Source organism: Zea mays, chromosome 1, assembly GCF_902167145.1.
Source record: "Zea mays cultivar B73 chromosome 1, Zm-B73-REFERENCE-NAM-5.0, whole genome shotgun sequence".
Classification (NCBI taxonomy): domain Eukaryota; kingdom Viridiplantae; phylum Streptophyta; class Magnoliopsida; order Poales; family Poaceae; genus Zea; species Zea mays.
Window position 1 is genome coordinate 294959227 of NC_050096.1, and position 72089 is coordinate 295031315.

Sequence of the window (72089 nt, forward strand, 5' to 3'; positions counted from 1 at the left end):
GTTTTTCTCGTAGGAGGAGAACTTCTTCTTCTCCCCTGTCATGTGGTTTGTGCACCCGCTGTCGATGATCCAGCTTGAGCCCCCGGATGCATAAACCTACAAAACAAGTTTAGTTCTTGACTTTAGGTACCCAAACGGTTTTGGGTCCTTTGGCATTAGAAACAAGAACTTTGGGTACCCAAACACAAGTCTTGGAGCCCTTGTGTTTGCCCCCAACAAACTTGGCAACTACCTTGCCGGATTTGTTAGTTAAAACATATGATGCATCAAAAGTTTTGAATGAAATGTCATGATCATTTGATGCACTAGGAGTTTTCCTTTTAGGCAACTTAGCATGGGTTGGTTGCCTAGAGCTAGATGTCTCACCCTTATACATAAAAGCATGATTAGGGCCTGTTGGGGACTTGTTCTCAAATGCTATGAGTCAAGAACAAGGCAACATAGAAAATGTTAATCGGTAAAGTCCTTCGTCCTTCGAAGCATTATTCCCCTTAGGATATAATGGTTTTCGGACGAAGGTTATGAAGGGCGTACCTTCATAAATACATTATACAATGACGAAGGATGAATTGTAAGGAATATAAAGGACAACATAAACAATTATATATTACTATTATGTATAAACAGAAATAACGTTGGATTACAAATGTACCTTCAACTTGAAGGAGATGAAAGTACAAGCGTGACGCAAAAGCGAATGCCAAATCAGCGTGAACAGTACGGGGGTACTGTTCACCTATTTATAGGCACGGGACACAGCCCATACAAAATTACATTCATACCCTTTACATTTGATAATAATTCTATAGTAGTCTATCGAGGTCTGAATAGCCTTTTCATCTCTAAGTCGGTTTCATTTTCTGCTACCACGCCGAAGCTTTCATGCTCACATCTTCGGCGCTGTATCGACCTTCGTATTATTCTGGTCTTCTTCTGTCGCGATACCGACTTGAGTTCGAAGATACCTGCTCACACATTATACTCCAGAAATACTGTTAAATCCTGTTTTTGAGGACCTTCGTAAGCCGAAGGCCCCCAACAGTAGCCCCTCGCAATATTAATTTGTTTAAAATAATAAATTTAGATTGCGACATGGACGAAGGCTTTACGCCGAAGGTCCGAAAAAACACCTTCCCTTTGCTAGAATAGCAACATTCACTGACAAGCGGGGTTTTTCCACGCCGAAGGTCCGAAAAAACACCTTCCCTTTGCTAGAATAGCAACATTCACTGACAAGCGGGGTCTTTCCACTTTCAACGCACTGGGCGTATAAATAAGATCATACCGCAAACTCATTTGGCACGCTTTCTTGCCATCTGCTCCCGCTCACTCAATTTTTAGCTTTTGCGCACCAAGATTTGCTGAGCTTTTAAGTTTTGAAGCTTCGGCATTGAAAACAATTTTTTAGTATTCCCGAAAATGTCTGAAGATAAGAAGGCTGCTACCGAGATGAAGCTAAGTCTCGATGAAGAGAAAAATCTGGGGTTTCTTATAGCAATGTCGAAGACCAACACAGAAAAAATCACCAAGGAGATTCTAGAAGGTTTGTCTGAGGATACTGGTGAAAGCGACAGTTATGATGTGGACAGCGGTGGTGAAGACTCCGAAGATCGTCCCTGGCGACCAAGCCATTCAGTTTATGGTAAATCAACTATCAAAGAGAATCATCTTGTCAACATGAGAGGAAGGTATTTCCGGGATTTGTCCGTTGTGAGGGCCAACGAAGGGGAGAAGACTTGTCCACACCCTGAAGAGAATGAAGTCGTAGTGTACCGAAGCTTTTTGAAAGCTGGACTAAGATTTCCCCTAAGCAGCTTCATTGTAGAGGTGCTGAAAATATTCGAAGTCTATCTTCACCAACTTACCCCTGAGGCAATCATAAGGCTGAATATCTTCGTGTGGGCCGTGAGAAGCCAAGGTTTGAAGCCTGATGCAAAAAGTTTCTGCAATATACACGAATTATCATACGAAACAAAACCTTGGGGTAAGGAACAGTATCACAATAATTTTGGCTGCTACAGCTTCGTTTCTCGGTCCGAGTCAAGCTGTCCCGTGCCAACCTTTCGGAAGAGGTGGCCCGGCGACTGGATGACAGAATGGTTTTATGTGAAGAATGACCTGACAGTACGAGAAGATATCAAAGGTATAATTATGCGCCCTATTTGGCAAAGCTTCGGCCTTCGGAGGCCGAAGGTTGAAATGAATGAAGCTGCCGAAGAATGCTAGAGAGCCTTCGGCGTTATCTGTTCTTTTATTGGAACTAGAGATTTAGTACAAGAGCATATTGCCTTCAGGGTATGGCCGCTCGCGGAGAAATGGGAAATGCCGCAAGAAACCATAAAAGAGGCCGACGAAGGTGGACTTATCAGGCTGAAGTACACTTTTAAGTTCGGAGATAAATTCGTTGAGCCAGATGATGACTGGTTAAAAAGCATTGAAAATTTAAGTGATGAACTGCTTGGGGCTTATTCGAAGGCCGAAGATACTGCACTGTCAGCAGCCTTCGGAGGCCGAAAAAAGAAGAGGCTGAATCGGGTGTTTGATGCAATCGGGTTCGTCTACCCTGACTATCGTTACCCCATTCGAGGGCAGAAGAGAAAAAACACAACCTCTGCAAAAGAAGAAGCTGCAACTGCTCCTAGCGAGCCAGAATCGAAAAGAAAAAGGATAAAGGTCCTCACACATCGGCCGCGCTATATTGAACCAGCTTCGGTGCCCGAGTTCACCGGAGAAACTTCTTCGGCCACCGAGGCTGAAAAGCCAATCAAATCAACCTTGCTGCCAGAAGTTGCAGAAATGGCCGAAGCGCCAACAAGGATAGAATTGAAAGAACCGAAGATTTTGCTACCAGAAACCAAAGAGATGGCCGAAGAGCCATCCACAGAAAAAATGGAAGAAGTGAAAAAACCAACTGAAGAAAAAACATCAGAAGTTTTGAGTCCTGCAGCGAATATTGAGACAGTAAAAAATCAAAAAGTGCCAGCAGTGACTCCGAAAAGAAAGAGAATGGCAAATGTGCTAGATGTACTGGAAACAATTAAATCTTCAAGCACACCTCCGAAGAAGACTACTGCCATTCCCGAAGCGAAAACTGAAATTTCTGATACTAAAGCTCCAGAGCAAGAAACTGAAGCCGAAGCTGGGTCCTCAGAGCCCGCGAAGATAAAATCCTTGGAAACTGAGGAAGAAAAAATAACAGAGCCAACTTTTGTTGAAGAAATCGGTGTCATTGCCCCCGAAGCATCCTCCAAAGTCCGTGATTATATTGTTCGTCATGCTTCGGGGAAAAAACTATCAGAAAAAGAAGAGCAAGAGGCCCAGCGCTACGCCCAAAAACTGAAGTATCCAAAGGGGGCGTTAATATTCAATGGCAGTGGAGAAGAAGACTTTTTATATTGTCTCCCTGACAGCAAGGAGATTTCTGTCTGTCGGGAGATGAGCAAAAGCTTCGGATTCCCAACACTAGAAGACGGGCTCTCGGTGCTGTCGAAGAACGATCTGGCCGACAGCCTGGCATATAATAGCTTAAAGGTGCAACAAATGGGATCTTTGTATTTTTTGTTGTGACCAAAATTTTTCATTTACTTAAATCTATTGACGCACACATATTTCTCTTTGCAGGGCCTGATACTTAGCAATGCCCTCAGGACACAGAAAGATGCTGAAGACGAAGGGTGCGCTATAGCCCTGAGCAACCTTCGTTCCGAAGTAATTGAACTGAGGAACGAAGGTCTTGAAAAAGATAAAATATTACATTCATTGATAAATAAAATAAAGGAAGACGAAGCTGCTTTTAAAGGTCAAGCTGAGGCTCAGAAGCGCGAAATTGAAGATCTTCGGAAACAACTGGCCAGAGCCAAGGAAGAACGCATACTTGAAGAAACGAAGCGAGAACTCAGCGACCAATGGGCAGATCACTTAGAAGGAACTGTTGAAGAGCTTCGTTCGTCCAAGAAGAGATGCTATAACAAATCTATAGAGTGTGTTAAGAAGTTAAAAGCTAGCTTCGCCAGAGTCGGCGCATTCTCAAGTGAAGAAAACTTCACAAGAGGCAATCCCGAAGGTCCCATCGAATGGATCGACCACGAAGCTGAAGCCTTCGAGGAAATTTTAAATAGCCGTGGAGATATATGTGCTTTCTCGGGTGCCAGAGGAATTGCCACTATTTTAGAGAAAAAGGGCTGCGAACATGTAAAAATTTTAGTGCAATCCGAAGCTGCTTTGTCCTTTGAAGATGCAAGAGATCCTTCGGCTGAAGCTAGCATGGGTGGTGGAAAAATTTTCACTGATATCTGGGATAATGGTGGCCGAGAAATGGCCGGAGAAATTATTCGAAAAAGTGAAAAGGGCATTCACGATGCTAGAGAAGTGGCTGAGGCTGCTGAAAAAAGCGCAGAGCCCGAAGGGCAAATAGGTATCAACTGATGGTTTTATTGTGTTGTAATTTTCGATTTTAAACTTCGTTCGCAATTTGTAATAGCAATGTAGCCGTATCCTGTCCTCCTTCAGATCCTACCAAAGCGTCTTCGGGACCTCCCCCGAAAGGAGACGACGAAATTAAAGAGATGGCTGAAGCTATCATGGATGAAGTTGTTAATCGGCTCCTGAACGAGGCTGCAGAAGTCGTTTTGAGAGAAGATTAAGTATTATTGTAAAAACCTCTGAAATGTAATATATTGTAACATTTTGTAACCCTGAATGTAATATACCTGTTTTTGTTGTTCAATTCTTTACGATGCATGAAATTTTACACGTACCGTTTTTGAGTATTTGACGAAAAAACACCTTCCCTTCTTTTCATGCTTCGTGAAGAAGAATTTTTCTTTGTCACAACAATATCCAGTGTTCTGATGAATAATATCCAGGCTTCGTGAAGATATTTTCCGAAGCTACACTTCCGAAGATTAATAATGTGTCTCCTTGTGACATCATGATTCTTCCCTTTTTCCAAAACGTTCTTCTGTAGATCGATATTGTGTCCACCTCTTGTGCCATTTGCAACATGATGTATGATGCTTATGCTATGCGAAATGATGCGATGATGTTATGTTATGTGAGGTAATGTTTATTCCGAAGATACATACGCATCCCTGCAATAAAACACATAATCTTTTATAAGCCTCCCTTAGGAGCTTCTTCGCCTTTTACTTCAGCGGAATCAGCGTTTATTTTTCGCTGTAAGCCTCCCTTAGGAGCTTCTTCGCCTTTTACTTTCAGCGGTATCCGCGTTGACTTTTCGCGCTTCGCCTTTTACTTAGGCGGTATCAGCGTTGACTTTTCGTTGTATGCTCTGCATTCCCTTTGGAACGACTTTGGAGCAGAAAACTTACACTGCACTCCTTCTGGAGCGGCTTTTTGTGACTTCGGCAAACTTACTCTGCGTTCCTTAGAACGACTTTTTGTTGCTTCGAAGAATTTTCGATGATTTGAAGGTTCTCTTTGTTATCACAAATCTTTAAACTTCAACAACTTAGACCTGTGAAGAAAATATATTTTCCTTGTGGCAAACAACGAAACTATTTACATGAAATCTAAACAATGTTCTTTATTACACAGAAAATAAGACTGAATAAGAAAGACTGCTATTAAGGTAGGATATTTGTCAATAGATGTGCTTTGACTCTGGCACAGTGTTGTTGACTGTACGAGCTTCGGACTGCTCTCTGAAGTCCCTTTGGTGTGGAGCATACTGGCTCCCTTCTGGCTGCTGGCCTTGTTGCAGCGGAGGTGGAGGCGGAGGCTGTTGCCAGGAAGCTTGGGGTTGACTCGCCGAAGCAACAGAAACTGCAGGGTGGTTGCCCACATATTCTGGGATGTAAGGCAAATGATACGAAGCAGTATGCATGACCTGCTTCGGCTGAGCTTGTTGTGCTGCGGCTTCGGCTATTTCCTTTTGCTTTTGGATGGTAACATGGCACATCCTGGTGGTATGGCCTTTGTTCTCACCGCAAAACAAGCAAAAGATTCTTCTTGGTTGATCTCCGAATCTTCCGCCGAAGCCCCTGGCGCCTCTGCCTCTTGGGGCTGGTGGTCGGAAGGAGCCTTGCTGTTGCCCCGAAGCTTGTGAGGAACACTGTGGCCTTTGCTGTTGGCTCCCTCGATCATCATTTTGGGTAGAGTTATGAATTGATCTAACGTGCCTCGGATAGAACCTTCCTCCGAAGCCCCTGGTCATTTCAGAAAACCTGAAAGCCTCCTCCCTTCTTTGGCGAAAATCATTATCGGCCCGAATGTACTCGTCCATCTTCTGGAGCAGCTTCTCCAAAGTTTGAGGAGGCTTCCTAGCGAAGTACTGAGCTGACGGTCCTGGCCGAAGCCCCTTGATCATGGCCTCAATGACAATTTCATTGGGCACCGTTGGTGCCTGTGCCCTCAAACGCAAGAACCTCCGGACGTACGCCTGAAGGTATTCTTTGTGATCCTGGGTGCACTGGAATAGAGCTTGAGCAGTGACCGGCTTCGTCTGAAACCCTTGAAAGCTAGTTAACAACAAGTCCTTCAGCTTCTGCCATGAAGTAATCGTTCCTGGTCGAAGGGAGGAATACTAGGTTTGAGCAACACTCCTGACAGCCATAACAAAATATTTGGCCATGACTGCAGCATTGCCACCATACGAAGATACTGTTGCTTCGTAGCTCATCAAAAACTGCTTCGGGTCTGAGTGGCCATCGAATACGGGAAGCTGAGGCGGCTTGTAGGACGGAGGCCAAGGTGTGGCCTGCAGCTCAGCGGACAGAGGAGAAGCATCATCGAAAACAAAATTCCCATGATGGAAATTATCATACCAGTCATCTTCGTTGAGGAAACCCTCCTGATGAAGGTCTTGGTGCTGAGGCCTTCGGTGCTGCTCATCCTGAGCAAGATGACGAACTTCTTCAGAGGCTTCGTCTATCTGCCTTTGCAGTTCAGCTAGCCTGGCCATCTTTTCTTTCTTCCTCTGCACCTGTTGATGAAGCATCTCCATGTCTCTGATTTCTTGATCTATCTCGTCCTCTGGTGGTGTCGGGCTGACAGCCTTCCTTTTCTGGCTTCGGGCCTCCCGAAGGGAGACTGTCTCCTGATTGTGGTCCAGCGGTTGCAGAGCTGCAGTCCCAGTCGCTGAAGCTTTCTTCGGCGCCATAGCGAAGGTTTATGATCGCCGAAGGTGTTCAAAAAACTCAAAGAGTGGAAGTGAGTTCACCGGAGGTGGGCGCCAATGTTGGGGACTTGTTCTCAAATGCTATGAGTCAAGAACAAGGCAACATAGAAAATGTTAATCGGTAAAGTCCTTCGTCCTTCGAAGCATTATTCCCCTTAGGATATAATGGTTTTCGGACGAAGGTTATGAAGGGCGTACCTTCATAAATACATTATACAATGACGAAGGATGAATTGTAAGGAATATAAAGGACAACATAAACAATTATATATTACTATTATGTATAAACAGAAATAACGTTGGATTACAAATGTACCTTCAACTTGAAGGAGATGAAAGTACAAGCGTGACGCAAAAGCGAATGCCAAATCAGCGTGAACAGTACGAGGGTACTGTTCACCTATTTATAGGCACGGGACACAGCCCATACAAAATTACATTCATACCCTTTACATTTGATAATAATTCTATAGTAGTCTATCGAGGTCTGAATAGCCTTTTCATCTCTAAGTCGGTTTCATTTTCTGCTACCACGCCGAAGCTTTCCTGCTCACATCTTCGGTGCTGTATCGACCTTCGTATTATTCTGGTCTTCTTCTGTCGCGATACCGACTTGAGTCCGAAGATACCTGCTCACACATTATACTCCGAAAATACTGTTAAATCCTGTTTTTGAGGACCTTCGTAAGCCAAAGGCCCCCAACATTATTTATGCATGTAAAGAAAGCGAGATACATGAACGACTTGAAACATTTTAAGGGTAAAAGCGACGTAGTTGTTCGATGTTCCAAGCGTTGTTGTAGACCTCGCCTTGATCGTTGGCCAGCTTGTATGTCCCGGGCTTCAAAATCCTGGCGATGATGAACGACCCTTCCCAGGGAGGAGTAAGCTTGTGGTGCCCTCGGGCGTCTTGTCACAGCCGAAGTACCAAGTCTCCCACTTGGAAGCCTCGGGGCCGAACCCTTCGGGCGTGTAGCGTCGCAGAGACTGCTGATACCGCGTCGAGTGTAGTAAGGCCACGTCCCGAGCCTCTTCCAGCTGGTCCAATGAATCCACTCGGCTGGTCTGGTTGCTTTGGTCGTCGTAAGCCTTTGTCCTCGGGGAACCGTATTCCAAATCCGTGGGTAAGATGGCCTCGGCCCCATAGACTAGGAAAAACAGCGAGAAGCCCGTGGCCCGGCTCGACGTCGTCCTCAGACTCTAAACCACCGAGGGTAGTTCTTTTATCCATCGCTTGCCAAACCTGTTGAGGTCATTGTAGATCCTCGGTTTTAGTCCCTGCAAAATCATACCGTTGGCGCGCTCCACCTGCCCATTTGTCATTGGGTGAGCTACGACGGCCCAGTCCACACGGATGTGGTGGTCTTCGCAGAAGTCTACGAACTTCTTCCCAGTGAACTGCGTGCCATTGTCGGTGATGATGGAGTTTGGGACCCCAAAGTGATGGATGATATTTGTGAAGAACGCCACCGCCTGCTCGGACCCGATGCTGGTTAAGGGTCGGACCTCGATCCACTTGAAGAATTTGTCGATGGCGACCAGCAGGTGCTTGAAGCCCCCGGGTGCCTTCTGCAAGGGACCGACGAGGTCCAGACCCCATACGGCAAACAACCAAGTGATGGGTATTGTCTGCAGGGCTTGAGTAGGCAGGTGCGTCTGTCTCGCGTAGAATTGACACCCTTGGCAGGAGCGTACAATCCTAGTGGCATCGGCCACCGCGGTCGGCCAGTAGAAACCTTGTCGGAAAGTGTTTCCCACGAGGGTTCGAGGTGCTGCATGGTGACTGCAAGCCCCCGAGTGTATTTCTTGTAACAGCTCTTGTCCTTGGGCGACAGATATGCATCGTTGGAGAATGCCTGAGGGGTTGCGGTGGTACAACTCTTTTTCATCACCCAGTAAAACGAACGACTTGGCGCGCCGAGCCAGTCTCCGAGCTTCGGCCTTGTCGAGGGCAACTCTCCTCGGAGGAGATATTCCAGGTACGGGGTCTGCCAATTTTGGTTTGGCGCAACCCCATTCCGCTTTCCCTTGATGCACAAGGCCTCACCCTCGGCGGTCGAGGGTACCTCGGGCTGGGCCGAGGTCCCCTCGGGTTCGGGTGTGTCGTTGATTTTGACGGATGGTTGATATATGTCCCTAGAGAAGACATTCGGGGGATCGTTCGCCCGAGGCTATTTTAGCCAGCTCATCCGCGGTCTCGTTGTACCGTCGAGCAACATGGTTGAGTTCCAGCCCGTAGAACTTATCTTCCAAGCGCCGAACTTCATCGCAATAGGCCTCCATTTTCTGATCGCGGCAGTGGGAGTTCTTCATGACTTGGTCAATGACAAGCTGCGAGTCGCCCCGAGCATCGAGGCGCCGAACCCCTAGCTCGACGGCGATGCGTAACCCATTAACCAAAGCCTTGTACTCGGCCACATTGTTTGACGTCGAAAAATGGAGGTGTAGTACGTAGCGCACATGTTTCTCGAGGGGTGAGATGAAGAGCAAGCCAGCACCTGCTCCTATTTTCATCAGCGACCCATCGAAGTACATGGTCCAAAGTTTGGCCTGGATTGGAGCTGTCGGCAATTGGGTGTCGACCCATTCAGCCAGGAAGTCCGCCAAGACTTGGGATTTTATGGCCTTCCGAGGGGCAAATGAAATTTTTTCGCCCATGAGTTCCACTGCCCATTTTGCTATCCTACCCGTGGCCTCTCGACACTGGATGATCTCTCCCAGGGGGAAGGATGACACCACAGTCACCGGATGAGACTCGAAGTAGTGTCGCAATTTTTGTCGTGTCAGAATTACTGTGTACAGTAGCTTCTAGATTTGTGGGTAGCAGATCTTGGTCTCAAATAGCACCTCGCTGATGAAGTAGACCGACCTCTGGATGAGCAGTGCATACCCTTCTTCCCGTCTCTCGACTACGATCGCAGCGCTGACCACCTGAGTGGTTGCGGCTACGTAAATCAAGAGGGCTTCTCCCGCAGCGGGGGGCACCAAGATGGGCGCATTAGTAAGGAGTGTCTTTAAGTTTCCGAGGGCTTCCTCGACCTCGGGGGGTCCAAGTGAAGCGCTCGGCCTTCCTCAAGAGGCGGTATAAGGGCAATCCTTTCTCGCCAAGGCGCGAGATGAAGTGGCTCAGAGCCATAAGGCATCCCATGACCCTTTGTACTCCTTTTAAATCTTTGATGGGTCCCATGTTGGTGATGCCTGCAATTTTCTCTGGGTTGGCCTCGATGCCTCGTTCGGTGACGATGAACCCCAGGAGCATGCCTCGGGGGACTCCGAAGACACACTTCTCGGGATTGAGTTTTACGCCCTTTGCACGCAGGCACCCGAAAGCTACCTTGAGGTCGGAGAGGAGGTTGGAGGCTTTCCTTGTTTTGACGACGATGTCATCGACATAAGCCTCGACCGTTCTGCCGATGTGTTCTCCGAACACGTGGTTCATGCACCTTTGGTAGGTTGCACCTGCATTCCTCAAGCCAAATGGCATGGTAGTATAACAATACATGCCAAAAGGTGTGATAAAAGAAGTCGCGAGCTGGTCGGATTTTTCATCTTGATTTGGTGATAGCCTGAATAGGCATCGAGGAAAGACAGGGTTTCGCACCCAGCAGTGGAGTCCACAATTTGATCGATGCGAGGCAGAGGGTAGGGAACCTTTGGACATGCTTTATTTAACCCAGTGTAGTCTACGCACATCCTCCATTTCCCACCTTTTTTCTTTACAAGCACAGGGTTAGCTAGCCATTCTAGATGGAATAACTTTTTGATGAACCCTGCAGCCATCAGCTTGTGGACCTCCTCGCCTATGGCCCTACGCTTTTCTTCATCAAAGCGGCGCATGGGCTGCTTCACGGGTCGGGCACCGGCTCGGATGTCCAGTGAGTGCTCGGTGACATCCCTCGGTATGCCGGGCATGTCCGAGGGACTCCACACAAAAAATTCGGTGTTTGCGCCGGAGAAAGTCGACGAGCACTGCTTCCTATTTGGGGTCGAGCTCAGAGCTGATCCTGACTTTCTTGCCGGCGTCGTTGCTGGGGTCGAGAGGGACAGACTTAACTGCCTCGACCGGTTCGAAGTTGCCGGCGTGGCGCTTCGCATCTAGCACCTCCTTGGAGAGGCAATCTAGGTCGGCGATGAGGGCCTCGGACTCGGCGATGGCCTCAGCGTCCTCCACGCATTCCACGTCGCACTCGTAAGCGTGGCGGTAAGTGGATCCGATGGTGATGGTTCCGTTGGGGCCGGGCATCTTGAGCTTGAGGTACGTGTAGTTGGGGACAACCATGAACTTGGCGTATCACGGTCTTCCCAGCACCGCGTGGTAGGTCCCTCGGAACCCGACCACCTCGAACGTGAGGGTTTCCTTTCAGAAGTTGGAGGGAGTTCCAAAGCAGACGGGCAAATCGAGTTGCCCAAGGGGCAGGACGCGCTTACCGGGGACGATCTCATGAAAAGGTGCTGCACTGGCCCGGATCGTGGACAGATCGACCCCCAAGAGCCCTAGGGTCTCGACGTAGATGATGTTGAGGCTGCTGCCTCCGTCCATGAGGACCTTGGTGAGCCTAGTGTTGCCGATGACAGGGTCGATGACGAGCGGGTACCTTCCTGGGCTCGGTACGCAGTCGGGGTGGTCGCCTTGGTCGAAGGTGATGGGCTTGTCGGACCAGTCTAGGTAGACCGGCGCCGCTACCTTCATCGAGCAGACCTCCCGGCGCTCCTGCTTGCGGTGCCGAGCCGAGGCGTTCGCCACCTGTCCGCCGTAGATCATGAAGCAGTTGTGGACCTCCGAGAACTCCTCTTCCTTGTCGCCCCCTTCTTGTTGTTGCCTTGGTCTTTGCCACCTTCTGCCGAGGGTCCAGCCTTGTTGAAGTAACATCGGAACTTGTCACACTCCTCAAGGGTGTGCTTGACGGGACCCCTGTGATAGGGGCACGACTCCTTGAGCATCTTGTTGAACGTGTTGGCCCCTCCGGGAGGTTTTCGAGGGTTCCTATGCTCAGCAGCAGCGACGAGATCCGCGTCAACGGCGTCGCGTTTTGCTTGCACCTTGTTCTTGGCCTTCTTTTTCGTGCCACGCTGGACGGACGCCTCGGGGGCATCTTCCTTCTGTCTTCCCTGAGGCTGCTTGTCATTCTGGAAGATGGCTTCAACCGTCTCCTGACCAGAGGCGAACTTGGTGGCTATGTCCATCAATTCGCTCGCCTTGGTGGGAGTCTTGCGCCCTAGTTTGCTCACCAGGTCTCGACAAGTGGTGCTAGCGAGTAATGCCCCGATGACGTCTGAGTCGGTGATGTTGGGTAGCTCGGTGCGCTGCTTTGAAAACCGCCGAATGTACTCTCGCACTGGCTGCTGGCGGTAGCTTCGGAGATCCCATGAGTTCCTAGGGCGCACGTACGTACCTTGGAAATTTCCAGCGAAGGCCTTGACCAGGTCGTCCCAGTCGGAGATCTGCGCAGGAGGCAGATGCTCCAGCCAGGCCCGGGCAGCGTCGGAGAGGAAAAGGGGGAGGTTGCGGATGATGAGGTTGTCATCATCCGTCCCTCCCAACTGGCATGCCAGCCGGTAATCCGCAAGCCACAACTCCGGCCTTGTCTCCCCTGAGTACTTGGTGATGGTGGTCGGGGCTCGGAACCGGGCCGGGAATGGTGCTCGTCGTATGGCCCGACTGAAGACTCGCGGACCTGGCGGTTCGGGTGAGGGGCTCCGATCCTCCTCACTGTCGTAGCGTCCTCCGCGCCTGGGGTGGTAGCCTCGGCGCACCCTTTTCTCGAGGTGGGCTCGACGGTCGCGGCGGTGTTGCTCACTGCCGAGGCGGTCCGGGGCTGCAGGCGTCCCGTCCCGTGTGCGCTCGGTGCGGACCGAGGCCTCCCGCATGCGTCGGGAGGATGTTGCGCGATGCTCCGAGGGCACCCTCGCCTTCGGGAGGCGGAGCTCTCGGCTTGTCGGACAGCGGCGTCTTCTAGGAGGCCCTTGAGCTCGCCCTGGATATGTCGCCCCTCGGTGGTGGATGGCTCCGCCATTGTTCGGAGTAGCATCGCTGATGCAGCCAGGTTCTGACCGGCCCCGCTGAAAGCCGGGGGCAGCCCCGCCCTAGCATTGTCGACGATGTGGTGCTGGACGTCCCGGGCCCGATGACGCGCTCCTCCGGCGAGTGCCCGGCCTGCCCAGTCCTGCTCAATGTTTTGTCGGAGCTGCACAAGCCGCCCCGCTTCTTCGCCGAGCTTGGCCTGCATCTCGCGAAGTTGCTCAAGCTGTGTGTCCTGACCCCCTGCAAGGACTGGGACCACAGCTAGCTCCCGCGGGATCTCAACGCGAGACGCAGGCACAAGGGCGTCGTCATCTTCTGGCATACCGAGGTGGTTGTCTTCGCCATGATCCCCCTGATCGATGTGGAAACACTCGCGACTTGGGCCATAACCCTCGTCGTCGAGGCTGTGGTCATCGTCGGAGCAGCCGGAGAGGCAGTAGTCACATGCGGACATGAAGTCTCGCATGGCGCTGGGATCACGGAGTCCGGAGAAATCCCAACCGAAGTCGGGGTCGTCGTCTTCCTCGGAACCCGCGGGTTCGGAGGTTGAGACGGCCGTCAGTCGGTCCTAAGATGACCACATATGATACCCTGGAAGGTCAGGATACGCCCTTGCGAAAGCGCTCACCGAAGCGGGGTCACTTGGTGGATCGAAGCTGAATCTAAAAGGGACAGGGTGGAAAACGGACGGTACCTCTTGGTGGAGTCGCGTCAGGGACGGAATGCACAGTTATCTCAGGTACGAGGCTAACGCCCAGCAAGTCCTTCGTGAGGGTGCTAGCGTCATCAATCCACTTGGGGTTGGCACGTTGCGGGGAAGCGACACCCCTCATTGTCTCAGGTGCGAGGATGAGAGCACCTAGAGGGGGGGGTGAATAGGTGATCCTGTAAAAACTTAAAACTTAAAGCCACAAAACTTGATTAGGCGTTAGCACAGTTTATGCCAAGTGGCTAGAGAGAACTCAAAACACGATAACCACAAGAAAGCAATCACAGAGTTGACACGGTGGTTATCCCGTGGTTCGGCCAAGTACAAAACTTGCCTACTCCATGTTGTGGCGTCCCAACGGACGAGAGTTGCACTCAACTCCTCTCAAGTGATCCAATGATCAACTTGAATACCACGGTGTTTTTCTTTCCTTTGATCTTTTCCCGTTTGCGAGGAATCTCCACAACTTGGAGTCTCTCGCCCTTACAATTGAGTTCACAAAGAAATACGGAGTAAGGTGGGAATGAGCAACGCACACAAGACTCGAAAATCAGAGCAACAACACGCACACAAGTCGCAACAAGAGCTCGCAATGCAACACAAAGAGTTCACAACTCCACAAGAGCTCTATATGCTATCACAGTGAAACGAATGCGTGAGATTGATGTCTTGGTGCTTAGAAGAGTTGTAGGAATGCTTGGTGTTCTCCTCCATGCGCCTAGGGGTCCCTTTTATAGCCCCAAGGCAGCTAGGAGCCGTTGAGAACAAATCCAGAAGGCTATCCTTGCCTTCTGTCGTCGGGCGCACCGGACAGTCCGGTGCACACCGGACACTGTCCGGTGCCCGATTTCTTTCCTTAATAGGCGCAGCCGACCGTTGCCGACCGTTGCAGATCTGGCGCACCGGACAGTCCGGTGCACACCGGACAGTCCGGTGCTTCCTTCCGACCGTTGGCTCGGCCACGTGTCGCGCGCCGATCGCGCGGCCGACCGTTGGCCCGGCCGACCGTTGGCTCACCGGACAGTCCGGTGCACACCGGACAGTCCGGTGAATTTTAGCCGAAGTCGCCGGAGAAAAACCCGAGAGCAGCCTCTTCGGCCGAGGCAGCCTGGCGCACCGGACACTGTCCGGTGCACCACCGGACAGTCCGGTGCCCCAGACCGAAACAGCCCCTTGGCTGTACACAGCCAAGTCTTCTCTTCTCTTCTTCTTTCTGTTTCTAACACTTAGACAAGATATTAGTACACAAAACCAATGTACTAAGGCTTAGAAACATACCTTTACTTGTGATTTGCACTTTGTTCAACCATGGGCATATTCTCACTTTTAAGCACTTGTGTTTGCACTCAATCACCAAAATACTTAGAAATGGCCCAAGGGCACATTTCCCTTTCAATCTCCCCCTTTTTGGTGATTTATGCCAACACAACATAAAGCAAATAGAACAAGTGCAAAATCACTTCAAATAAAAACTCAAATTGGTTTTGATTCAATTTTGGCATATATGGATCATCCTTTGCCACCACTTGGTTTGTTTTTGCAAATCAAACTCAAATCTCTATCTCTAAGTCAAACACACATGTTGAAGCGTAAAGAGAGTCATTCCAAACGAGATTGATCAAAGATTTCAAAAACTCCCCCTAAATCCCATACCTAAATCCCATAATCAATACTTCTCCCCACAAGAAGCCAACTTTTCACAAAAGAGACAATAAGAGACGAAAGCTTTTGACAAAACAAAAACTCTATTCTACTATTTTCAAAATCTCTCAAGTGGTAGCTGATCCATTTATCACTTTGGCCTTTATTTTCTCCCCCTTTGGCATCAAGCACCAAAACGGGATCAATCTTGGCCTATATAACCCCATTGCCTCACCAAAATCTTCAATTAAGAGCAAATGGCAATAAGAGTTCATGAGATGGACTTGGAATAAGTTACCCTCTCATCGGAGTGCAGTGGAAGTCTTTCATGGTCCAAGTCCACCTTTTCCCTTTCAAGCCTCCTTTGAGACTAAATCATCAAACTCAAACACATGGTTAGTCTCAAAGGGTCAAGTTGTAACACATCTCCCCCTTAACATGTGCATCACTTTGCAACAGACTTGTGAGGTCCAGGGAGTGTTTGTACAACTTGAGCACCACAATAAGCAACAAAATGCAAAAAGGAACATGATCAAAAGCATAAATACATGTATGCTACAATTCAATCCAGGTTCCGCGAATCTAAGACATTTAGCTCACTACGCAACCTGCAAAAGGTCTTCTCATCTAGAGGCTTAGTGAAGATATCGGCTAGCTGGTTCTCGGTGCTAACATGAAACACTTCGATATCTCCCTTTTGCTGGTGGTCTCTCAAAAAGTGATGCCGGATGTCTATGTGCTTTGTGCGGCTGTGCTCAACAGGATTCTCCGCCATGCGGATAGCACTCTCATTATCACATAGGAGTGGGACTTTGCTCAGATTGTAGCCAAAGTCCCTGAGGGTTTGCCTCATCCAAAGTAGTTGCGCGCAACACTGTCCTGCGGCAACGTACTCGGCCTCAGCGGTGGATAGGGCAACGGAAGTTTGTTTCTTAGAATTCCATGACACAAGGGACCTTCCTAAGAATTGGCACGTCCCCGATGTACTCTTCCTATCGACCTTACATCCAGCATAGTCGGAGTCTGAGTATCCAACCAAGTCAAAGGTAGACCCCTTTGGATACCAGAGCCCGAAGCAAGGCGTAGCAACTAAATATCTAAGAATCCGCTTCACCGCCACTAAGTGACACTCCTTAGGATCGGATTGAAATCTAGCACACATGCATACGCTAAGCATAATATCCGGTCTACTAGCACATAAGTAAAGTAATGACCCTATCATTGACCGGTATGCTTTTTGATCAACGGACTTACCTCCTTTGTTGAGGTCGGTGTGTCCGTCGGTCCCCATCGGAGTCTTTGCGGGCTTGGCGTCCTTCATCCCAAACCGCTTTAGCAGATCTTGCGTGTACTTCGTTTGGGAGATGAAGGTGCCGTCCTTGAGTTGCTTCACTTGGAACCCAAGGAAGTAGTTCAACTCGCCCATCATCGACATCTCGAATTTTTGCGTCATCACCCTGCTAAACTCTTCACAAGACTTTTGGTTAGTAGAACCAAATATTATGTCATCGACATAAATTTGGCACACGAACAAATCACCATCACATGTCTTAGTGAAAAGAGTTGGATCGGCTTTCCCAACCTTGAAAGCATTAGCAATTAAGAAATCTCTAAGGCATTCATACCATGCTCTTGGGGCTTGCTTAAGTCCATAGAGCGCCTTAGAGAGCTTACACACGTGGTCGGGGTACCGTTCATCCTCGAAGCCAGGGGGTTGCTCCACGTACACCTCCTCCTTGATTGGCCCGTTGAGGAAAGCGCTCTTCACATCCATTTGGTACAACCTGAAAGAATGGTGAGCGGCATATGCTAGCAAGATTCGAATTGACTCTAGCCTAGCCACAGGAGCAAAAGTCTCCTCAAAATCCAAACCTGCGACTTGGGCATAACCTTTTGCCACAAGTCGAGCCTTGTTTCTCGTCACCACCCCGTGCTCGTCCTGTTTGTTGCGGAACACCCACTTGGTTCCCACAACATTTTGCTTCGGACGAGGCACCAGCGTCCAAACTTCATTTCTCTTGAAGTTGTTGAGCTCCTCCTGCATGGCCAACACCCAGTCCGGATCTAGCAAGGCCTCCTCTACCCTGAAAGGCTCAATAGAAGAGACAAAAGAGTAATGCTCACAAAAATTAACTAATCGAGAACGAGTAGTTACTCCCTTGCTGATGTCACCCAGAATTTGGTCGACGGGATGATCCCTTTGAATCATCGCTCGAACTTGGGTTGGAGGTGCCTGAGGTGCTTCTTCCTCTTCAACTTGAACATCCTGTGCTCCCCCTTGATCATGCGCCTCCACTTGAGGTACCTGTTCGTTATCTTGGGTTGGGGGATGCACCATAGTTGAGGAAGACGGTTGATCTTGCTCCAAGTGTTCCTGAGGCCGTACATCTCCAATCACCATGGTGCGTATTGCGGCCGTTGGAACGTCTTCTTCATCGGTTAGTAACTCATACGACGTCTTCTTGAGGAGGCGATGAAGGTAGACCCTGTTGATGGCGTGGCAAGCCGTGTTCACGGCTTCCGTCCAAAAGCACTCGGGGGTCTTGAACTCTCCTAGCATCGTCCTCGCCATATCGATGAGCGTCCTGTTCTTCCTCTCTACCACACCATTTTGCTGTGGTGTGTAGGGAGCGGAGAACTCATGCTTGATCCCTTCTTCTTCAAGGAATTCCTCCACTTGAAGATTCTTGAACTCGGACCCGTTGTCGCTCCTTATCTTCTTCACTTTGAGCTCAAACTCATTTTGAGCTCTCCTGAGGAAGCGTTTGAGGGTCACTTGGGTTTCGGACTTTTCCTGCAAAAAGAACACCCAAGTGAAGCGGGAAAAGTCATCAACAATAACTAAACCATACTTACTTCCTCCTATGCTCAGATAGGCGACGGGTCCAAAAAGGTCCATATGCAGCATCTCCAAGGGTCTTGATGTCGTCATCACATTTTTGGTGTGATGAGAGCCTCCCACCTGTTTCCCTGCTTGACAAGCTGCACAAGGTCTATCTTTTTCGAATTGAACATTAGTTAGACCTATCACATGTTCTCCCTTTAGAAGCTTGTGGAGGTTCTTCATCCCCACATGTGCTAAGCGGCGGTGCCACAGCCAGCCCATGCTAGTCTTAGCAATTAAGCATGCATCTAGACCGGCCTCCTCTTTTGCAAAATCAACTAAGTAAAGTTTGCCGTCTAATACACCCTTAAAAGCTAGTGAACCATCACTTCTTCTAAAGACAGACACATCTACATTTGTGAATAGACAGTTATACCCCATGTTGCATAATTGACTGACAGATAGCAAATTATAACCAAGAGACTCTACTAAAAACACATTAGATATAGAGTGCTCATTAGAAATTGCAATTTTACCTAGCCCTTTTACCTTGCCTTGATTCCCATCACCGAATATAATTGAATCTTGGGAATCCTTATTCTTGACGTAGGAGGTGAACATCTTCTTCTCCCCCGTCATATGGTTTGTGCATCCCCTGTCTATAATCCAGCTTGAACCCCCGGATGCATAAACCTGCAAGGCAAATTTAGGCTTGGGTTTTAGGTACCCAACTCATGTTGGGTCCTGCAAGGTTAGCACAAATATCCTTAGGGACCCAAATGCAAGTTTTGTCTCCCTTGCATCTTGCCCCTAACTTCCTAGCAATTACCTTTTTACCCTTTCTACAAATAGCAAAGGGAGCATTGCAGGCATAATAAATGGTAGAAGGTTCATTTGCTACTTTCCTAGGAGCATGAATAACATTCTTTTTAGGAACAACATTTTTCCTAGTAACATTTCTATCATACACATATGAAGAACTAGGAGCAAACATGGCATGAGAATCATAAACATGTGAATCATTACAAGCATTTCTAGCATGTCTCCTATCATGGTACATGAAAGCATGATTCTTCTTAACACTATTAGCCATAGGAGCCTTCCCTTTCTCCTTGGTGGAGATAGGAGTCTTATGGCTTGTTAAGTTCTTGGCTTCCCTCTTGAAGCCAAGCCCATCCTTAATTGAGGGGTGTCTACCAACCGTGTAGGCATCCCTAGCAAATTTTAGTTTATCAAAATTACTCTTGCTAGTCTTAAGTTGAGCATTAAGACTGAAGCGTCCCCAATCCTCTGGGACTCAAATGTGATACAATTACTAGTCCCAGGAGGCTAGTAAACACATTTATACATCAGATGATACCAAATCTGCTTAAACGAGACAAACCTACAAAGGTGGCGAACAACTTTAAGAGTTGGTCCACAACTCGGGACATATCATCAGAGTGGGGCTGAAGCAGCCCGATATACGCAGCGAAGCAATTCAGCGGTCCAACAACCACAGGCAAGGTTGGGAACAGTCGTAACTCTTACCCGATCTCCTTTTTCTGAAAAAACAACAAATAAGCAAGGGTGAGTACAAACGTACTCAGCAGCCCACCTTCACCCGCGGAATGGGGAAATCAGATATAATGCATGGAATATGTAGAGCTCAGGATATTTGCAGAAACAGCAATATTTTATGCAGGGTTGTTTTGAAAAACATTTTGTATTTTGCAAAGTGCATCCTCTCCAAAAGGAGCAGGAAGTTTTTCAGTATTATAACAAAATCCCCTGGACTAAACCATCCAGGTATCTCAGCAGTTTCCCACTGGTTTTCCTTTTCAAAAACAGCTACTGGACTTCCCGTCCACCATAGCTCACGGCTCAACCGCCGAACCTTTTTAAAAACCACTTTTCTCAAAACCATCTCTTTTTTTGGAAAACAAAACATTAATTGCCATACCATACCAGACTCGTCCATTCCTGTGGACACGGACTATTCGAATAGGTTTTCAAACTCTGCGCAGAGGTGTACACTTTACCCACTAGTCCGGCTCTGCGATCTCATAGCTAGTGAGACCCGAATCCGAATCTCTTTCTTTCCCCGCACGTCCTAACCTTAACGGTTATCCGGAAGGAGTCAGGCCACCGCCATGTCCAAACCGGACAAAACTTTCCCCCTCCTTATCCTCCCGGTGCTCCCCAGCCTTCATAACCCTAGGGTTGGACCGTACGAGTTCAGATTGAGTGACTGCCCACACAGTCTCGAGTGGTTGTACTATTAAAGAGTACAGGTAGAGAAGATGACAAACCGGTCCTTATACGAGGGGACAATCCTTCTGCTCACGCCTAAACCAGCTGAGCCATCACCTTAGGCCCTCCCCTAAACCAGGGAGTCCCTGATTATCCCACTCACAAGGTGATAAGGGTGAAAACCCTTCATCATACACATTTTGAAAAGCATTTTCTTTTGAAAACTCACACCCTTTTCTCAAATCATTTGTAACAAATATATTAAGGATTGATTGCGGCAAGCGGCTTGGGTGGCCATAATAACTTGTCTCAAAATCATATCATGCATAAAATAACAGGCTGAGGGTTGTGGTTGAAAGACATAGGTAATTTATGCATCAAAGGGATCCAGTGAGCTTGCCGTGCTTATTTGGCGAAGAGGGAAGGGGAGCTCGCGGAACTGGCTTCTGGCTCCACTGCCTGGCGTAGACTTGCAGATCTGGCCTCCACGAGACGGCACGAACGCTCCGATAACTATGCAACATGAACAAGCAACATACAAACCAACAAGTATAGCAACAAATATTTAGTATAGTGGTCAGAATAGCGATATATGGATGGGTAGAGTCTTGAGTAGAATCTGTGTCATGTGGTGTTGAGATACTACTAGTGGTGGAGCGGAGGTGCTTACCAGGAGGGTGGACTGAAGGCGAAGCGACACTACGCGTGTAGTCGGCAGAGCGGAGTAACTGAGTGGGTGGGAGTTTTCCTTGGCTGAGGGTGTGGAGTGTGTGTGGAGAGGGAGAGGGTAGCTGGGTGTATTTATAGCTGGGTGTATGTGGTGTAGCACAGTAAAGTTCACTGTAGGTGAGAATAGTGACGAATGAATCGTCTGACTTAGTATGAACAGGAGAGTCATATGCAGAATATGGGACGAGAGTATTTTGGGAGTCTTCTGGAACATGAACCATGCTTAAGGGATGACATGGTTGGATAGGGAATAGTTTGATAAGAATTTAGAAACGAGAATTATTGGAATCTGAGTTTGGGAGCCTGGTTCGAAGGAATCTCAAAGTTAAGCGTGCTCAACTTGGAGAAACCTGAGATGGGTGACCAGATGGGAAGTTCCCTACTGGAAGAAAAATCACAGTCACCGGAGTTCGTATGACTGGAATATGGGTCTGGCTGGTCTTAGGTGGACTGGACAACATGATGTACGAGTAGTTGAAATTTGGGATGACTAGATGACCGATGAATAGTAACGATGAATAGTGGCGATGGAAAAGAAATTATAGATATCATCGATGAATAGTAACGATGATGAATAGTAATGGTAAATAGTAACGATGATGAATAGTGTATGTGAATAGTAACGATGAATAGTAATGGTGAATAGTAATGGTGAATAGTGATAGTGAATAGTTCGTATGAACGAACGATGAACGATGAATAGGAACTATGAACGAACGGACGAACGAACGATCGGAATTTCGGCAGCATAACGGCAGGAAAAGATTATTTGGACGAACGAACGAACGAACGATCGAATGATCGTACGAACGAACGATCGGAATTTCGGCAGCATAACGGCAGGACAAAGATTATCTGGAAGAACGATGAATAGGGACTATGAACGAACGATGAATCGATGAATAGGGACTATGAACGAACGATGAACGATCGAATGATCGAACGAACGAACGATCGGAATTTCGGCAGCATAACGGTAGGAAAAAGATTATTTGGACGAACGAACGGACGAACGATCGAACGATCGGACGAACGGACGAACGAACCATGAACGATCAAACGAACGATCGAACGATCGGACGAACGAACGAACAAACTAAGAACAGGGGACGAACGATCGAAGAACGATCGAACGATCCTTGTGCTAGTGTGTGCTTGTGTGAAACATGGAGTGGGTGTATGTGTGGGGGGGGAAGAGAGTTGCCATGAAATGGCTTGGGGTGGGATGAGAGGAGGCCCTTGCCCCTCTATTTATAGCCATGGTGGGGGGATTAGGGGGAGGGATGAGAGGATTAGTGGGAGGATGAGAGGATTAGTGGGAGGATGAGAGGATTAGTGGGATATTAGCATGTATTTGTCTTGTATAAGTGAGATTAGCTTGTAGAGCTCATCGTATGACACTGGAGGCATACGTATACGTATGAGCACAAGGAAAGTTATGAAGCAAATATTTATAGGGACTTGAAAATGATTCTGAAGGTATTTCTCAGGAGGAAAATATCTGGAGATATATCGATGGAATATTTGGGCAGTATTTCTGGAAAGAACTTGAAGCGGATTACTCGGGAAATATCTGGGCGGTATTTCTGGAAAGAATTTGAGGGGGATCACTGGGGAAATATTTGTAGGATATTTTGAGGAGGATTTTAGAGAGAATATAGACCACTATAATTTATTTGTTGATATCAACTCGCAAACAAACATTTTGAAATGAAATTTGAAATTCATTTTGAATTTAGGGCGAGTTTGAGAAAATTTCAGAATTTGAATTTTTGGGATGCTACAAATCTACCCCACTTAAAAGGAATCTCGTCCTCGAGATTCGGTTTAGAAGGGTTATGAGTATAGCTTTACTTCAGCTACATATCTTCACTTTGCTGACTCTTCGAGGAGATGGAACTTCAACAAAATCTGGCCTTTGAGGGGCATCCGGTTGCTGATTGCAAACGCTGGTTCTGGCTACTCAAGAATCATCTTCAGGCTACTAGCTTTTGCTTGGCAGCTTGCTTATTGAAGAAGCATCGATGCCAACACACAAACCTTTCTCTTGCGAACTCCCTCATGGATTCCTTCCTTGATTAGTCTTCTGGTGCTTCATCAACAAAACTTGGGTGACCACTTCTCATCCAGAAACTTATATGCTTTGATGATCTGGTCCTCCACAAGCTTGCTACAGACCTTCTTCTTTTTCTCCATAGCAGGAACCTTGCTGGAACACTACCCCACTTAAAAAGAAAGAGGGTAGAACTCTTGAATCTTGGGGATTTGAACTCCTTGAAGTACCTCATAACAAAGGTGTTACGGGGCCTTCTTCTGCTGTTGCTGCTTGAGCAGGCTGCGGAGAAATGACTGACACAGGGTTGATTCTGGGACAACCTTCTTCTCATCTTCTCTTCACTATCTTCTTTTCTCTTCTCACTTTTCACTTTTCACTGTCTCTTTCTTTCTCTTTGCTCTTCCCACTCGAGGATTCTATCAAAGAGTATTACCATCATACAGAGGAGGAAACCGAAGATGTTGAACCATATACAACAGTCTTCAACCCAAGAATCACCAAGCATTGTGATCTTAGGGGCGAGGGAGTGGAAAAATGGAGTTGCTTGCGATTTGGCAGAGGGGATTTATCTGGAGTGTGCTTTTGCTTTGAGCGAGATGGGAGTTGAGGGAGATGGTGGGGGGGGGGGGGGGTTTATAGGCGAGCGGGGGTGTTCGGTTGCGGAGCAGTGGTGATGGAGTAGGTGCTACGCGGCAGCGGGTGCGATAAGGGGAGGGGGGCCTGGTGTTGCTAGCGATGATGGTGGCGGTGGGTGTGCTGCAAAGGTGGCGTGGGCGGCGGTGGTAGTGCGCTGCAAAGGGGGGCGTGGGGCGGTGGTAGTGCGCATGGAGGCGGGCACGCGTGGGGGGGGGCACGGGTGAGTGGTGGGGTCGATGACCCTGATGTTTGTGGTCTCTGGTTCCAAGAATCTTTGCCTCTGTGTATGGTAATAACTCCTTCTGTCCTCTTTTCCTGTTTACTTTGACTCAGGGGCAGTGCTTTGATTCTCACGGTCGGTCCTTTTGACTGAGCGGCTGGACTGGCTTCTTCTGTAGCTTGTTCCAGGCTTCAAGGGTAAGCTTCCCGGTATCTTCTTGGGTAAGACACTTTTCTCTTGAGATGGGTTAAGATGAGAATGGAAGCATAAGGTGAGGATTAGATCTAATTTGTGATCTATGTTTTTTAGAGAAAACCTTTCTTAAAAAAACACACAAGCTCAGCAATGATAAGCACAAACAAATCGAATGTTTTGAATAAGGGAAGAATAGAGTTTTTCCAAAGCACGGACTACTCAGATTCGGGGGCTAAGCATAACTACTATTGCTTGGCTCCTGAATTGAGAACTATGCTAAATGCAACTTATGAGCACTAACGTTAAAGCATCACATATGCACTCAAAAGGGAGGAAAACATCAAGCGAAATTCATTTTGAAATGCCCTAGGGGGCAACACAAATAGAGTTTTTCAAAGCACGGGACTACACGATTAACTCTCATACATGCAGGGCTCTAGCCAAAGTGAAGAAAAACTTCACTACCCAATGCATGCAGAGGACTGGGCATACTAACTTCAGACCGGACAACTTCTCTTCTGGCAGGGCTGGCACACAACTTCAATCTGAGACATCTCCTGGATGGGTCAATAGGGAGCTGATGTTGATGACTTCTTCTGGCAGCGACTGAGATGGCAGCACGGGGTCGAACTCTTCTTCAAGCGGGACTGGCTCTTGTAGCTCCTCAGAGGGCGGTGGTGCTGGCGGGGTGCTTGCAGCTTCTTCTTTGACCTCAAGGGAGGGTGCTGGAATCTTCTTCATGGCGAGGGGCTCAAACAACTCTGGCGGGGGATCTTGGGAGGATTCAGGGTGCTCTTGCTTATCCATAGCCTTAGGGGAGACTGGAATTCCTTCCAAGACTATGGCTCCTTCTGGTAGTTCCCAAGCCTTCTTTTCTCCTCTGGTAGAGACCGGGTGACCTTCAAGAATCTGGGGGTCTTCAGCTCTCCTGGGTTGAACTGGGTTGGATGGAGCGGGCTCTTGGATCCGTAGGGCTCTACGTTGGTTATGGGTTACCAAGTAGGCCTCCATCAACTTCTGGACGTGCTCATCCTTGGCTTGCTTCAGGGCTTCAACAGCAATGACTTCACGACTCTCCAAGGCAGTTGCACGAGCTTGAGTTGTGGTGAGATCCACATGCAGCTGACGGTTGCGCTTCTCTGCATCTTCTGCTCGGGCAATCATCTGACGGTGGTGCCGAGCCAAGAAATCATATTGTGCATCCAGGGTGAGCAGGTATGCAGTGAGGTACACGACTGTGGGGTCATCCTCAAGCAGTTGCTGCCCTTCCAATGCACGCATCCTGGCCATCCAAGCGGGACGGTCTCTCTGAAAGGGCGGAAAGAATCTGAGCGGGGTGTCGGCCACTTCTTCTTCATAGATCTGACACAGGGCCCTCAATGCCTTGCGAGCGACGACTTGGCAGGTGTCTTTGAATCTGTGCCCAGCAGCAGTGACACTCCATTCCACATGGTGTGGACTGGATCCAATGTATACAGTCACGACACACTTCTCTGTGCCATGCTCGACGAACTCACGACCATCATACTCTGGCTGGCTCCTGATTCCGAGGCAGACTGTGCATGCTCTCAGCAACTTGGGGAAACCATCTTCATTCTGGCAGAAGCTGGTTTGGCACTGAACCTCCATCTGACTTCTGAGAGAAGGAAAGGGGGAAAACATTTTTGAAATGAAGGGATGAGAGCAAGAATTTTTTTAAGAAAATAGTTTGGACTCAAAAACTTTTGATCAGGCTAAGGGTTACGTCCTGCGGCCAACCTAACAGCTCTGATACCACCTGAAGCGTCCCCAATCCTCTGGGACTCAAATGTGATACAATTACTAGTCCCAGGAGGCTAGTAAACACATTTATACATCAGATGATACCAAATCTGCTTAAACGAGACAAACCTACAAAGGTGGCGAACAACTTTAAGAGTTGGTCCACAACTCGGGACATATCATCAGAGTGGGGCTGAAGCAGCCCGATATACGCAGCGAAGCAATTCAGCGGTCCAACAGCCACAGGCAAGGTTGGGAACAGTCGTAACTCTTACCCGATCTCCTTTTTCTGAAAAAACAACAAATAAGCAAGGGTGAGTACAAACGTACTCAGCAGCCCACCTTCACCCGCGGAATGGGGAAATCAGATATAATGCATGGAATATGTAGAGCTCAGGATATTTGCAGAAACAACAATATTTTATGCAGGGTTGTTTTGAAAAACATTTTGTATTTTGCAAAGTGCATCCTCTCCAAAAGGAGCAGGAAGTTTTTCAGTATTATAACAAAATCCCCTGGACTAAACCATCCAGGTATCTCAGCAGTTTCCCACTGGTTTTCCTTTTCAAAAACAGCTACTGGACTTCCCGTCCACCATAGCTCACGGCTCAACCGCCGAACCTTTTTAAAAACCACTTTTCTCAAAACCATCTCTTTTTTTGGAAAACAAAACATTAATTGCCATACCATACCAGACTCGTCCATTCCTGTGGACACGGACTATTCGAATAGGTTTTCAAACTCTGCGCAGAGGTGTACACTTTACCCACTAGTCCGGCTCTGCGATCTCATAGCTAGTGAGACCCGAATCCGAATCTCTTTCTTTCCCCGCACGTCCTAACCTTAACGGTTATCCGGAAGGAGTCAGGCCACCGCCATGTCCAAACCGGACAAAACTTTCCCCCTCCTTATCCTCCCGGTGCTCCCCAGCCTTCATAACCCTAGGGTTGGACCGTACGAGTTCAGATTGAGTGACTGCCCACACAGTCTCGAGTGGTTGTACTATTAAAGAGTACAGGTAGAGAAGATGACAAACCGGTCCTTATACGAGGGGACAATCCTTCTGCTCACGCCTAAACCAGCTGAGCCATCACCTTAGGCCCTCCCCTAAACCAGGGAGTCCCTGATTATCCCACTCACAAGGTGATAAGGGTGAAAACCCTTCATCATACACATTTTGAAAAGCATTTTCTTTTGAAAACTCACACCCTTTTCTCAAATCATTTGTAACAAATATATTAAGGATTGATTGCGGCAAGCGGCTTGGGTGGCCATAATAACTTGTCTCAAAATCATATCATGCATAAAATAACAGGCTGAGGGTTGTGGTTGAAAGACATAGGTAATTTATGCATCAAAGGGATCCAGTGAGCTTGCCGTGCTTATTCGGCGAAGAGGGAAGGGGAGCTCGCGGAACTGGCTTCTGGCTCCACTGCCTGGCGTAGACTTGCAGATCTGGCCTCCACGAGACGGCACGAACGCTCCGATAACTATGCAACATGAACAAGCAACATACAAACCAACAAGTATAGCAACAAATATTTAGTATAGTGGTCAGAATAGCGATATATGGATGGGTAGAGTCTTGAGTAGAATCTGTGTCATGTGGTGTTGAGATACTACTAGTGGTGGAGCGGAGGTGCTTACCAGGAGGGTGGACTGAAGGCGAAGCGACACTACGCGTGTAGTCGGCAGAGCGGAGTAACTGAGTGGGTGGGAGTTTTCCTTGGCTGAGGGTGTGGAGTGTGTGTGGAGAGGGAGAGGGTAGCTGGGTGTATTTATAGCTGGGTGTATGTGGTGTAGCACAGTAAAGTTCACTGTAGGTGAGAATAGTGACGAATGAATCGTCTGACTTAGTATGAACAGGAGAGTCATATGCAGAATATGGGACGAGAGTATTTTGGGAGTCTTCTGGAACATGAACCATGCTTAAGGGATGACATGGTTGGATAGGGAATAGTTTGATAAGAATTTAGAAACGAGAATTATTGGAATCTGAGTTTGGGAGCCTGGTTCGAAGGAATCTCAAAGTTAAGCGTGCTCAACTTGGAGAAACCTGAGATGGGTGACCAGATGGGAAGTTCCCTACTGGAAGAAAAATCACAGTCACCGGAGTTCGTATGACTGGAATATGGGTCTGGCTGGTCTTAGGTGGACTGGACAACATGATGTACGAGTAGTTGAAATTTGGGATGACTAGATGACCGATGAATAGTAACGATGAATAGTGGTGATGGAAAAGAAATTATAGATATCATCGATGAATAGTAACGATGATGAATAGTAATGGTAAATAGTAACGATGATGAATAGTGTATGTGAATAGTAACGATGAATAGTAATAGTGAATAGTAATGGTGAATAGTGATAGTGAATAGTTCGTATGAACGAACGATGAACGATGAATAGGAACTATGAACGAACGGACGAACGAACGATCGGAATTTCGGCAGCATAACGGCAGGAAAAGATTATTTGGACGAACGAACGAACGAACGATCGAATGATCGTACGAACGAACGATCGGAATTTCGGCAGCATAACGGCAGGACAAAGATTATCTGGAAGAACGATGAATAGGGACTATGAACGAACGATGAATCGATGAATAGGGACTATGAACGATGAACGATCGAATGATCGAACGAACGAACGATCGGAATTTCGGCAGCATAACGGTAGGAAAAAGATTATTTGGACGAACGAACGGACGAACGATCGAACGATCGGACGAACGGACGAACGAACCATGAACGATCAAACGAACGATCGAACGATCGGACGAACGAACGAACAAACTAAGAACAGGGGACGAACGATCGAAGAACGATCGAACGATCCTTGTGCTAGTGTGTGCTTGTGTGAAACATGGAGTGGGTGTATGTGTGGGGGGGGGGAAGAGAGTTGCCATGAAATGGCTTGGGGTGGGATGAGAGGAGGCCCTTGCCCCTCTATTTATAGCCATGGTGGGGGGATTAGGGGGAGGGATGAGAGGATTAGTGGGAGGATGAGAGGATTAGTGGGAGGATGAGAGGATTAGTGGGATATTAGCATGTATTTGTCTTGTATAAGTGAGATTAGCTTGTAGAGCTCACCGTATGACACTGGAGGCATACGTATACGTATGAGCACAAGGAAAGTTATGAAGCAAATATTTATAGGGACTTGAAAATGATTCTGAAGGTATTTCTCAGGAGGAAAATATCTGGAGATATATCGGTGGAATATTTGGGCAGTATTTCTGGAAAGAACTTGAAGCGGATTACTCGGGAAATATCTGGGCGGTATTTCTGGAAAGAATTTGAGGGGGATCACTGGGGAAATATTTGTAGGATATTTTGAGGAGGATTTTAGAGAGAATATAGACCACTATAATTTATTTGTTGATATCAACTCGCAAACAAACTTTTTTGAAATGAAATTTGAAATTCATTTTGAATTTAGGGCGAGTTTGAGAAAATTTCAGAATTTGAATTTTTGGGATGCTACAAAGACTAGCTAATTCATCATTCAATTTTGAAATAGAAACTAAGTGTTTGCTACAAGCATTAATATCAATATCCTTACACCTAGTGCAAACTTCAACATATTCAACACAAGAGTTGGATTTATTTGCTTCTACTAGTTTAGCATTTAAATCATCATTTATGCTCTTTAAGTTAGAAATAGAATCATGGCATGTTGACACTTCACAAGCAAGCATTTCATTCCTCTTAATTTCTAATGCAAGGGATTTTTGAGCCTCTACAAACTTATCATGTTCTTCATACAACAAATCCTCTTGCTTTTCTAAAAGTATATTCTTTTCATTCAAGGCATCAATTAATTCATTAATTTTGTCTATCTTAGATCTATCTAAGCCCTTGAATAAACATGAATAATCTACTTCATCCTCACTAGATTCATCATCACTAGAAGAATCATAAGTATTAGCATTACGAGTGGTTACCTTCTTTTCCCTTGCCATGAGGCAAGTGTGATGCTCGTTGGGGAAGAGGGATGACTTGTTGAAGGCGGTGGCGGCGAGTCCTTCGTTGTCGGAGTCGGACGAGGAGCAATCCGAATCCCACTCCTTTCCAATATGAGCCTCGCCCTTTGCCTTCTTGTAATTCTTCTTCTTTTCCCATTTTCCACTCTTCTTTTCCTGGTCACTATCATTATCGGGGCAATTAGCGATAAAGTGACCAATCTTACCACACTTGAAGCATGAGCGCTTCCCCTTCGTCTTGGTCTTGTTGGGATGCTCCTTGCGACCCCTTAACGCCGTCTTGAAGCGCTTAATGATGAGAGCCATTTCTTCATCATTAAGCCCGGCCGCCTCAATTTGCGCCACCTTGCTTGGTAGTGCCTCCTTGCTTCTCGATGCCTTGAGAGCAATGGGTTGAGGCTCGTGGAGTGGACCGTTCAACGCATCGTCGACGTATCTTGCTTCCTTGATCATCATCCGCCCGCTCACGAATTTTCCAAGTACTTCCTCGGGCGTCATCATCGTGTACCTGGGATTCTCACGAATATTGTTCACGAGATGAGGATCAAGAATGGTAAAGGACCTGAGTAGTAGGCGGACGACGTCGTGGTCCGTCCAACGCGTGCTTCCGTAGCTCCTTATTTTGTTGATAAGGGTCTTGAGCCGGTTGTAAGTTTGAGTTGGCTCCTCTCCCCTTATCATGGCGAATCGTCCAAGCTCGCCCTCCACCAACTCCATCTTGGTGAGCATGGTGATGTCGTTCCCCTCATGAGAGATCTTGAGGGTGTCCCATATCTGCTTGGCATTGTCCAAGCCACTCACCTTATTGTACTCTTCCCTGCACAAAGATGCTAAGAGAACAGTAGTAGCTTGTGCATTTCTATGAATTTGTTCATTTATAAGCATAGGACTATCCGAGCTATCAAATTTCATTCCATTCTCCACAATCTCCCATATGCTTGGATGGAGAGAGAATAAGTGACTACGCATTTTGTGACTCCAAAATCCGTAGTCCTCCCCATCAAAATGTGGGGGTTTGCCAAGAGGAATGGAAAGCAAATGCGAATTCGAACTATGTTGAATACGAGAATAATCAAATGAAAAGTTCGAATTGACCGTCTTTTTGTAGTCGTTGTCATCATCCTTTTGGGAAGAAGTAGATTCATCACTATCGTCGTAGTAGATGATCTCCTTTATGCGTCTTGTCTTCTTCTTCTTCCCTTCCTTCCGCCTTTGCCCCGAGCCGGAGTCGGTAGGCTTGTCGTCCTTCGGCTCGTTGACGAAGGATTCCTTCTCTTTGTCGTTGATCACGATTCCCTTCCCCTTAGGATCCATTTCTTCGGGCGGTAAGTCCCTTTGTGAAGAGAGCGGCTCCGATACCAATTGAGAGCACCTAGAGGGGGGGTGAATAGGTGATCCTGTAAAAACTTAAAACTTAAAGCCACAAAACTTGATTAGGCGTTAGCACAGTTTATGCCAAGTGGCTAGAGAGAACTCAAAACACGATAACCACAAGAAAGCAATCACAGAGTTGACACGGTGGTTATCCCGTGGTTCGGCCAAGTACAAAACTTGCCTACTCCACGTTGTGGCGTCCCAACGGACGAGAGTTGCACTCAACTCCTCTCAAGTGATCCAATGATCAACTTGAATACCACGGTGTTTTTCTTTCCTTTGATCTTTTCCCGTTTGCGAGGAATCTCCACAACTTGGAGTCTCTCGCCCTTACAATTGAGTTCACAAAGAAATACGGAGTAAGGTGGGAATGAGCAACGCACACAAGACTCGAAAATCAGAGCAACAACACGCACACAAGTCGCAACAAGAGCTCGCAATGCAACACAAAGAGTTCACAACTCCACAAGAGCTCTATATGCTATCACAATGAAACGAATGCGTGAGATTGATGTCTTGGTGCTTAGAAGAGTTGTAGGAATGCTTGGTGTTCTCCTCCATGCGCCTAGGGGTCCCTTTTATAGCCCCAAGGCAGCTAGGAGCCGTTGAGAACAAATCCAGAAGGCTATCCTTGCCTTCTGTCGTCGGGCGCACCGGACAGTCCGGTGCACACCGGACACTGTCCGGTGCCCGATTTCTTTCCTTAATAGGCGCAGCCGACCGTTGCCGACCGTTGCAGATCTGGCGCACCGGACAGTCCGGTGCACACCGGACAGTCCGGTGCTTCCTTCCGACCGTTGGCTCGGCCACGTGTCGCGCGCCGATCGCGCGGCCGACCGTTGGCCCGGCCGACCGTTGGCTCACCGGACAGTCCGGTGCACACCGGACAGTCCGGTGAATTTTAGCCGAAGTCGCCGGAGAAAAACCCGAGAGCGGCCTCTTCGGCCGAGGCAGCCTGGCGCACCGGACACTGTCCGGTGCACCACCGGACACTGTCCGGTGCACCACCGGACAGTCCGGTGCCCCAGACCGAAACAGCCCCTTGGCTGTACACAGCCAAGTCTTCTCTTCTCTTCTTCTTTCTGTTTCTAACACTTAGACAAGATATTAGTACACAAAACCAATGTACTAAGGCTTAGAAACGTACCTTTACTTGTGATTTGCACTTTGTTCAACCATGGGCATATTCTCACTTTTAAGCACTTGTGTTTGCACTCAATCACCAAAATACTTAGAAATGGCCCAAGGGCACATTTCCCTTTCAGAGGACAACACTCGACATGTCCCCCGCAGGGGTGCTGGTGTCGTCGACTCGCTCTGGTCCGACAGCCGACGAGGTACCGCCTCCTGCCTGGCCACGGTTGCCCCGTCTCCTCCTCCTCCGGCGAGGAGGGTGGCGGGGCAAACCCGGGTGTTCCTCTTCTGCCACGGGGGAAAGTCGTCGTCGAGTTCGCCGCCGCCGGGCGAGCCGACGACCGTCGTTGCTGTCGTGCTGCGAGGGGAGGAGTACCATGTCGTAGCTGCCGTCGTGGGACATGAACTCGAGACTCTCGAAGCGGAGCACCGCCCCCAGCTGAAGAGGCTGTTGAAGGCTACCCATCTGGAACTCAACGGGAAAGTATTCGTTAACACGCAGCGAGCCCCTACCTGGCGCGCCAACTGTCGGTGTTTTGGACCCGCGAGGACCCTCAACCAACTAGTGAATTTGTTGCTGCGTGTCCCTGCCCAGATGGGTTGATGCAAGATGGAACACAAGCGGGGGGAATGAGGCTTATATTACCTTGCACCGGGGTGCTCGTAGTAGGGGTTACAAGCGTCGCGAGAGAGAGAGAGAGAGAGAGAGTTCGATCTTGTGGTGAGGTGCCTGAGCTGACCTCCGCCGCGTCTCTCCTACTCTGCCTGCCTCCGCTCGTCCCCTTCTCCCTGCGTGCGTGTGTGTTTTCTGCGTCTCTCCGTTCGCCCCCCTCCTCTGTAGGAAGGCCCTGGACGTCCCCTTTGTATAGATACAAGGGGATGGCCCAGCTGTACAATGGGGTGTAGCTATGTGCTAACGTGGCTGACGGAGGAGTGCCTTGAGCCCTGCACGTGTGCTAACGTGGCTGTCGGAGAAGTGCCTTGAGCCCTGTAGAAGCATAGCTGGCGGTGCGGCATGGATCCTGCTGACGTTTCCTTGCTTCCGTAGGGGGTTGAGAGCAACTGACGTCATGGGCGCACGCGGGGAACCATCATTACCTATTACCGGAGTAACCTTAGATGGGACACCGGTCTTGTTCCTTCATAGCCTGAGGCAGCTAGCTAGGAGTAGGGTAATGATGTATCCCCTGTAGCGTAGTCGGTCCGAGCCCGAGGTCGGGCGAGGCGGAGACTTCTCCTGAGGCCGAGGCCGAGGTCGGGCGAGGATGTGACTCCTCCGAGGCCAAGGCTGAGGCCGAGGCCTGGGGTCGGGCGAGGCGGAGACCTTCTCCCGAGGCCGAGGCTGAGACCGAGGCCTGAGGTCGGGCGAGGCGGAGCTCCCTGTTGTGCCCGAGGCTGAACTCGTGGGAGATCGTGACTCTGTTTTACCCTGGTGGTTGACACAGTAGTCGGAACGGGGTGAATAGCGCTGTTTTCCTGTCAGAACGGTTAGTAAAGGGGCGAAGTGATTGCGGTCACTTCGACCTGGCTGACTGAGGCGCGCGTGTCAGGATAAGGTGTCAGGCGATCCCCGCATTAAATGCGTATGCGATACGGTCGGTTGGTAAGGCGATTTGGTCGAGGTCGCTGCACGACAAAGTCTGCCCGAGCTGGGCTTCGGGCGAGCCGAGGGTGCGCCCACTGCCTGAGGAGGCCCTCGGGCGAGGCGTGAATTCGTCCAGGACTACTGTTCCCGCCCGAGGCTGGGCTCGGATGACGTCGCGTCCCTCGGTAGACGTAGCCTTGACTTGAACCGCGCTTTATCAGCCGTGTATGGTTTGTTCTAAAGATGTTTTCCAGCCGGATTAAGGAGCATTGGGGGTACCCTAATTACGGTCCCCGACACATAATATATATAGATATATATGGCAGATCTATTCATCACATAGGGTGATGGAACGTTTGAACCACCCTGCGCGCCCACCCGCGCCCGCTCAGCCGACAGATCAAGCCATTGATGGTTACTGAATGATTTTGTGTAGCCTAAAATGACTTAATATTTTCTAGAATGACTGAACCAATGATATAAGAAAATGTTTGAACAAACCTCCAAAAATTACTGAAAACAATAATAACTTAATATTTTTTTACAAAATGACTTAATATACGTTGTAATGTCTGAAACAGAAGGGTAAATGACGTAATGCGCGTGCCAATAGAGTCGACGCGTGATGCAGAGGGAATCACGGATGGGGAGGAGCCGACATGTAACTAGGGCGAAGCCGCGTGGAGGACGGATCCCAGTAGGGACGTGGTCGGCCGGGCGGACGCGCGCCAGGGTGGTCCGGGTGATGGACTATGCCCCTAAGTGATGAATAAAGCATACATACATATCTTTGTTTTGGGAGCTAAAATTAACGCCCGCGTTGGCACCAACCTAAAAGACGCGGATCACGAATGAACTGCAACTTGACGTGGACACGGTCGATTTTACTGCAACTTGTCATATACCCTTTTGCGCGCGCACTAGTGACTAGTGACATGACACAAAGTGCAGGTATAGATTCTTTCTTGGATGCTCCACCCCTTTCCGGTTTCCGAACGGAGGGATATCCTTGTTTTTGCCTGATTGAGATTTCCGTCTCGTCCAAAAAACAACACGCCCATTGAATCCTTTCCACGGAAAAATAAGGCTCGCTCGCACTTTGCACTAAAGATGACAATTTAACCCGTAAATTCGAGAACTAACGGATACTCGACCTGACGGATACGAATATGGGTGAAGATTTTGACCAACAAATGCACTCGTATCGATCCGAAGTTCCGCGGATGTGAGTGCAGGTTTTCATTTCAACCCGCGAGTGACCCGCATCCGATCCAAAATTTAGTTTATTCTTTATTTTACGTAAAATTGATTAAGATATAATAATAATTATTTTGAATAAGTAAATGTTTTGTTGCTTATCAATGTGGGACGACTTAAATCCACCAATATAACTTAATTATTACTTGTATTTAATTACTTATCGTTGAATTATTGTTTAAAAGTGTAAACTAATTAAAGACCTACGTATGACCCGGAACCCGATGTGTTCGAGTGTGGGTTTGGAATTGCGTGGATTTAGGTAGATTTCACTGGTACGATCGTGAACGGGTTTTTTGCTTCACCGGCTGAATCAGACCCATTGCCAATCCTAGTTTGCACGCTGTTGGTTAGAGTCGGTCTCGACATGAGACCAGCCCAGGTAATTAAATTCCTTTTCAATTTCCGTTTGCATGCTATATGTGGAAGTTAGATGCCCAAACATGTGCCAGGTTCGAAGCCGTATGTTTCGATAAGAACCCAAGCAGACGCCGGAGTCAAAACGCACATGTTTATCCTACAAACAATTGACTTTTCATGGGCCCTGGCGGCTCGGCTGGCACTAGAGCCTATCCAATCCTAGCTGTTCACCCGCCAAAGCACAGCAACAAACTACTCGTACATGGACAGTTCAATACCAACACTGCTTCTTCGCATCCAGATACACTTCATGCTGCCATGGCAGAGCTAAAGAATCTGTTCAGACAACATGTAACTACCAGTAACATGCATGATAATGATACGATAAGCACCGGAAAAAGTCCCCGTAGATAGAGATTAGAGAAGCGTGTTAGCATCCGGGACTGATTTGACCATAAACATGGCTTGGTCATGACCCATGAGTGGCCGACATTAACAGAGGTCAGAATCGACTTTCCGTTGTCCAAAAACCCAGCATCTGGGGCCGTTTGGGATCATCTTGTGACCCAGTCTGACGGACCTCGAAAGTAGTACTCCAGAACCAGAAGAGAGCAAGGCGAATTGTCTGAAGGTAATGTCATTTTCAGTGCAGCCAATCAGACACTGCTCTGCCCGCATCCCCATGGACACCAGCTGGTGGGGTTCAAGCGGAAAGCCATATAAATCATAACGAACTTATCCTCTCTTATTCCTATCCTCTCAAGAGGCCAGGGCAACCTCATCCCTAACATTTCCATCTTTCAGCAAAAAAAAAAAAAAAGGATCTGCCAATAAGCATGAACTGATATCTCGCAATCACTCGCTTTTCCATCAAAATGTCGCACTAACTCAGTTTAACCCTTTTCTATTATAGGCAAAGCCAGACTTCGTTCTCACCACCCGAGAACGACCCGTACAGCACTAAGATGAGTTCTGGATGCCAAACCCATGCCCAGAATATTGCTAAAACCATGTTCTATTTACCTTGCCTGTGACGGGGAGTGAGATCAGCTCACGGCATAGCAGCCTTCATACTCCTGGCGTACTCCTCGAGCCTTTCCAGACCCTCTTCAGGAGTAGCAGCCTCACACAACTGCCTCACAATCGCACTGCCAACAATCACACCGTCCGCTCCCCAGCCCACGATCTGCTTACCAATCAAGGTATCAAAAGGGTGTAACACGGATACCATTAGACAGACCTCATGCATAACAAGAAAGTTAGGAGAAAGCCTGGTCCACCTGTTTCACATGCTCTGGAGTCGATACACCGAAACCAACAGCTACCGGTTTGTCTGTAACCTGTAAAGCCAGGAAGATAACCATTTGTATGCCACTGGCCCCACATGTCATAGACACCAAAAAATATACCTATATGTCACTCAGTGGCACACAAGGGATGAGTATAAAATCTGATGGCATACCAGGAATTTTCTCATAACCATTCTTGAACGCAAATTTCTCTAGCCATGCTGGTGCATTAAAACTCGTTCACTCTTTACTGACGACAAACAGGTTATAGTTTACTAACCTTCTTGATCTCCCTAAGAAGGTGTTCTACACGTAAGTTTACATTTGAGCGTGCACCTGTAACCCCTACAGCGCTCACCTGCATAACGCACAGGTTAGTAATGCCACTAAACCTTAAATATATATATTCAAGATCTTAAGTCTAAAAATGATGGTGAAACAGAAAGGCTAGGCGTTTCTTCCAGGTGGCATAATTTTTTACTTAAAAATCTAAATAATTTCCTTTATTTTTTTTCTAGAAAATAGATGTCAAGCAAGAGACAAAAAAATCGCTATAACATTTCATTAATGTAGAGGCATGATATTAATGCTTATCTGGTATGTGCTATTTCAGGATGAGAAAAAACTATTAACTAGTGCAGACATCGAAGAGACCCCAGAATATATAAACTATGCCTGGAGCTTTCAACTAGAAAAATAATTGGGATCTTCTGGATACTCACAAGATAGAGAAATCCTTCTGAAGCTTGTGCAATTCCCTTCATCCGATCTGTTGGCGTGGTTGGCGTTGTAAGCAGCACCTGCAAGCAATCATGCAAAAAAAAATGGTATATGGCTGATACTCAAGATTTTTTTCGATAAAGGAAGCTTTTATAAAAATACCAAGTACATTACACTCAAGATATCTATTCTGTTGATTGGTCCACCATGATTAATAAGCAAAGCTATTCGGTGTGGTACCAAACCAGGTTACAAGAAATAAAAAAAAGGCCTTGATGTAACCTATCCTGAATTTAGTGGACTGGACAAACCCTGTTGACATGTGTGAGCCCAAGTAGCTAGACCCGCTTCTAGGGCTGGGTTGCTGCAAAGGCCCAGAAGATCTTTTGCAACTGTGTATATTTGCAGGTCTGGAATGGGCAGAGCCCAATCTGAAGATTTGATAGGTCCCATCTCGAGTAAGAATTTAGTTAGCACCCAGATAGCAACACAAGTACGCAACAAACTTTGTGCAAGTGGTGCATGCAAAGATGAGAGTGGGTATGAACCAGCTCTATGTTGTGCATAATGGCCTCGCTCCTCAGCAACGCTGTCTCCTCCAAGGGAAGATCAGGCACTACAAGTCCTGCGACATATAAAAAGTGTAACACAAAGATCTTATTGACGGAACAACAAAATGACAGAAACTAAGCGTGAATCATATTTGATAAATGGAAGATGCAAGAACAACAAGACACCACTTACGCCCCGTTTCGATCCTTGGAATTGAATTCCATTCTAATAAGGTCCCGTTTGTTTCGTTGGAATTGAATTCCATTTTAATAATTATAATTTAGACAAAACTAATTAAGTTCATATATTTATATATAAAATATATTTGTATATTATCCTAAATCATATGAGAGAGATAGTTATATATTACATTTATGTTATAGCGAAGCAAGTAGAAGTGTGCTATAAGTTGTACATCGGAAAAATAGCATGTAAATCTATAGAATCAATTTTCATCTCTCACCCCATGAATTTGAGATATGCTTATATGATAACTTTGGAAAGTGGTGGAATGTCACATTCTAAAAAAATAGACTATTCTATTAGTAAGATTCCAATTCCTCAAAATGAAAGGAAACAAACAGGACCTAATAGTAATTTAGGCAAAGATCAATTAAGCTAATATGGTTTTATACGAAATATATATTTGTATACTATTATTAGCAACATGTGGAAGATATTTATGTGCTACATTTTAAATATAGAGGAGTGAGCTGAAGAGAATCTTATAAGTTGAAGAGTAGAAACATATTTCATTGGTACATAAAATTATTTATCATACATGAATTTGAGATAGATTTATATATGAGCTTTGGAGAGGTATGGAATGTCAAATTTCAAGCTAAATAGACTACTTTATTAAGTAAATTCCAATTTCTCCAAAATGAATAGATCCAAATGGCCCCTTATAGTAATAGACAATATGAAACAACCAAAATGGGAGTTTACCATGTATGCCAGCTTGTTTGATAAAAGACATGAAGTTTCCCACACCACGTTTCAGAATTGGATTATAGTATGTGAAAAGAACAATGGGGCAAGAAAGCTCAGGTGTAACCCCCTTCAGCATTTCTATGACAGAATCGAGTGTAGTGCCTTTCTTAAGCGCCCGTGTTGCAGAAGCCTGAAATGATGTCAATCTAAAAATGTAAAATCTGTATCAGACAACATACTATGTTGCAGCTGCTGAGAGAAAAGGCCATCACGACTTACCTGAATAACTGGTCCATCAGCCAGTGGATCCGAGTATGGTACGCCAACCTCTATAACATCCGAACCGCAGGAATTGAGAATCTTCAATGCTTTTGATGTGGTTGCCAGGTCAGGATCACCAGCAGTGATGAACGGGATGAATGCACTCTGAAAATTTCCCAGGTTAGACTGTCAGCTTAAATTAAGGTCCTGTCTGGGACAGATCCAGCGCCAGAAAATTTAGGGGGTGTTTGGTTACAGGGCTAATTTTTAGTCTAATTTTAGTCTCTTCGTTTTAGTCTCTAATTTGCCATAAGGAGAGACTAAATCAGTTTAATCCCTAGTCCCTAAGCGGTGGCTAAAAGGGACTAAACCAGATTTTTTTCCTTCTCTTATAGAATTTGTTTAGTCCCTAGAATCAAACAAGTAGGGACTAAAAGTTTAGTCCTATAACTAAACTTTAGTCCTAGGACTGATTAGAACTAAACGGGGCCTTAGTGAAATTGATAGAGCAGATCATTAGGTGCTCTATAAAATCGTATAGTTTTGAAGTTGTGGACCCTTGTAAGGCATTTAGATAAGTCATTTTATTTATTATTTAGATTTAAATTATTTTTAAAACTATTAAAATTTCTATTATAAACTACACCTTTAGATTAAAGCTGGAACCATGAGCAGTACCATACACCCCCTAAATCTGGGAATTAAATTCCATTAACCCTGGGTCCAAATCCCCATCCATGCGCCCATGGCTGGGATACTACTGTGTGGCATCTAAACAAAATAAGACATTACAAGATGCGGCTCCTCTCCACAACATAAGTGTATTGATGTCGGCATCTGTGCGGCTCCTTGGTTTGTGGCTCCACCCTCCCTCTCTGACAAGTGATTTTCCCGTGTAACACTTTTAAGCAATCAGGGTTGAACAAGGGCGACCGGTTGGACCCACGGTCCACTGGAGTATTTTCTAAATCCTTACACCAAAAGACTATTTGCCAAATAAGGCTATCTACAACAGTTTACCCATGCTCACACCTATATTCAAACTCCACTCTGTGCTACATTGCAAAACAATGTTTTAGTTAACCATATGAATGAACTGATCTGCACCAAACTCTTTCAATTGCAAATTGTAAGTCGTTTTTGCTTTATTAGGTACATAGTTTTTGCTATATATCTAGACATACCATATATCAAAGTGCATAACAAAAGCTAATAAGGTATGCATCTAGAAAAGACAAAATAACACAGAATTTGAAATGGAGTACAACGCAAGATCCCTGCAACTAAAGATTGGTCTCTGCTTAGCATGTTATCGCTACTCTGGATACAAATTTCTTAATGCAGTTACCTTTGTTGAGAATGAACACTGTGGAACCTAAAAATGCTACGGACAAAGATGGATCAATGTGCACATCAAGCCAGCAGCCACTATTGTGCAAGATCAGGCTAGATTTTTACGGAAATTAAACCAGCACGATGTGTACTCGACATAAAACCACTAGAATTGGACAATTCATGCAAGGAATACACAGATTGTTCCAAAGCCCTAATCCATTTCCTTGCAACTAAATGGGACCAAAATTAGGTATTCCCTGCAACCAACCGGGACCAACATTGGGTATCGGCCACCACGACGCCAGCAATCCAACCCTGCGACTCAATCAGGAACAGCAAGAGAAATGTGGGTGCTCGGGTGAATTGGCCCCCAAGGGTTGCGACGAAGCGAAGCACGAACGTGAAGCCTCAAACGCACGCACCTTGCCTTGCTCCCTGAGGTTGGAGAATGTCTCGGCGACGGTGAGCTTGCCGGCCGCAGCGCCGCGGTTGGCCATGGGCGCGGATGTGTCCACCACTCCACCCGACAGAGGGCCACCTCCGAGCGCTGCCTTTATGGGGTCAGGAGTAGCCGGCGAGGAGGAGGTCTCGGCGGCGGCGGGTGGTGAACCGAGGGGCGAACACGGAGATAGAGGGGAGCAGCCTTGATTGCGACCCGCTTGCGACTTTGCGAGTGTCGCGTTCGCGTGTGTGACTGGTACTGGAGGTCTATCTGTGGCGACTGTGGGCAGTAACTGAGGCTCAAACCTGACAAAATTTAAATTCAAGAATTACATTCCATATGCACGTGTGTTGATTTTTTTTTGGTACTCCCTAAGATTGTCGTTTGATTTTTTTGACAACAAATTTAATCTGCTCATCTTATTCAAAATAGTTATGAAAATATAGAAAAAAATCAGTTCATAATTAAAGTAAATTATATAATAAACTAAATTAGAATGAAAATAAATGATAATTATGATTTTTTTTAATAAAACGGATCGGTCAAATTTGATATAAAAAAGACAAACGACATTCTTTATGTGATAGAGGGAGTACGTTTGAGCATCTATTGTGCTAGTCCACTGATAGTGGGAGCACTTATGTTTATGCTAGTTGAGAACCCTATTGTGTGGCTACATCATGACTCTCGCCATATTTATTATTTATATTTATAAAAAAGTAACTAGCCCAAGGACAATAATTTTGATTTTTTTAGGGTTCGAGAGAGGTCACTAACATTAGTCCTAACTAGTGGTTATTTGCTTATTATTTTAGTTAGGAATTGGTTTAGTGAAGGATCCACTAAAAACCGTTACAAACCTACAGTTAGAGCGCATTGGATCTGGTGTTAGAAAGTTTGCTGGGTACATCTAGTGAGTTCTTGTAATGTGCTTTCTTGCAGTTGCAGCCAATAGTACATAGCTAGGGTCTAGTGGTTGAATTGATATGTCTAGTACAAGGGACACCTACACGGTTATCCGTACAATGACACACTGGTTCAGTACGCTAAAGACGAACTCCTTTGTTGCATGGAACTGCCTCGTTCAGTCGCTATGCCTTTGTGTAGGCGTGCTCCAATAAGAACTAGTAGCGGTTATCGACTCTCTGGCACCTCAAAAAACATCATTGAGCTCCTAACCCTCTCTTTACATTATGCATTTATCTTTGGCAATTACTTTTTTATATTTACCTGGCGTGCAAAACTTTTACACGTAAGATAGAAAATACTATTAGGCATAAGATGTGAAATGGAGAAATTTTTATATTAGTCTATCTCTTGACTATCTTGATCCTTTCACACAGCATGTGACTATATATAAAAGGGACGGTTTGTTTTTGTGCTGGCTCATGAAAGACCATTTAGTATGGTCAGCGGTACCAACCGGGACTAAATTGTGGGGGACAGATATCTCCCGGGTCTACTGGAAGGGTAAAAGACCTCACGAAAGGCCCAAGGGCCCAATAAATCGTAAGGTCATTCCTTCATGGGCCTAGGGAGGGACAATCAGTAAAGCAGATCGACGTAAGGTCGGATCGGTACAAGACCGGACGGCCCCGCAGCGTTGAGCAAGAAACCACAACAGAAGATCTGACTTTCCCGCGCTGGAGCCCCATGCAGCGGAACCAGGCGAGGATAGGTTGGCAGAATCATAGGAAGATAGACTCAAACAGTTCACTATCTTTTAGGCGCACGTTGTTATCATATCCACATGTATTGCCCCACAGTCGAATATATAAGGCCCGGGGAGCACCCCTTCAGATTGATCGATCTCACTACTCAGCCATCCACCTCAACTCTCTACGTTCTCGCTTTAGAGAACTACCTTGTAACCCATTACACAAAGCATCCTCACCAGGACGTAGGGTGTTACGCATCTCTAAGCGACCCGAACCTGTAAACACTGTCCATTGTCCCTCGTGCGTCTGGCACGAACCATTTTGCTACAGTCGGCGACACCGACCTACTCCTAAAAACACCTCGAGGGGCAACCCCGAGTGTGCGGTCGGACTCAAAACACCGACAGCTGGCGCACCAGGTAGGGGGTGTGTCGACGATCTAAGCTAGCTCAATGGCCGTCACCTTCCACAGCAAGATCACCCTCCGTCCCGGATCCATGTTCTGCTTTGTAACGATCTCATCCATAACAGACGAAAAGGGAACTCTACACCGCATTGCAGATCCGCCAAAAAAGAAGTCTCCCCCAACAAACTCCGAAAGTACCGGAGAAGCGCAATCTCCAGTTCTCCGAAAGAGGATCGCCACGACAGCCGCACCATTCTATCCCGACGTCCTTTTCATCGGGAGAGTGGAGTCGCCTCCCGTCTCCGACGACGAGCCGACTGCGCCTGGGGAAGAACCACCTCAGCGGGAGTCCCGCCGACGAAGAAATCGGCGCCGAAACATCCGGCGACATCACAAGGCCGAAGAACGGGATCCGGAACAACCTGTCTCGCGAGACGAGGTCTCGGAGATGGGAGAAACCCTAGAGGAACGCGTCTTCAGAGAACGAAGGAACTCCCGACGGCGTGATCGCTGACGAGCTCAGGAACAAGCCGAGCAAGACGCAAGACAGCGCCGAGAAAATCCACTCTTCGGTCGCAACCTGAACCCCGACTTCGCCCGAGCCATGAACACGCCGAGTGAAGTCGGAGGAGTACTAGCTCGGATAGCTGATGGACTCCCTCGGACTCTCGACGCCGAGGGCTATCGACGCCTGTTCACCCAGGCAGCCAATCATCTTCTACCCCTCGCTCACCCGCCGAACGATCTGCGACACGCCATCAACAGTCGCCGGGACACGCGAAGCTCCATCAACGCTTCGCGTGAACGACGGCATGAGAACGAGATCCGCCGCCGGGAGGAGTATGACAGGGATCATGGCATCCCAACTCGGAGTCAAGCCACCAGAACCGAGTCGGCAACGGCCTCGACTGGCGGAACTACTCGGGGACGGTCGAGGAACCACGACAACTACTCCCCTCCCCGGGACAGACATCATCCCCGACGACAGGAGGACACATGTGGAGTGTCCGCCCTTACTCCACGTCTTAGGGCCATTCAGTGGCCCCCCAACTTCAAGGTATCCAATGTCGACAAGTATGAACCTAAGCAGGACCCAGGAGGCTGGCTGGCCGTCTACACCACCGCCGCTCGAGCCGCCGGAGCATCCGAAGACGTGATGACTGCGTACTTACCCATTGTCCTCGGGCAAGACGCACTACAATGGCTGTGACATCTACCTCGACACTGCATCGACGACTAGAGCGACTTCAGTCGACGCTTCACCGCCAATTTTCAGTCCCTCTCCGACAAACCGGCGCAACCATGGGACCTCAAATCCATCAAGCGCCGGGGGGACGAAACTCTCCGGTCGTACCTCAAAAGGTTCCAGACCATGAGAAATCGTATCCCCGAGGTCGCGGAGGCAGCCGTGATCGAGGACTTCTACAGAGGATCCAATGACTCGGCCTTCATCCGAGCCATATTGCAGAAGGCGCCAACTACCTCCGAGGAGCTGTTCCGGGAAGCCGACCTCTACATCACCGCCGACGAGCGAGCTCAGGACCTCATCGGGGGAGCGAAGCCCGCACCGGCAGCACCACGACGCGACGCGAACCAGCAACCTGACAAACGCTAGGAGAAGAGACCTCGTGAAGAAGTGCACGCCGCCGGACCACCTACCTCTCGCGCCCGGGGAGGACCTCGCGGAGGCGAGCGCACGCTGGACGACATCCTCGACGCCCAGTGCCCGTACCACAAGGACATGCGCCACACTCTTCGGAACTGCCGAGACTTCAAGCACTCCGTCGGGCACGACCGACCCTTCCAACCTCTACCTCCTCCTCCGCCGCGGGGAGGACCAGAAGAACCACGACAACCCCAGCAACAGGAGGAGGGAGGAGGAGGAGCTTTCCCGCGCGTTGACAGGGAGGTCAACGTCATCTTCGGCGGACACGGATCGCAGGAGAACAGAAGACAACAAAAGCTCAACGATCGCCAGATATTGGTGGCGACCACCGGTCCTCCCGCCCATACCGGTGGTCGGAGCACCCGATCACCTTCACTCGGGCGGATCAATGGCTCAACTTCGACCACCCAGGCAAATACCCGCTCCTCGTCGATCCGGTGATCCGAGATAGCAGGGTGAAGAAGGTGTTAGTGGACGGGGGGAGCAGCATCAACGTCACCTTCCCCCGGACACTCCAAGGCTTGGGAGTTCACCTCAAAGAGCTCCGCGAGTCGGACATGCCTTTTTTCGGCATCGTGCCGACTGAAGGGGAATACCCGCTGGGCCACATCTACATGCACGTCACCTTCGGAACTCCGGAGAACTACAGAACCGAGTTCCTGAGGTTTGAGGTGGCAAACTTTGACTGCGGGTACAACGCCATCATTGGAAGGCCGGGATTGGCAAAGTTCATGGCCATCCCGCATTACACGTACATGATATTGAAGATGCCAGGACCATAAGGAATCATAACTGTGTGCGCTGACCTCCAAGGCGCCGCGGAATGTTTCCGAATAGCCATCCAAGCGGCCCTCACCATCAAACCGTCGGCGACTTCTACAGCGCAGGCGAACTCTAAGCCTGAGGAAGACCTTATGGCACCGGCGAACGAAGCTCAAGCCGCGACCTCTATGCGGCCGACTGAAGAAACTAAAAGGATCAATCTGGGGTTCGCTGATGAACGCAAGACTGCCATCATCAGCTCCAGCCTGGATGATAAATAGGAAGGCGCGCTCGTCCGGTTCCTGCAAGATAACCGAGACATATTCGCATGGCAACCTGCGGATATGCCGGGAGTCCCGATAGAACTGGCCGAGCACAAACTGAAGGTCTACCCCCATGAAGGCTGATCTGGTAAAAACTACGTCGTTTCACGCCCGACAAGAGAGAGGCCATTCGCGCTGAGCTGGCCCGCTTGGTCGCGGCTGGGTTTATCAGAGAAGTGTTACATCCCGAGTGGTTAGCCAACCCTGTTCTTGTACTCAAAAAGAATAAAGTGGATTGGCGCATGTGCGTCGACTATACTGATCTCAACAAACATTGTCCAAAGGATCCCTTCGGGCTCCCAAGGATAGATCAGGTGGTAGACTCCACCGCTGGATGTTCTGTGTTGTCTTTCCTGGATTGCTATTCCGGATACCATCAGATCAGCTTGGCGAAGGAAGACGACGAAAAAAACAGCATTCATCACTCCATTTGGTGCTTTATGTTATACCTCCATGCTGTTTGGCCTAAAAAACGCTAGAGCGACTTATCAGAGAGCCATTCAAACATGCTTAGCCGATCACTGGGGCAAGCGTGTGGAAGCCTACGTGGATGACGTGGTAATCAAAACAGAGAACTCGGAAAACTTCATCGAAGACTTACAGCTCGTTTTCAACAGTCTACGGCGATATCGATGGAAGCTTAATCCCGAAAAATGTGTCTTTGGGGTACCGGCAGGGAAGCTACTCGGATTTATTGTCAGCCACCGAGGAATTGAAGCTAATCCGGAAAAGATTGAAGCTATCATGAAAATGGAAGCTCCACGATCACAAAAGAAGGTTCAGCGACTTACCGGATGTATGGCAGCCCTAAGTAGATTTATATCCAGGCTAGGAGAAAAAGGGTTACCATTTTACAAGCTACTCAAGAAGGTGGACAAGTTTCAGTGGACTTCAGAAGCGCAGGAAGCCCTAGACGCACTGAAGAAATTCTTGACAACCCCACCAGTACTGAAACCACCACGGCGAGCCACATCGACTCAACCGGCTGAAGATCTGCTGCTGTATATCTCTTGCACGACTCACGTGGTAAGCACCGCGTTGGTAGTCGAGCAAGCAGAAGAAGGACATGCCTACCCAGTGCAACATCCTGTTTATTTCATCACTGAAGTTCTGGGTCCCTCGAAGAAAAAGTATCCTCAAGTTCAGAAGCTATTATATGTTGTACTTCTAATTGCCCGCAAGTTACGTCACTACTTCGACGACCACAAAGTCATAGTAGTCACTGGTTTTCCGATAGGGGATATTCTTCACAACAAGGAAGCCATTGGCCAAATAGCCAAGTGGGCCTGTGAACTGGGATCTCATGACATCGAATTTCGACCTCGCACTGCCATCAAAACTCAAGCATTGGTTGACTTTGTATCAGAGTGGACTGAACAGCAAGTACCAGATAACCCAGAGACTACAGAAGTGTGGCGAATGTATTTTGATGGCTCGCTGAAACTACAGGGAGCAGGCGCGAGAATTCTCTTCATCGCACCTGAAGGCGAACACCTCAAATATGCCCTCCAGTTGTTATTTCCAGCCTCCAACAATGCAGCCGAGTATGAAGCTCTGATCCATGGACTAAACATCGTCATATCATTAGGCATCAAGAGACTAATGGTATACAGAGATTCTCTGGTGGTCATAAGACAGATAAACAAAGAATGGGACTGTTCGAATGATTCAATGGGAAAATACTGCACTGCCGTCCGGAAACTAGAAGATAAATTTGAAGGCCTAGAATTTCATCATGTAGAAAGGGATCGAAACACCGCAGCTGACGTATTGTCCAAGCTAGGATCCGGTCGAACTCAGGTCCCACCCGGAGTCTTTGTACAAGAAATACTACAGCCGAGCATCTCAATGGATCAAGCAGAAGAATGTAATATCGTGGATCAACCCGAGTCAGACTCTGATGACTGGAGAAGGCCGATCATCAGATATATAAAGAATGAAGAGGAACCAGATGACAAAAATGTAGCTGAGCGCATCGCCAGACAGTCAGCCCACTACACACTCATTGGGGAAACATTATACAGAAGGGGTGTATCAGGCGTCCTCATGAATTGCATTCTCTCATCTACTGGGAAGCGACTTCTGGATGAGGTCCATGCTGGGCAATGCGGAATACACGCAGCATCCAAGACACTAGTCGGGAAGGTCTTCAGGTTAGGATTCTATTGGCCAACAGCGAAAAGCGATGCAGCCGAGTTAGTTCAGAGGTGCGAAGCTTGCCAGTACTTGTCAAAGCAACAACATCTGCCAGCACAGCAATTGCAGACCATACCAGTAACTTGGCCCTTCGCATGCTGGGGACTGGATATGATTGGACCTTTCAAGAAAGCTCAAGGAGGATACACTCATGTACTGATAGCAATCGACAAATTCACTAAATGGATAGAGTTCAAACCCATTGCTTCTTTAACCTCGGCTAAGGCCGTGGAATTCATACAAGACATAATATTCAGATTCGGAATACCAAACAATATCATAACTGACTTAGGATCCAACTTCACAAGCTCAGAATTCTTCGATTTCTGCGAGCAAAAGAGCATTCAGATCAAGTATGCTTCGGTAGCACACCCGAGGGCCAACGGGCAGGTTGAGCGAGCTAACGGGTGATACTGGAGGCACTCAGGAAAAAGGTCTTCGAAAAGAATGAAAAGTTCACAGGAAAGTGGATAAGGGAATTGCCCTACGTCGTTTGGAGCCTAAGAACCTAACCTAGCCGAGTTCTACATGGAAACACTCCTTTCTTCATGGTCTATGGGTCAGAGGCAGTATTACCCGCCGATCTCAAGTTCGGGGCGCCAAGGTTGGTCTTCGAAAGCATAGCAGAAGCCGAAGCTACTAGGCTGGAGGACATTGATGTACTCGAAGAAGAACGGCTGAATGCGGTAATTCAATCAGCACGATACCAGCAGACTCTGAGACGCTATCACGTCAAGGCCGTGCGACAACGATCCTTCTCAGTGGGAGATCTCGTCCTCCGCCGAATTCTAATGGGGGAGGGACGGCACAAGTTGTCACCCTTATGGGAAGGACCATTCATAGTAGCAGAAGTCACTCGGCCGGGGTCATATCGTCTCATTCAGATGGACGGCACAGGAATCGGGAACTCTTGGAATATAGAACACCTCAGAAAGTTTTACCCTTAGCTGAATTTCAAAAGCTGCTGGGACGACAATGTACTCTGTAAAATGGGAAATATGTCATCAATAAAAAAGGCTTCAAGAGTACTCAATTTGCTCATGACGGACGTGCATTCTTACTTAATTCAGGGTGGCCACTATGCCCTGCTAACGGAGCAATCGGCTTAAGTCGGCAACGACTTAAGACGGTGCAACATGCTCGCGCTTACTTAACTCGGGGTGACCACTATGCCCTGCTAACGGAGCAATCGGCTTAAGTCAGCAATGACTTAAGACGGTGCAACATGCTCGCGCTTACTTAACTCGGGGTGACCACTATGCCCTACTAACGGAGCAATCGGCTTAAGTCGGCAACGACTTAGGGCGGTGCAACATGCTCACGCTTACCTAACTCAGGGTGACCACTATACCCTACTAACGGATCAATCAGCTTAAGTCGGCAACGACTTAGGGCGGTGCAACATGCTCACGCTTACCTAACTCAGGGTGACCACTATGCCCTGCTAACGGAGCAATCGGCTTAAGTCGGCAACAACTTAAGACGGTGCAACATGCTCGCGCTTACTTAACTCGGGGTGACCACTATGCCCTACTAACGGAGCAATCAGCTTAAGTCGGCAACGACTTAAGGCGGTGCAACATGCTCACGCTTACGTAACTCGGGGTGACCACTATGCCCTATTAACAGAAGCAATCGACTTAAGTCAGCAGCGACTTAAGGCGATCTGACGTGCTTACGACTACTCATATAGGGATGACTTCTATATCCCGTAAACAAGTTTCAAAACCATCACACAGCCTTTTACTACTGCAAATTTACGTACTGTTGAATTCTGAAACAATAGGAGAATAACAATATCATTCAAGGGCTAAACTGGTGTCCTCTAACAAATGTCTAACCATGCTAACCGCGCGCTCAAAGCACGCAAAATATTTCTCTATTTCGCGATATCTTTCTCAGAAGCAACCGACGAGGAAGGGCGACTTGAGGAATCAGGAGCAGCATTCACGTCAGCCCTTATATCTTCAGGAACAACCACACCGGGTCTCCTCATCAAGATTCGTCTCGCCCGAATGGCCTTATCCATGGCTCTGTCGCGCTGGGCTCTCAGAGTAATGGAAGTTTCTTCAGCAACCTTGGCAGCTAATTGAGCGGTTTCTAGCTCCTGAGCGATGGATTTCTTGGAAGCACGAAGTTCTTTGATAGTAGCATCCTTAGCCGATATCAATTGCCTGAGACGGATCACATCATCTGAGGATTTCTGCAGCCTACAACGAAGATTATCTAACTCCTCCATGGAGAAGCGATGACTCCTCTCCAGGATGGTCAACGAGTTGCTAGAGTCGCGATACAGTCTGTCAAGATTGTCGCGAGACGTAGCAAGAACACGTTTTTCTTCCTGCAAACAAGAATCAACTCCTTCAAACATCAAACAAGCAATAGGAACACAGCAATGCAAGGCACAGTTTCATAAGTCACCTTTTCATAATCAAGTTGAGCGCGAAGGGAAGAGCTCAGTGCATTGGCGTCATCTAGGGCAGCAGAGACCTGGGCTAGTTCAGTCTGGCTTTGAGAATACTTTTCTTCAAAATCAGAGCACCGCTGGACCAGTTCAGCCTGATCTCGAGAATGTTTTTCTTCAAGAGTGGAAATTTGCCGAGTCATATCTAGCAGGAGACAATCAAACGAAAAGGGTCAGAATGTAAGGCAGTTCAATAATGAAGACAAAGAGAAGCAAAAAAACACTAACCAGCATTGGTCGCCTCCAAGTCAGAGACGCGATGTTGAAGTAACATCGGATTCCAATGTGCAAGAGACAAAGCTCCTTCTGGAACAGAAGCACCCTGCAACCTCAGCTGGCTAGCCATCCCGTCCACCAAAGCCTGATAAGGAGAACAGATGAGTGTAATGACAGCAGTTCATACGGTGCAAAAGTCAGGACAGAATATATCACAGTACCTGGAGATTGGAGAAGAACGAAGGGACTCCCAAATCGTGAGAAATCGATTGATGACCGGGCGTAAGGTCGCCACCCGAAGCAGCTTGCAACAAACCAGCAGGAACCAACTCAGTGCCATCAACAGAGCTCAAAACTTGGCCAGCGGGGACGCTGCCCTCTAAAGCGACTCCCTGGTCCAAAGCTTGGGCTACCACCATGCAGCCGGAGTGCGGAGGCGATCCCGCATGAACGTCCATGGAAGTACAAGAGGGAGACCCCACTCGGACACCCTCGGGGGCTGGGCCATAGTTCACGCTACCCATGTGAGCCGGATCATCTCCGGCAGTACCCTCGGGGGCTGGGCAGTGGCTTGCACTTCCCACCCGAGCCGAGTCACCCTCGGCAACACCCTCGGGGGCTGGGTAAGCGTCAACACCATCCTTGAGGGCCAGGTTCTCTGCAGTAGCCGCCTCTAAGGCTGAAGGCCCCTCAGTTACTTCCATGGGACCAGGATGATCCAAGTCAACCTCCTGACCCTCAAGACCGCGCTCTAAGGTCGATGAGGCGCGGGATGACCTCAACCCAGCATCGAGCACATCAGCACAAACCTCCATCACACCATCATCCGCTGACTCTGATAATAGGTCCTCTGGAACCATATCTTCTAGAGTCTGATCAAAATTTGCCAGAGATAACTCCTGTAGACCAACGAGAGCTGACAGAGCAGGAGAAGGAACCCCACTACTTTCCCCACTGACAATATACTGCCGACTGTTCTTCCGAGTCAGAGGGACCTCATCTTCTTCCTCCCTGTCGTTTTCATCAACAACATAAGCAACACACCCATTGGGATCAGCATCGGATGGAGCACCCCCATTGGGATCAGCAGCAGATGGAGCACCCCCATTGGGGTCGGCGTCAGCAAAATCAGGCACGGGAACCTCCTCAGCAGCAGGAACCGAAGGACCAGCGCCCCGATCCAAACTAGATACTTGCCGAAGACGTCTCTTTTTCTTTTTCTGCTCATCAGCAGAAGGATCAAGTTGATTGGCTCGGCAAAGGCGTCTCGAGCGAGCACTGGCAGGCTTTTGAATATCCAAAGTCATACTAGCTTCTGGGGGAGGCGCCACCACCAATGTCCTGGCAGGAGCAGCATCAGGAGAGTCCTCAGCCAGCAAATCAAGCATAGCACTTATTTCTGCGTCACTAGGATCCAAAGGCACCTCAAAGCGGACTTGCCGTTCGGCATCAGGAATTTCCCCGAGCGAGGCAACCAAAGTGTTAACTTCTTCGGCAGAGGGTCGCACTCTAAGGCCCAAACCGCCATCAGCGACAGGTGGATTCGACACAAAAAGAGTGAAGGCCTTGGGAGGAGGCAGGTTCCATGCTGAGTATGCCACTGGGGCACCAATATTTGCTACCTTGCCTCTAAGAATCATCTCAAGTCGGTTCACCAAGTCTACAGAGGGAATTTTCCTGTTGGTAACCCGAGTTGAGTCAGCTAGACCTCGGTACAGATAAGCTGGGTATGCCCTGTCCTTCAACGGCTGAATATTCTTGAAAACAAAATCAGCAACCACAACCTCAGCAGTCAGACCCCTTTCTTTCAGCAGTCCAACTTCAGCTAGCAAAGCCCCCGCCTCAGCTACCTCCTGATCCGTGGGAGACTCAGTCCAACTCGGAGTGCGAATATCCGGCTGTCTTCCCGATCGTGGGGGGGAGAAAATTTCCATGGTTCTCAACAATAAACCATTCCAAGCGTCATCCCTTGATACTGTCTTTGAGAGGGATTTCAAGATACTCAGTCTTCCTCCCACGGCGCATCTCCAAACTAGCACCTCCAACCAACTGATGCTGCCCCCCGGTCATCCTAGGGCGACAGTGATACAAATACTTCCACAACCCAAAATGTGGCAGCACACTAAGAAAAGCTTCACACAGATGAACGTAAATGGAAATTTGCAGAATAGAATTGGGATTCAGGTGGGTCAAGTTAAGGCGATAAAAATCAAGGAGGCCGCGGAAAAAAGGAGAAATGGGGAGAGCGAGATCGAGACCGCGGAGAAGAAAAGGAACGTAAATCACGGATTCATGGGTATCCTCTGTCGGAACAGTGACCACGTGGCAAATCTGCCAAGAACAGAGCTCTCTCGGGGGAAGAACCCCGATGGACACGAGGTGGAGGAGGTCAGGCTCGGAGACAACAGACATATGGTTACCTACGAAAGGCAACTGGCTGTTGGGGTCGATGGGGGGAATCACCGCAGCGGATGAACTCGAGGCCTTTCTCTTGGGCGCCATCTCAACTCTACTGGCGAACAGAGCGAGAGCCGAATTGCAGAGAGGATTTGGAGGCAGGAAAGCAAGAACTAGGGCACGGAAAGCAGAGGCGGCTGAAAGCGCAGTATATGCGGGATATTCCCGAGTCAGATACCGTCTCTAAAAGCGCCCAGTCAGCACCCGGCAGTTACTTCTAAAACATCGGCGTGCCACGTTGGCATCCGGCGACTACTTCTAAAACCCCGGTGTGCCACATCATCACTCGGTTATTATCCTCAAAGTGGCCGACACGGCCCGTTTTAACTCGGCTGTCGTTTCTAAGACGCTGACGTTATCACCAGTCGCTCGGCAGCTATCTCTAAAACGCCGACGATGTCCTTAGTCGCTCAGCGGTTACCTCTAAAGCGCCGACGTTGTCTTCAGTCGCTCGGCAGCTATCTCTAAAGCACCGACGATGTCTTCAGTCGCTCGGCAGCTATCTCTAAAGCGCCGACGATGTCCTTAGTCACTCGACAGTTATCTCTAAAAAACGATGGCGTTGTCACAGGTCACTCGGCAGTCACATCTAAGAGCGCCGACGTGGTCAACAGTTATTTCGACATTGACATGGTCTCGTCATCACTCGGACTCTATTTCAAACGCGCAAATATCGACAATAATAGCTCGGCCATCACCCCTGAAGCGGCGATATGACGCCCGAGTTATTTAATTACTATTCCGAATGAATCAACTTCACAAATAAGAGATCGATTTACTTCGAAGCAGCGTAACTGGCACAGGAGGAGACAAAGTCATTCTTCATTAAGGGAAGTAATAATACTTACAAATCAACTCATTATGAGTTGATACTTCCCTATTGCTACTACTATACTACATTGTACTACTACACTACATTTCTACCACTACTATACTACATACTACTACTAACTACTACTACATTATTTCACTATATTACTTCTAATCTATACTAATATCTAAGAACCAGTGGCATCTAGCCACTGGCCCTGTTGCTGCCCTTGCTGCTGCCCTTGCCGCCCCTGCCGCCGCCGCCGTTGCCGCCCCTGCTGCCGCCACTGCCGCCCCTGCTGCTGTCGTTGCCGCCCACCGTCGTCGTCGCCGCCGTCGCCTCCGTCGTCGTCGTCGTCGTCGTCGTCGCCTTCGCCACCGCCGCCACCGTCCTCCTCGGACGAGTCCTCCTCGTCCGAGGAGTACTCCGACTCATCCGAGCCCGCGAGCCTGGAGCGCTCGACAACCTGGATGTAAGTCCAGACCTCCGCGGCGATCCCCTGAGAGTCGTCCGAGTCATCGGACGACGCTGGGGGAGAGACGGGAGCTGGAGACCCCTTGGACTCAGAGGAGAACTCCTCCTCTGAGTATTCCGAGTCGCCAAAGTCCTCGGACGGAGGAGTCGGCTCGCGCTTGCGTTTCTTGCCCATGGTGGAAATGCAAGGAGAGGAAGAAAGCAAGCAGTGGAGAACAGCAAGAGATGTGAAAAAACCAGAGAGACAAAGGCACTATTTATATAAGAAGAAGGCAACCGCTCACCTCCAACCACGGTCACTGAACAGTCGCGAAGCATTCAATACACACTTCAACCCGTCTGAAGACGCGCGGCTAACGCCGTTTCACGCAATGCAACACCCATTGGGACTCCAGTCAACCGCGCAGAAGATATGATTACACCCGCAGTCACATCACATTACACTCAGAAGCAGCCGGCTAAAACACTCAGCGTACCAAGCCGTCCCTTACCCACACCCATTGGGGGGGACGCCCAGGAGTATATTTTTCAAAACCGTCACATCCGTGCAGGGCATGCAATGAATACCTCAAGACAAAAATGAGATATCAGTAAGGATCAAAGGAAAGCCAAATATAGCCGGTGAAGTACAAAATATGACCGACAGAAGCGACGCGAAGACTAGCCAGGGAACGTCCATCAAATGTCCAATCAATCGCAGAGCAAATAAATTGCACCACCTAGCGAGATATGGGCGGATCACGAACTCAGCTGCAAAAGACAAAATACATGGTGACCTCTAAAGTATAATATTGATGACATAATGCTGACCTCTAAGGCATTCGGAAAAAAGAAAGAATTATTCTCAGCAGAAGGACACGAAATGAAGACCTTCAAGAGGATTATTTTCAAAAATCCACTCAAAGCTCGGGAGCTACACCCATTGGGTGCACCTTCGGTGCACCCCATGAATCACCATTTCAAGCCAAGATGGTGCCGACTTCTAAGGCATAAGACAAGATTAAAGACAAGGCTGGCCCTCAACCAAAGTACAAGAGGAAAATAAAAATAATTTCTGATGAAGACCTTCGAGTAGATTATCTTCCAAAATCTACTCGAAGCTCGGGGGCTACACCCATTGGGTGCACCTCCGGTGCATCCAATGAAGTTCAGGGTCCTACAACACGAAATGCCAACTTCTAAGGCACAAGCATGAAACAAAGCTCCAGTTTACGAGTGATCAGCAGCAGAAGGAGACAGTAAGAAATCGTCTTTCTCCAAATTACCTGCAAGCTGGGCCTAGGATCTTTGGGCTGATTACCCCAAAATCAACCCAAAGATCGGGGGCTTGTGGGGGACAGATATCCCCCGGGTCCACTGGAAGGGTAAAAGACCTCACGAAAGGCCCAAGGGCCCAATAAATCGTAAGGTCATTCCTTCATAGGCCTGGGGAGGAACAATCAGTAAAGCAGATCGACGTAAGGCCGGATCGGTGCAAGACCGGATGGCCCTACAGCGTTGAGCAAGAAACCACAACAGAAGATCCGACTTTCCCGCGCTGGAGCCCTATGCAGCGGAACCAGGCGAGGATAGGTCGGCAGAATCATAGGAAGATAGACTCAAACAGTTCACTATCTTTTAGACGCACGTTGTTATCATATCCACATGTATTGCCCCACGGTCGAATATATAAGGCCCAGGGAGCACCCCTTCAGATCGATCGATCTCACTACTCAGCCATCCACCTTAACTCTCTATGTTCTCGCTTTAGAGAACTACCCTGTAACCCATTACACAAAGCATCCTCACCAGGACGTAGGGTGTTACGCATATCTAAGCGGTCCGAACCTGTAAACACTGTCCATTGTCCCTCGTGCGTCTGGCACGAACCATTTTGTTACAGTCGGCGACACCGTCCTACTCCTAAAAACACCTCGAGGGGCAACCCCGGGTGTGCGATCGGACCCAAAACACCGACATAAATGTCCTCCGATGATGCCCAAAAACCTAGAATCAAAACTAATGGTCACATTAGTCTGGAGCCTAAATTTAATTGGAACCGAGGGGTCGTCGTTTCTATAGTGGTGTACACACATTGATATTACCTTCCGTTTTGAAATTGTAGCTCAGTTTTAGTTCTTTTATACTGGGATTCACAAACGTTCTCTGCATTTGAGAATTGCTTAGAAAGTTATGATAACATCACTGCAAGTTCAAATAAATGCATATCAAGATTTTTTGAAGAATGTAATGAGCCACTTTGTATTATTATTATTGTTATTATTACAAACCGACAATCTTTAAAAGGGCTGAGCCAGGACAAACTCGAACTGAACTGTAATTTAGAATGAATGGAGTGACCACTGAATCGAAGCATCATGCAATGATGTAACATTTCTTCCTTTTTTTAAACAAAGGAATCGTTGATTTTATATTGATAACATATTGTTGCAATTTGTAAAAAAGCAACCTTGCCGAATGGATCATTATTAATTGTGCTACTTCTGCAACATTGTTCTCCAACGTGCTTGCTAACACAGCCTATATCGCGTCAATACGACTAGTTCACTGGCATGGTAGCGCGTTCTTCATGATCCTGGCGTATTTCTCTAGCCTCTTCAATCCTTCTTTGGGAGAGGCTGCTTCGCCTAACTGTCTCACCATTGCGCTACCAATGATCACACCATCTGCACCCCACTCTGCAATCTGTCCAGGTGCAATATATATACTGTTAGAATTTGTTACTATAAAAAAATCTGTGCAATATATATACTGTTAGAATTTGTTACTATAAAAAAATATGTGAATAAGTTTTTGAGGCATTTTTTTTAAAAAAGTTTTGCCTACCTGCTTTACATGCTCAGGTTTCGATATGCCAAACCCGACAGCCACGGGTATGTCAGTGACCTGCAGCAAACAAAAAAAACACAAGCCAGCCAGCTCAGTGATTGTGATTGGTAACAACAAAAACGAATAAAAATGGCATCTTCTCTCTCTCTCTCTCTTCTCCTTTTCCATTGACATGACGTATTATTACCTGTTTAACCTCCTGAATGAGAGACTGGACACGTGTGTTCACGTTTGCGCGTGGACCTGTAACTCCATTGACGCTCGCCTGTGATGGTCAAGTAGGATACATGAGCATGCATGCATGTCATCGGCAAGTTCAGTCGCTAGCAAAAACTCCTGGACGGAAAGTTTTGTGTCACTTACGAGATAGACGAATCCTCGTGAAGCTCGTGTTATCTCCTCCATCCTGTCCGCTGGCGTAGATGGTGTTGTGAGCAGCACCTGCATGTGTTCAGGCATTGTTCATGTCGTGAGACAGACGCTGCTTTCTCAATTTTATATTGCGCAGAAGAACTAGTAGGAGACGCACGTGCTTCTCCTTGATACATACCAGCTCGAGGTTGTTCTTGATGGCTTCGGTCCTGAGAGTGAGAGCGCACGAGTTCCCATACGGGAGGTCGGGAACTATGAGGCCGTGCACGCCGGCTTCCTTGACGGCGGCGGCGAAGTCGGCCAGGCCCCACCGCACGATGGGGTTGAAGTAGGAGAAGAGCACCACGGGGCAGGACAGCTCCGGCGTCACCTCCTTCAGCATCGCCAGCACGCCGTCCGGCGTCGTGCCGCTCGCCAGTGCCCGCGCCGCCGACGCCTGGATGACCGGCCCGTCGGCGTAGGGGTCCGAGAAGGGAACGCCGAGCTCGATGACGTCGGCGCCGCAGGCGTCCAGGAGCCGCAGCGCCTCCGCCGTCGTCGCCAGGTCCGGGTCGCCGGCGGTGATGTACGGGATGAACGCCGTCTGCGAGAACCACGACGTCACAACGGAGTTCCAAGTCAGGACCCGTACATGGCTGTGCCTACATAATAGTACTGGAGAGTGCAGATGCAGACGACATGGTCTGCGAAACCGGCAGGCATCGGCCGGACAGAACCACGCATGTGCATACCTTGCCCTGCGCCCTGAGCCTGGACATGGTCTGCGACACCGGCAGGCATCGGCCGCCGGCACCGGCGGTGAGCTTGGCCGGCGCCGCCGGGGCAGCCGGAGCTACCGCGGCGACCGCCCTTACAGTGGCCACAGACCTCCGCCGCCCCGGCATGGCCACTGCAGCTGGTAGCCGCTTCGATAACGGCGACGAGTGGACTGCCGCCGGGGAAGAAGACCACTGGGAGGAGGTCGATGCAGCCTTGATCGCGGAGGCCATATGTCTCTAGTACGGGCTCACGTACTGTGCTTCGATTTCGATGGATCGGTTGGAGCTGGTTTATACGGCCGCTACGGTGTGGGGGAGCAAAGTCACTGTGGGCCTGTGGCTTCGCTAGCTAGCTTCACGAGCAGCTGTGTGCAACTGCTCAGCTCGAACTCTGGAACGCCGGCAGTAGGATATGAGATGCTGGTGCCATGCCCACCGTGCCACAGATTATATATAGCAGCAGCGGGACGAGGAGGCCAGCCAGCTTCAGCAACAGTGCAACACCCATCAACAGTGCTTTCTGTACATCTCTAGGCTGAGCCCACGCCCCTACGCGTGTTTAAGGTAGGCCCTTAGCGGTACCCTTTCTCCCACCCCTAAACGGCAGCAACTTTCTCTCGCCCTCGTTGTTTTCAGCAGGTATTTTATCCTATTCCTATCTTATCCTATATTTTAAACCTCATTTTATAAACATTAATATCTACATTATAAAGCCTCTACTTTACATGATCTGTAGCGGACATCCTATATCTAGGTATTCAATATTCTCTTCCTAAATATTTTTATACTCTAAATTATGAAATAAACACAAAATTAATATATATATATATATATATATATATATATATATATATATATATATATATATATATATATACACACACCATTTTAGACTATAATAAATACATATGTAGAAAAACAAATTTATTTTTTTTTGGAAATACAATATACCATTTTAGAGAGAATCGTTGTGAGAGTTGTGATTTAGGGGAATAGTGGATAAAGAAAAAAAAAGAGATATAAATAAATGATATAAGAGAACCGTTTCGGACCGCCAGGCAGCTGGCAGGATGTTGCCGGCGTGAAACTGACTGCTCGGGTCATTTGCTAGCTAGCTCCTCGTCATTTAAAAAACGTGTGTGCGGATTTACTGGTCCCGCATACTCTGATAGGGGAAACCTTCTGTGTTCTCGGAGAATTTGGATTTAGGACTCGTTTTGGTTCGTACCCTCCCAGGCAGTTGCTGTCAGGCAACAGAACCTGATGTTCGAAATCGAACGCCGGGAAATGCTGCCTGGGCTAGGCAAGTCCGGCCACGAGTAAACAAAAAGGATCTGTTAGTCAAGAGGCTAAATTTTAGTCTAAACTAAAGTTTAGTCCCTATCTTATATAATTAAAGAGACTAAAATTATTCCGAACGTATTAAATGACTCCTAAGAAAATAAAAATATCTCTTATCATTCTCTCACCATTAGTGCAATTGAAATAAATAAGGAACAAAATGTGGAATGCATATAGTTTTGTCCCTTTTAGTCATTTTATAGGGCATGTACAACTTAGATACTACGTTGCGATTCTTCAAGCATTAGATACACATAATAAACCCCTTCATATAACATAATATATTTATGTCTTGTATCTTATACACTAGAACCTCTCAACATACAACTTATTTATGTGGGTTGTATGACTAAAACCGTATCTAAACTTAGAGAACAGTGCTAGAGATATTCCATCACCAAGATACCGCCATATATTTTTTGCACTTACCCCTTGATACCCCTTTATGTTACGGGACATTTGTGTGGGTTGTACATACCTTTAAGGGACTAGGAAGTTAAACAGTTTAGTCTCTGTTTTAGTCCTACTATTTGATAATTTAGAGACTAAATGAGACTAAAAAAACTAATCTTTAATCATTCAAAGCAAACATGCCCTCATTAGCCCTGTAAACCTTCTGCGTGCTGTCATAGAAATTTAAAGCAACAATTATTTCAGTGCGCAAGTGTATCTCTCTATATCTATATCTTAGAATGACTTAATAAATTTAAATTATTCACGATCTTTATAAGTCATTTGTTAAATCATTTTCGGAATAGGTGATTATCATTTATATTGACGAATAGTTCTACTCTATATATATAATAACATAATGTATATGCGTTACAACAGCACATCAATTATATTTGATAATATAATGCAGCAACTGTATAATATACGAGGGCCTAATGACAAATCAGTGTGATAGATTCTTCTAAAAAAATTAAAATTAAAGTAGACTCCCCTCGTACTGAAGATAGCTGCTCGTGATATGGATTCATTGGTGTCACTAAGTCTATCTTCAACAATATCTGATAAAAGGCACGGTCCACTACATATAAATGATACAAGTTTCCTCAAGGCGTACAACATGGTGCGTTTCGTTCGGGCGGGCCGCCTACGCTGAATCCCGCGGCGCCATGAAGTTGTTGCATGAAGTTGTTTTATATTTGTTGATGCATGTATGTACACCACCGCTATATCTGTTGATTCATGTACGCAGTGAAGATTTTTGACGTTTTATGTACGGAGGTGTTAAAAATATGAATGATATCTAAATCTGACCAAAACTAACTAAATTTACATCACCTAGTTGGATTACATTTTCGTTTCCGTACCATGAAAATATAGTACTGTAGATGATGTAATGTAAATATTTTAATTACTCCATAAATCATTTTCGGCATACAAGAAAGAAAATCTTTTTGTTGTACATCTAAATAATATATAATACAACTTTCTGGTGCATTGTAGGTTTTGCTAAATAGGAACGACGCACAAAAATGTATTGTAAGAAGTATATATTTTAATTTTATGAAGTACGCAATTCAAAAAATTTAATTGCCGAAATAGAATTACATAAAGTAGATTATGAATTCTCGTAACAATGTACAGAGGACCAAATTTAGAGGTCGTTGTTAAAGATAGAAGATATAGAAGATTGAATCTTTTAAATAGTGTTATAAAGAATAGAGAATATTCTTTTAAATGTGAAATTTAAAAAACACGCTGGAACATTCTAATCAACCATACTAACACAGTACCACATCCTTTTCTCAATTCATGGGTGATGTCTAGTATCCCATCAACCATACTAAGACTATCTCAGTGAGACTCCATATCCCACACTCTATCTCACCATTTATTTTAAACTCTACTTTACAAACAATACAATTTATATTACAAATAATACTTTATACGACCGTTTACATGGTCCGCTAGAGATGACCTAACAAAGTACCACGTCCTTTTCTCCATTTATGGGTCATGTCTAGTATCCCACCCATTTGTGTCCATCCCTCTAGGTAAGGTCTAGGAAAACCCACGTTTATGACATAAAATTTGTAAACAAACACTGTCGGCAAATAAATTATATATAGAACAATGTGTTGTCATGTCAACAACTGAGGTTGGTAAAGGTCGGACTATGAACAAACATTAATCAATCCGGGGTATACCACCGGAAGGATGATCTAATTTATTAATTTTGGATCACTGGTAAAAAAAGCTCTAGGTTCGTAATCTATTTTCATTCGTGTTTTCAGAACTATCAGTGCTAGTACTAGTAGTAAAGAGCTCAAAGCCTACAGTAGAGTTTAATTTTTATAGACAGTTTCGGTGCTATTTTTAGTAGCGGTTTTCTTGATGAACCGTATGTAGAAATATGATTTTCTCCTGGTAGATTTATTAAGAAACCGCTACTAAAAATTATTTTTATCCTGATTTTTTTATATTTTTAAATGACCTCGTATGAAAAAACCACCAACATAAAAATTGTAGATCTCTAAAAGTATAAAACTTTGTAGTTGATAACCTTTTATTTGAAATCATTTTGGCTCTAAAAAATTACATCTAAATTTGTCAAGTTTAAAAAAATGTAAATTTTGCAAACGAACTCGGATGCGAAAAGTACCAAATAGAAGTTGTAGACTTCAAAAGTTATGAAACTTTGTAGTTGACAACTTTTTTATTTGAATCCATTTACAACCTTAAATAATCAATTTATACTCGGATTGTTCTAATATGGAGGCAACAAAACTACAATATAGACACGAAGGACTTGTTTGGTTGGTGGTCTGAAAATTTTGTGTGGCCTAGGCATGCACTCCAGGCATCCAATTTCTCATGCCTCGGGTTGGATTTTGTTGCCTCGCAGACACATCTAGGCCAGAACAGCAACCAAACAGGTCCGAAGTAAATGATAGATGGAGTGTTAGAGGGAGCTATGCGCGAGGGTGAGATGGGCTGGTGGGGCCTAGTGAGGCCCCTCCCCTAATAAAATTATTTATTTACTATTTTAAAACACATTTTATGTTTTTTGGAAAAGATCTTCACTTGCGGTCTTATTAGCTCGACGCGAGTGAAAATCAATTTTCACGGGCGATTTTCTCAACCCGAAAGCCAATAACAATTGATTTTCACTAGCGGTTCTCAGTTACCTGTATATACAAATATTTTTTTCTACTGGCCCCTAGCACTAGCGGTTCTAAAAAACGTCAGTACAAATGTGTTCACAACCGCCTGATTTTTACTGTTGTTTTCTTAGGGCGACCGATGGTGGAAATCGATATTCACGGGGCGATCTTAGTTACCCACCTGCATAGATAATTTTTTATTGTTCCCTAACACTTTTGGTTCTGAAAAACGGCAGTATAAATATGTTTACAACCGTATGTATAGAGCCTCTATCAGGGGCGGATCCAGAGGGGGTAAAGTGGGCCATGACCCCCTCTCAATTATGTACAATCTTTTAAATATAATGACCGGTTAATGTTAAGTTAAGTTTAGAAAAAACCAAAGTTTTGATGTGATATAGTGCTATTCTAAACCTCTAAACTAAATAGGTAGCGACTAAAATTAGCCGAAAAATTTAGAATGGGTCAACTAATTTTTAGCTATACCTTTCAAATAATCATTAATTGTTACCTCAACCTAGCTAAAACCAGTTAACAATTAGCTTTAGAGGCTTAGATCAGGGCATAAAACAACCCTGTCATGAGCCTCCTCGTCAGATCCTTCCCGACCTAGTCCTCGCATCCATCAGGCTGACCCTAATCTTTTCAACGCCACCTAAACTAGTTTGCCTCGATGCCCCATTTCGACCATTGCCTCCTTCCTGACGCGACGCTGCCCAACCCCCTCCTTCCTGGCGCCTCCACCCTGCCCCATCGTCGTCGTGTCACCGGCCCGCCCAATAAAGCCGGGTCTCACTCATCGCAATGATGTGACCCTCTTTGTGGCCAACGAGCTTGGCGAACCAGCAAGCCCTGGCTCTCAGCTGCAGACGTCGCCTCACCCCACCCCTTTACTGGCATCCCTGTCCTTCTAAGAGATCGATATTTGACAAGATAAACGTCTTTGATTCGGTCATCAAAAACTTAACGACATGTTTGTTTATTTTGTTCATACAGTTTTATTCTTTGAATTTGTTTCGTGTATTGGTATGAAACTTGAATTCTATATAACACTAGTTTTTTATGATCTTTACTTAATTTTATCACGTGGTCTTTCTGGCCCCCTATGAATTCATGGCCTGCATCCGCCACTGGCTTCTGTGTTAGGTGCCAGTAAAAATGTTTCGGACAGGCGGTGACACCGTCGTGCGTTGACATTCGGTAAAAAAAAACTCACCCAAAAGGCCAAAAGCATAGTTTAAGCAGCACAAATGAGCGATGATACAGCACACTGCCATCTGAACGCTCACTAGACAGTACTGTTGCCCTTGCCCAGATGTGCTGGATGGAGTAGGCAACAAATCAGCAATAAAGAATAGGTGATGCACGTATTCTTTTCTTTAATTAGTCAACATATGTAAAACGCTGATAATTAGTAATGCCAAATTATCGCCGTCCAGCTGGATCACGAATCATGAAGGGTTTCTCAAAAGGACCATATACTTTGATGTGCCAGTTAAAAGTTTATATAATTCCCGGTTGGCACGTGCAAATTATATTAATATTAGTTAAAGCCAATTGTTTTTTTAATGGAGAATGAGTCGGTGAATGCATGTGTACACGTTTACCCCGTTCTTTTTCTTCGCAGCGCGTAAACAATTACTTAGTGCTTCCCAGTTTTTTCATCTTAACAAGCACTCCGTACTTAATTAGCCAGTCAACTCCAGAAGGTACTACTAGTAGGGTATATAATGCATGTGCCTTGGGCTCACAAGAGAGCAGAACCACCTACACGCACGCATCACGATGCACTAGTGTAGAGAAGCTTTAAAGTATGGTTATAGTGTTTTCAGCGCCGCCGGTAAACTCTAGATCCAAAATATTCTTCTTCTCTCTCACATGATGAAACCTAAATCTAAAATATGGCTAAAATTAAGTAATAATAAACAAAAATTGACAAGAAAAACATAAACCACCTTTCCTAGCAACATTCTTTCAAAAAATGAAGCTCAAAACCTCTCCCTTGTATTTTGTAAAATCTGAACCTCCAATAGAAGTTGGCTGCAAGCTACAACTCCTCTCGGGGAGGATGAAAGGGTATTTATAATACAAAGTTTCACTGGTGATTGGCTTAAGAAACCGCTAGTGAAAAGCTATTTTCACTTATGGTTCTCTTAACACAACCATCAGTGAAAATAACACTTTTTCACTTGCGGTTGGTGTAACCGATAAAATAGCCCATTTCCACTGGCGATTGTGTTAAGAGAACCGTCAGTAGAAATAGGTTTTCACTACCGGTTTCTTAAGCCGAGCCCACCTGTTTATTTTCACTGACTAACTGAAATGCTACTGAAAAGTTTTGCATACCACATGCTTAGAGTCTTTTCCACTAGTGATGTCTCCAACAATGTATATTATATTCATCATCTATATCTCTTTTTTACAGTTGTCTATGCTCTCTTTTTATATACCTTTTCTCTCCGGCAGCGCCATCTATATATAAATATCTATTATAAAGGCATATTTTATTTTAATTTTTTTATATATACGTATATGTCATATCCTTAAACATTTAATATATATTTTAGTTTTGCTTAATCTGTTTTTAAAGTATTAAAATAGATAGAGGATATGAAAGAGAATCTCTATATATATAGATGACGTTGTTAGAGTGGATTTGAAGAGGCAATCTCTCTGGTAGTTGTCTAGAGGGGTTAATAGACAACACCTAAACATTCAATACTAAAAATAAACTAAATCCAAAGTTAGAGGTCAACGCACATGCGGATTCAAAGGGAGCTAGGGCTCTAGTCCTCCTATATCCGTGAAACTCTATTGGAGATAAAGGTCGAGGTATAGGAGAAGGAAGGAGGGAGAAGAAGAAAAAAGAAAATAAGCCCTCTCTACTAGCTTGTGGTGTCTCCGCCACTGCCCACTGGTCACCGGAAAATCAGCCCTCGTTTAGTTCATTCTTGGATCTATCACTGCTCACTACGGTATTAGATCTGATTCGAATACATCTATTGCTAAGAAACTAGATAGATAGAGCGGTGACAGTTAGATCCTATGATTCTATAGACTTACCAAAATATGTCAACATACTGTAACGATGCCAATATACTCTAAACAAATCTTGCCACTTCAAGGCAGAAGGAGATAGGCCACCATGTCCAAGCAGTAGGGCATGGGTGTGCAGGTTGTTATCGCAAGCCCGTGCAACATGTGTGCACAACACCGTACCCCCTCTGCTCTGTTGCCGCGAAGTTTCTCCCTTTCTCTCTCTCTCTCGGCCTAAATTGACACCGCGCTTTTCCTTCCCGCGTGTCCACGGTCCAATCCTAGCATGAAGAATGGACAGATATTCCAAAAGGAAATGGTGCACTGCATTCCCGGCCCTGCAACAATAGACTCTCACATCGGTTTCTGTGCTGCAGCAGCCATGTGATAAGCATGCATACGCAGATGGCCACAGAGATTGCACCGCGGTCTGATTCCTCTCAGAGTCTCTGGTGGTGGCTGCTGCTGGCTGAAGAAAATACGGAGCTCAGCTCACAACGACAGCACATGTCCCGTTCCCCGTTTACAACATGCGGATTGGATTTCTGTTCGGATCGAGACTGTTTTGTGACTGGCGACATCTTTACCGTAGGAAAAAAAAAACACTGCAGAGTAATATACTAGTATCTTTCAGCAACTTCATTTCCGTGTGAGGCTGGCTCCCTTAGTCCCTTTTCTTATATAAAACCAAAGCTAGAAACAGACTTTAAAATTATTTGGTTTACAAACATGTAAGATATGTGCATAAGACAGTGTACTCGAAAATATTTGCAAAAATCTCATAAGAATTCCAAGCGCGAGCACATTTTTCCTTAAGAATTTAAAGCAATCTAGTTCGCGCGTGGTCCTAGCTGCCACATCTAGTCCTATATTGTACTTTGATTTGGTTAGTGATGGTTCAAATGTTTCCTTCTGGGGCAACACTTGGGCAGGGGGTTTGAGGCAGAAGGACTTGGCGCCTCGTCTCTTTTCCATTTCAAGGAACAAAAGGAAATCTTTGGCCAAGGCTGTGGATCACAGATCTTGTCCTGTTTGACATAACAATTACCACCCACTATATTCATGAGTTCTGCACTCTTTGGTCCGAAGTCTAAAAGATCCAGTTTCACTTAGGATCTGATGATGCCATCAACTGAAAGTTTACTAATGACCATCGCTACACGGTAAAAAAAAATACAGTATACATGCTATGAATGACAAGTAGTTATGATACATATGATGATCCATTCAGAATTTTTACTAGCAATACAAGCGTCTATTATCTATTCAGACGAAGAGACCAGCTGTTTCAGTGCCTCCCGAAATCGAAGTCTCCTGGTTGCCATATTTTATTACGCCATCCAACTTAACGGATCCCCAGATTCATGCACCTGGCGCGTATTTCTCTAGCCGTTTGCATTAGGGCCGTTCTCTCGGAGAAGATTGGTTTCGCCAATGATCACACTTTCGCCCCCACTTTGCAATCTGCCTCCGTGGTCTAAGTATAATAAGGTGGTGGTATTTTTTTTCCTTTTACCTGCTTTACATGTTGAGGTGTCAATATGCCAAATCCAACGACGACCACAAGCTAGTTTGACAGTGACCCTGCTAGCAACACCTAGGTTGAACACCGAGAGAGGTTGGCTTCGTCGGATGTTTATTTGGTTGCATGATTGTTTGTTTCACTGGATATGGAAGAATTATTTAACATCATAAAAAGGTTAATAATACTTGGAGGAATGTGGATAGATAATCTAGTGGTTAGGAGAGCCCCACCTCAACTTCTGAGTTTGACTCGGAGCGAATATTCTAGAATTTAATGACGTTCTGTTTTCATCGATAAAATGAGATGTGTCCGTGATGACTTTGTCAATCTTGAGAACGTCTTCGAAGATGCTCACTGGGTTAGAATTCCTCGTTCACATCAATTAGTCGTTTTAGGTTTATCTTAAGTCAAACTATTTAAACTTTGATCAACAATATATATAATTAAATTACTTTAAACTAAAAGAATTATATATTACGGTAGTTCAAATCATGATGGATCTAGTAATTTTGTTTTTATGTTGTAAAACCTTATGAAACATCCGGTATAACCGATCAAAGTTGATATTGATTGAATTAGGACAAATTCAAAACGACTTTTACTTTAAACTAAAAGAATTATATATTATGGTAGTTCAAATCATGATGGATCTAGTAACTTTATTTTTATGTTGTAAAACCTTATGAAACATCCGGTATAACCGATCAAAGTTGATAGTGATTGACTTAGGACAAATTCAAAACGACTAAAACATGTGCACTGAGCGAGTACGTTCTTAAAGGTGAATATGCGTATATATATGTAATAGAAACTGTTGCATGTAAGGATTTACAGATTTAGAAATTAGAATTATTTTATTTGGTTTACCTAGCCCATCGAATGACATATCAACATTCTATAGATCCCTTTTCAGCGGTTAGCTTCTGGGTCGTCTTCACCTTCAATGGAGTACACATGTAAGAACACTGAACACATGGTGAATATAACAAAGTACATCACATGGGTACTATACTCTCTGGCAGATGGGAACTACCCTTTTTGGGAAGCATGTGTGACAAGCCATATGCCTATATCAAAATCCAAAGGGGCCAAGAACTCTCGTTTCACACTATCTCAAAAGCTGTGACTGTGAGGATGGGTGTAGTGGAAACATTTGGAATTTTGCAAAGCTCGATTTATACTAGCTAGCTAGGTCAAGGAATCCTGCTGGACTTTGAAACGTGGAAATCGATCCTCTGGTACATAAACATGTGTTGGTATTGGGAATGAGCAAGATAGTGGTAGATGGTAGGGGCTATGGCTATAAGAAGACTGACCGAAGACAAGCAGTACGTTTTTTTTTTGTCGAATGTTCGACTCTTTACCGAGTGTAGTTTATCAGGCACTCGGCAAAGAATTTTTTGCCGAGTGTTACTCTCAGTAAAGAATTTTTTGTCGAGTGCCACTCTCGGCGAACTAAGATTCTCATCACAGACCTCGTTTACTGAGGGCAAAACATTCGACATAGAAAGACATTCGGCAAAGGAGGCTTTGCCGAGCGCCAACAAACTCTCGGCAAAATGCACCAGTGACACTCGTCAAAGCCTTTGCCGAGTGTCCGACAAAAAGTATTCAACAAATAAGTCATTGTCGATGTACAGTTTGTCAAGACTTCTTTACCGAGAGTCACACTCGGTAAAAAGTTCGCCAAGTGTTTTCCCGCACTCGGCAAAGCATCCGGTCGTGAGATATATGATGGAATCCTTCTAGAGGATTTTAATCTGTCGAGCATCTTTGGTGTATTCAAAGCTATATCTTGCTTGTATTGATGCGGTGAACTTTATCTTTAAAATATGGTTGTGGTGGGGCTTTTTATCTGTCTTCGGATAGCATTTTATATCAATTTTTGTCCGTGGTCTTTTAATTTGGATGGCTTGTATTAACTACTCTACTGTACTTTGAAATGAGTGTCGAAAATAGATAGAAATATATATAGTATACATGATAAAAAATAATTATTTCTAAAACTAAAAGGTCTTATAATCTAGAGCAGCAGGAAGTAAGAAACAAAGTCTCTAAAATCAATAAATTAGCCTTTCAAATACGAACCTTGGTTTCCAGAGATAATTGCTTCTAGAAGACTTGCTTCTACTGCTAGAGCTGTGCGGCTGAGCCAGCAGCAGCAGTTGCTGTACCTGTACTCCGTCTCCGGAATGGACACCGCCCACCACCGGGAGGGATCGCGGCAGGAGCAGCCGAGCAGATGCATGCGCGTGCAACATATGCGCGAAAAACGTATATTATGTGATGGTGCGAGCCCTGCAGTCTTGAGCAACACACTTGCCCATCAGACATCAGGGTCGCTGCTGCTAGCCTGCTACGCGTGGCTGCTACACATGATTTTCACAATAGTTTCCAATTTTTTTTTCCCGGAGAGCCGTCAATGCAGTATACCTCCTTTGTAAATACTAATGTGCTGCACGAGCTTACAAGCTGTCCCTAGTTTCCGAACAAATTTGCATTAAAAATAGCATCTGGATGTTTAAATCCATATATTTTTCAAATGAGATCAGATAAAGACAAATTTTATGTCTAATTGTAGAGGATGGCGAGATCTAAAACTTTATAGTTCACGAGTTTTTTTTTCATTATAGATTGTTTAAAAACTTATATTTTTATTTAAAGTTCTCGTATTTTAAAATCTAAGTTTTTTTAAATGCATGCCCTCAAATATTAAAGTTATGATCTAAAACATTTTAAATTTGGATTTTTTTCATACTACCAGCGTTATTTTTTATTTGTCACGGTTTAGTTCAAAAATGAACCAGCGGGCGATAAATATTCAAGAACGAAGGTAGTATGTGATTAGTTAGTCACCAAAATATTCAAATAAAATTTATAACAAAATAATGAAGAATAGCATCTTATACTTATATTTACAAGAAGTGGCTATAGTGTGGTTGTGGGATGGACTCTGCCAAGCAAGAGATCATGGACTCAAATCCTTGTGGATACAATATTGTTGTAAACAAAAAAGAAGGTTCTTGCTTGTGACACACATTTTTTCTACTTTTTGGCACAAATTAATATTTGTTTTTAAATGTTCAATAGGCGGTTGACATGAAATTTTCAAAGACAAATGCAAATGCCTCATTCCTATAATTATTGGAATTGTAGAGATTTTGAACCTCTTTAAAATGGATTTTGATCGTGTCATCGGTGTGCGACACCATGGTACCGAAGATACCAGAGAAAATCAAAGGTAAAGAGAGAGGGTGTAGACTTGGGACCACTGGATCAAGGCGTCGACTTGGTTGTATGCACACACACACACACACGATGTAAACATATCCGAACACCTTGAATGTAATATCCTACATGTTCTATGCGATAAATGATTAGATGCAAGTATTGGTAGAGCCTACAAGCTCGTATGATGTCTGTCTAACCAGCCTTGGAGTTGAGAAAGGAGAATCAACATCAACCAATACATTTTTATGTTCCTCTATATCTTTATTTTACATCACAAGCGAGAAGGGAGTACACTCCTACATAGGTGGGGGTCATGCTCAACAGAAGTCCAACTACTCCTATCTTGTTATAGTTATTATACCATATATGTATCAAGTGTCTAACAAGCTACACTGGTGAGTATTACACACCATAGTGGCAGGTATAGGTGCCCGTGTTGTAGTTGGTATCTACAGGCACAGATTCAACGTAATGCTAGTGAATACACTTGCAGCCTTATGTGTGGCTACAATGACTTCTTTTCACCACTACAATAGCTTTAGTAAAACTTTTGAGTGCTACATTGCCTCTTACAAAAAATGTCAAGGACAATAGCCTTAATTATCTTAGTATCTTGGGCTTAGCCGACCTAGTCTAGAGCACATGTGGTGCCAGGGTCATGCCACCTACGGGTATCTTCGAAAGTGCTAGATGGGCATGTATAAAGCCCTTAGCTCATAGGGACCCTAGGCTTGACCGGCATAGGGCTTGACACCGTAGATGTAGGGCCCTTAGAATACCAGGATTGTGCCAAGTTAGGCCCTCTATGGGTGTTTCTTCTGATGATGAAGTCCTAAAGAGCATTTTGCTAGCATCCAAGGGTATGTCTAGCCCTAGACACTAAAAATGGCCCTAGGGCCCACCGCAGACCAAAGGAAGCCTATAGGTGGGACCATTCTTCCTACATACACATAATAGAATGGGTCTATCGTGCATGCATAGAAGAATGTATGCTTCAACCATCTCAACCTATGGTCAATGCATCAAACAGTAGTCATGTTGCATGACTCCCAAACGGC

The 72089-nt window shown here is 46.4% G+C and overlaps 2 protein-coding genes across 6 annotated transcripts; both read right to left on the reverse strand.

Moving 5' to 3' along the window:
- Positions 1-36487: 36487 nt before the first annotated feature.
- Positions 36488-41675, reverse strand: LOC103644181 (tryptophan synthase alpha chain, chloroplastic). 5 transcript variants are annotated; one of them, XM_008667376.4, is made up of 9 exons: positions 41374-41640; positions 41230-41266; positions 39635-39781; positions 39371-39561; positions 38419-38495; positions 37873-37950; positions 37431-37508; positions 37142-37270; positions 36488-37047 (listed from the first exon to the last, which is right to left on the reverse strand). In XM_008667376.4, the coding sequence occupies exons 3-9, from the start codon at positions 39649-39651 to the stop codon at positions 36913-36915; spliced, it is 705 nt and encodes a 234-aa protein (XP_008665598.1). In that variant the 5' UTR covers positions 39652-39781; positions 41230-41266; positions 41374-41640; the 3' UTR covers positions 36488-36912. The 5 variants fall into 5 exon arrangements, 4 of the variants coding, with proteins under 4 accessions (XP_008665598.1, XP_008665597.1, XP_008665596.1 ...); XM_008667375.3 differs by lacking the exon at positions 41230-41266 and having other exon boundaries at positions 37142-37201; positions 39371-39545; positions 41374-41675; XM_008667374.3 differs by lacking the exon at positions 41230-41266 and having other exon boundaries at positions 39371-39545; positions 41374-41675.
- Positions 41676-57127: 15452 nt separating this feature from the next.
- LOC103644182 (indole-3-glycerol phosphate lyase, chloroplastic-like) lies at positions 57128-59179 on the reverse strand. Its single transcript, NM_001301469.1, has 6 exons — positions 58759-59179; positions 58206-58610; positions 58019-58096; positions 57843-57920; positions 57653-57712; positions 57128-57511 (listed from the first exon to the last, which is right to left on the reverse strand). Exons 1-6 carry the CDS (start codon positions 59014-59016, stop codon positions 57371-57373), a joined length of 1020 nt encoding a protein of 339 aa, NP_001288398.1. The 5' UTR covers positions 59017-59179; the 3' UTR covers positions 57128-57370.
- Between the last annotated feature and the right edge of the window lie 12910 nt (positions 59180-72089).

Excerpts from the sequence above, each read along its gene's own strand:
- LOC103644182 (NM_001301469.1), bottom strand. The coding sequence starts at position 59,016 with ATGGCCTCCGCGATCAAGGCTGCATCGACCTCCTCCCAGTGGTCTTCT. Across the intron at positions 57,713-57,842 it reads TCATTCAGGAGGTTAAACAG|GTCACTGACATACCCGTGGC; the intron begins GTAATAATACGT and ends TGTTTGCTGCAG. Across the intron at positions 57,512-57,652 it reads AACCTGAGCATGTAAAGCAG|ATTGCAGAGTGGGGTGCAGA; the intron begins GTAGGCAAAACT and ends GCACCTGGACAG.
- LOC103644181 (XM_008667374.3), bottom strand. The coding sequence starts at position 41,448 with ATGGCCAACCGCGGCGCTGCGGCCGGCAAGCTCACCGTCGCCGAGACA. Across the intron at positions 37,509-37,872 it reads CAGAAGGATTTCTCTATCTT|GTGAGCGCTGTAGGGGTTAC; the intron begins GTGAGTATCCAG and ends TGCGTTATGCAG. Across the intron at positions 37,271-37,430 it reads TTCTTAGGGAGATCAAGAAG|GTATATTTTTTGGTGTCTAT; the intron begins GTTAGTAAACTA and ends AGTGACATATAG.